The sequence below is a fragment of the Dendrobates tinctorius genome, unplaced genomic scaffold (genome assembly GCF_039654945.1).
Source record: "Dendrobates tinctorius isolate UK_male_01 unplaced genomic scaffold, ASM3965494v1 ptg000016l, whole genome shotgun sequence".
Taxonomy (NCBI): Eukaryota; Metazoa; Chordata; class Amphibia; order Anura; family Dendrobatidae; genus Dendrobates; species Dendrobates tinctorius.
Window position 1 is genome coordinate 11,387,766 of NW_027361684.1, and position 60,613 is coordinate 11,448,378.

Here is a 60,613-nt window from a genome sequence, read left to right on the forward strand (position 1 = left end):
AAATCCCCAAATAAATTCCAGTATCACCAGTCAAGTTGCAGTAATTTTGTTCCAATAATACCTTCGGGACAGATATTGCTAGTCAATGGCCAATGCAGTCATGTACCTTATTACCATCATCAGTGAAGCCAGGAATTGCTGGTAGCTGTAACCTGTGTATGGTCAGCTCAAAAGTCCTACAAAACAGTTTCCAAAGACGAGCGGAACCATCATATCAACAGTCTGCTAGTGGCAGGGAGATTTTAGGTAAAATCTAGCTGTTTGTGAGTTTAACACATTCCCTGCTTTGTGGCCAGTTATGAAGAAGGAGGCTGATGTGTTTTAGAATTTTGCTATGTTTGCCTTTTTTATTAGCTCATAAAATAAGAAAAGTAGCTGGGAAGTGAATGTAAGACATGTCTTTTAAGAAAGTATAGTAATGGTGAGTTTACTGCTGCATAAAAAGGCAGACTCTGGCTCGGACTCTGTTCTCACTTATGGACATGTCACTTACTGGACTTTCCACAGTCAGGCGTACTCACGAAATAATGTGTGTTTCCTGCTGCACAAAGAGGCAGATTCCAGGTTCGGTCTCTGTTCTCACTTTTGGACATGTCACTTACTGGAATTTCCGCAGTCAGACATACTGCTACATAAAGAGACAAATTCCGGACTTAGTCTCTGTTCTCACTTACGGACATGTTACTTACTGGACTTTCCCCAGATAGACGTACTCACATAATAATGTGAGATTCCTGCTGCATAAAGAGGCAGATTCTGTCACTGTTCTCACTTATATACATGTCACTTACTGGATTTTCCGCAGTCAGACATACTCACTGAATAATGTGAGTTTACTGCTGCATAAAAAGGCAGATGCTGGGCTCGGTCTCTGTTCTCACTTATGGACATGTCACTTACTGGACTTTCCATATTCAGACATGTTCACTCAATAATCTGAGATGCCTTCTGCATAAAGAGGCAGACTTTGGGCTCGGTCTCTGTTCTCACTTATGGACATGTCATTTCCTGGACTTTCCATAGACAGAGAGGTTATGGAGAAGGCTGATTTGTTTAGATTTTTGCTATGTGTGCCTGATCTATTTGCTCATAATATAAGGAAAGTAGCTAGGAAGTAAATGTAAGATTTGTCTTTAAGAAAGTATAGTAATGGGTGAAAATAATTCATAATTTTAATTATTTAGGCTTTAAGATCCAATTATTAAAAGTAGTGACTGTCAGTTTTGATAATTAGATGAAATAATAGATATGGTGAAAAGTAATCTTTAAGATAGTGGAAGTAACTCATTTTTAAGCTTCTAATTCTGTAATAGTTCTATTGCATGTTTTAATCATGAACATGTAAAGTTGATGAGTTACCATTAGTAATGAGCAAACTTGCTCGTCACTACTCGCTACTCTCCCGAGTATCACTGTACTCATTGTACTCGGCAAGCACCAAGCATTTCCGGCATTACTCGGCAAGAACTCTGGTCTCCACCCAGCTTTTTTGGCGGACTTTAGAGACCCAATCACAATGCAGAGATTGTCTGCTAGGCAATGAAATGCCTCAGCCATCTTTGTTGTGGTCGTGCAGTGATTGGCTGGCTGCACAGCATCATCAGGGGTATTAGAGATCGGACACCGCCCTGCTCGGCGCATTCAGCTCTGGATTTAGGAGTGTAGGGAGAGCTGCTGCCGAGATAGGGTCAGAATTGGCGATTTATTAGTCAGTGTGGGGTCTACCATTGTAAACTCCTCAAATCCAGATAAACCAACAGTCCTTCTAAGGACTAATTCCGGAATATATAGGTTCTAGTGTTAGGTAGGTATGGTAGTGTACGTCGCTCTATACACATCATTGCAAGGCCTGCAGGCACTGTATGTGTGCATATACATATCACTGCATACATCAAGAGGGTCCATTCCCTTCCTGTGTTTTGGTGCTTTTTGACAGTGCACAATACAGCCAGATCCTTTTCCTAGCACAGCGTGAAAATCGAGCAATTTTAAAGGGGTCTCAAACATTCCTTTTGAGTGCGCAGAGAAATATTTAATTTTTATGTGGAACGGTTGAGTAGATTTTTTTTTTCGTTTCTTACACAATTTCTTGACACTATTTTGCTGAATCCTCCCAAAAAATACATACAGGCCATATATTTTACAGTGAGGTATATCTGTGACACGCCTCATCCATCCGTCTGCTAAAAATTTTGGTCTTTTAGCCCTAAATTCAATTTTTTTTTCTGTCTCACTGTACTTATATACAGCACTATTTAACAAGAAAAACAACAAAAAACAGGCCACACATTTGTCGTAGTGGTATCTCCGTGCTAGCTGATATCTGTGCGTGCTCAAGTTTTGGCCAGTTTAGGCAGGTTTTCCTTTTTTTGTCCTGGGTGTCACAGTACTTATATACAGCACTAGTTAGCCCAAAAATACCGCAACGCTGTGTGGCCTAGAATACTTAGTAACAAATGCACAATCTGCCAAATGAATGCTGCCCGCTGTTAGCTGTGGCTCGCTATCCACGAGGTTTTCTTATGCAAATGGGAGGACACAGCATTCATAATTCTATCCACTGGCCTTCACAGAGGGATGGAGCATAAACAGTGCAGAGCATGCACACCAGTGAGTACCCCCATTTGCATTCATTTGGCAGATTGTGCATTTGTTACTAAGTATTCTAGGCCACAGTGTTGTCCGAGCAGCAACTTTTTATCTTCATTTTTGTGTCTTTTGTTTGGCAGAGAGCGCACTTCATCTGCTTGTTTTGCCAGCGGCTTTCAACCCAGCTGTGTTTGAATTTAGTGCCGGTGTGACATTTTCATTTCACTTATACACAGCACTAGTTAGCCCTAAAATAGTCATAGTGGTATCTCCGTGCCAGCTGATATCTGTGCGTGCTCAAAGTTTGGCCAGTTTAGGCCGGTTTTCCTTTTTTTCCTGGGTGTCACATTACTTTTAAACATCAATAGTTAGACCAAAAATAAAAAAAACAGGCCACACATTTTTCGTCGTGGTATCACCATGCCAGCTGATATCTGTGCGTGCTCAAAGTTTGGCCAGTTTAGGCCGGTTTTCCTTTTTTGTCCTGGGTGTCACAGTACTTATATACAGCACTAGTTAGCCAAAAAATAAAAAAATACAGGCCACACATTTTTCGTTGTGGTATCTCCCTAACAGGGCTCATTTATCAGTGCCAAAAATTTGGCCATTTTAGGCCTACACATTGTATTTTTTTTGCAGTCTGTTAAGATACTTATTAAATCTGATAAGGCAAAACACATTTTTACCTAAAGTCCAGATAGGTAAAAGTGTGGTTTTCCAGCACACGTATCACATACAAGTTGCTTCCCAAATCATCCTTTTGTAGTGAAAGTGTATAATATTCTAGTCCATTTACAATGGGCAAGGCACGTGGCAAGGGCCGAGGATGTGGGCAAGCTGAAACTGGCTCACCAAAAACACCCACATCTTCTCGCTGGACCTTAGTGTCCGAAGTCCTAGGGGACCGTGGCAAGACAGCACTATTGAAGCCTGAGCAGTGTGAAAAGGTTGTTGGTTGGATAGCAGATAATACTTCCAGTTACTTCCACCACCAGCACCCTGTCTTCAACATGGTCAAGACACAGTAGCCGTGAATCTGGACCACATATTCCTTACCCTGATCCTCCTTCCTCCCACCATGCTGAGTGCCCTGAGACAACTGATCCCACACTCGGACACTCCGAAGAACAGTTCAGTTTTCCATTTGGAGATTCGTGCCTCTCGCCCGGTCCACTTGAAGCGGGGCAAGATGATATTCCATGTAGCGATGCACAAATCTTTGAGCAGCCACGGTCACAAGGTGGACGATGATGAGACACAATTGCTGGAAAGTCAGGAGGAGGACCAGGGTGGGGAAGTGGAAGATGAGGTGGTGGATGATCTAGTAACTGACCTAACCAGGCAGGAGGACATGCAGAGCGAGGACAGCAGCACACAGGGGGAGGTAGGCGTCGCACCATTTCAGGCAGGAAGCAGTGGTGGTTGCAGACAGAAGGCATGCAACCATTCCTCATAACACCAACCTGATGGAAGTTGCCAGTCCAACTGTTAGGTCTTCCGGAGTCTGGTTATTTTTTAAAGACTCTGCCGATAACCCCAAACAGGCCATTTGCAACACCTGTCATGCCAGCTTCAGCAGGGGTAGCAAAACTACCAGCCTTACCACCACCAGTATGATCAGGCACTTGGCAGCAAAGCACCTGACTTTGTGGGCCCAACCCCATGCTGCAGCAACTGTCTGCGGGTGACACCACAGCTTCTTCCAGTGTTGTGCGTGCAAGCCAATCCCCTGTCCACGGTGCATGCGAAGATTCCTCCTGCCCTGCACCTGCCATTGCCCACAAATAGCACCATCAAGTACATCCACGTGCTTGTCCCAGCGCAGCCTTTAGTTGGCCATACCCCAGTCATTGGCATGTAAGAGGAAATACGCAGCCAATGCCCCACAGGCCACAGTACTCAATTCTCAAATTTCACGTCTGCTTGCAGTCAAAATGTTGCCTTTTAGGCTCGTGTAGACGAAAGCTTTCCGCAACCTAATGGCGGCGGCTGTCCCAAGGTACTCGGTCCCCAGCCGCCACTATTTCTCCCGCTGTGCCGTCCCGGCGTTACACAAGCACGTGTCCCACAACATTGCCTGTGCCCTCAACAATGCAGTTACTGGGAAAGTACACCTAACCATGGACATGTGGACAAGTGCTTGTGGCCAGGGATGGTACATCTCACTGACGGGACACTAGGTTAACATAGTGGAAGCCGGGACCCAGTCAGACCTTGGGATGAAACACGTCCTGACACCAAGGATTGCGGGCCCTACATCAATCAGGGTTGCCCCCACTGTGTACAGCTCCTGCTCCTCCTCCTCATGCTCTTCAGTCTCCATGTCCGAAATGAGTACGTCAGTCACAAGCTGGAAGCACTGCAGCACTGCCAAAGCAAAGCGGCAACAAGCTGTGTCACCAAGCTGCTTAGGTGACACACTGCACAATGCTGAAGAGTTGTTAACAGCTCTAAAAGAGCAGGCAGATGTGTGCCTGACACCGCTGAATCTCCAGCCTGGCATGCTTGTGTGTGACAATGGCAGGAACCTGATGACGGCTCTGAGGCGAGACGAACTGACACACGTACCATGCCTGGCCCATGTGCTGAATCTCGTTGTTCAACGTTTTCTAAAAAGCTATCCAGAGCTGCCGGATCTTCTGGTTAAAGTATGCTGCCTGTGTGCACATTTTTGAGAGTCAGCTACAGCTTCAACCGCCCTTGCCATGCTTCAGCAGTGATTGCAGATTCCGGCTCACTAACTGGTGTGTGATGTCTCCACGCATTGGAACTCAACACTGCATATGTTAGATAGGATTTGTGAGCAGAAGTGGGCAGTTGTTGAATACCAGCATCAACAAGGCCGTCGTTTTTCAGGTTTGACTCCACACGTAAGACCTCAGGAGTGGACATGGATGTCAAACTTTGAGGAGTCCACCAAGATGGTGAGCGTCGATGACGCCATAATTAGCGTCACCATCCCACTCAATTGCATTCTGAAAAGTTCTTTGCTCACAATGAAATAGGATGTATTGCAGGCAGAGTACGAAGACATGGATCAAGGAACCATACAGGGTGATTAAACGCAGCCCAGCCTCATGTCATCCCAACGTGGATTGGTTGACAATGAGGATGAGGAGGAGAAAGAACAGTAGCTACTTTCATGCGCTATAGACGGGACTACAACCACAACTGTCATACCATCTGTTCAGCATGGATGGCCTGAGGACAGGGAAGAAGAGGAAGAGGAGGAGCAGGACACCTTGGTCAGTCGTCCTCTTGGTGAGGACACGGAGAGCTTGCCTGTTACCAATCTGGCACGCATGGCTGACTTCATGTTGCGCTGCCTTTCCCGTGACCTTCGTATTGACAAAATATTGGATACTAGTCATTACTGGCTAGTGACACTTTTAGACCCATGCTACAAGGATAACTTTCAATCTCTTGTTCCAGAGGCAGACAGGTTGCAGAATTATTAAAAAAATTCCCATCTCAAAACGCTGGTGGTAGAGATAACAGTTCGTTGGCCAAACAAGCAGGACAGGCTAGAGAGACACATGTCCACTCCAGCAGAGGCAGGGGAACACTAGCAAAGTTCTGAAACAGTTTTCTAAGACCCTCCCAACACCCTGGCACTGAGGCGCCAGGTAATCTCACAAGGAATGCAATGTTTTCTAAGATGCTGAGGGAGTACCTTGCTCACTGTACCATCGTCCTCCATGATTCCTCTGTGCCTTTTAATTATTGGGTATCCAAGCTGGACACGAAGCATGAGCTGGCTCTCTACACCTTGGAGGTCCTGGCCTGCCTTGCGGCTAGCGTTTTGTCAGAGCGGGTTTTTAGTGTTGCTGGGGCATTATCACAGATAAGCGCATTCGCCTTTCAAAGGAAAATGCAAACAGGCTGACTCTTATAAAAATGAACAATGGATGGATTGGGCCTAACTTCTCGACACCACCAAATGATGACAGCAAAGCATAACCTCCAATGTAGTGTTTTTTTGGGAGGTGTATCCCCATGCACTTCTTCACAACCAAACATGGGTATACGTTTCCTGATTTTGGCTATTTGGTGTCCTTCTTCTCCTCATCCGCACGGTCCACCGCCACTTGAACACCAGGGTGAACATATTCAGTCATACTACGGCCACTCTATGTTTTGACAAGGGTGTTATGATGCCCATCACCAAAATACAAAAAATACGTACACCCCCAAGGGGAAATGTTTGCCAGCCTATACACTAAGTGTGTGGGCATTCCAAGTCTATGAGGCCCGCTCCTAGAAATTGGGCTTATTTTTTAATCAGGCCTTCCTCCAAGTCTCATCATCCACCACCACTACATCAAAAGGGTTTACGTGTTTTGTGCAGCTACAGCCAATGTTGAATTATTAACAAGGGTCGATGGTTATGCTGTGCGTAAAATACTTGTTCTGAAAAAGGTTGAGGTGTACCCCACAGGGGAAATGTTTGACAGCCCATACACTAAGTGTATGGGCATTCCAAGTCTATGAGACCTGTTCCTAGAAATTGGGCCTAATTTTTAATCAAGCCTTTCTTCAAGTCTCATCATCCACCACCACTAGATCAAAAGGGTTTACGTGTTCCGTGCAGCTACAGCCAGTGTCGAATTATTAACAAGGGTTGGTGGTTATGCTGTGCGTAAAATACTTGTTCTGAAAAAGGTTGAGGTGTACCCCACGGGAGAAATGATTGGCAACCCATACGCATTCCAAGTCTATGAGACCTGCTCCTAGAAATTGGGCCTATTTTCTAATCAAGCCTTCCTCCAAGTCTCATCATCCACCGCCATTAGATCAAAAGGATTTATGCGTTCTGTGCAGCTACAGCCAGTATCAAATTATAAACAAGGGTCGGTGGTTATGCTGTCCGTAAAATACTTGTTCTGAAAAAAGTTGAGGTGTACCCTCAGGGGAAATATTTGACAGCCCATACACTAAGTGTATGGGCATTCCAAGTCTATGAGACCCGCTCCTAGAAATTGGGCTTATTTTGTGGTCAGGCCTTCCTCCAAGTCTCATCATCCACCGCCACTAGATCAAAAGGGTTTACGTGTTCCGTGCAGCTACAGCCAGTGTCGAATTATTAACAAGGGTCGGTGGTTATGCTGTCCGTAAAATACTTGTTCTGAAAAAGGTTGAGGTGTACCCCCAGGGGAAATGTTTGACAGCCCATTAGTGTATGGGCATTCCAAATCTATGAGACCTGCTCCTAGAAATTGGGCTTATTTTTTAGTCAGGCCTTCCTCCAAGTCTCATCATCCACCGCCACTAGATCAAAAGGGTTTACGTGTTCCGTGCAGCTACAGCCAGGGTCAAATTATTAACAAGGGTCCGTGGTTATGCTGTCCGTAAAATACTTGTTCTGAAAAAGGTTGAGGTGTACCCCCAGGGGAAATGTTTGACAGCCCATTAGTGTATGGGCATTCCAAATCTATGAGACCTGCTTCTAGAAATTGGGCTTATTTTTTAGTCAGGCCTTCCTCCAAGTCTCATCATCCACCGCCACTAGATCAAAAGGGTTTACGTGTTCCGTGCAGCTACAGCCAGGGTCGAATTATTAACAAGGGTCGGTGGTTATGCTGTCCGTAAAATACTTGTTCTGAAAAAGGTTGAGGTGTACCCCCAGGGGAAATGTTTGACAGCCCATTAGTGTATGGGCATTCCAAGTCTATGAGACCTGCTCCTAGAAATTGGGCCTATTTTTTAATCAGGCCTTCCTCCAAGTCTCATCATCCACCGCCACTAGATCAACAGGATTAACGTGTTCCGTGCTGCTACAGTCAGTGTCAGATTCCGAACAAGGGTGTGTGGTTTTGCTGCTTGCAAAATACTTGTCATGGAAAAGGTTGAGGTGTACCCCACAGGGGAAATGTTTGCAGCCCATACACTTAGTGTATGGGCATTACAAGTCTAGTAGACCTGCTACTTTTTAATGGGACATTTTTGGTTAAGAGGCCCTCCTCCATGTTTCTTCCAAGGGGGGATTGGGGTTATTGCGGTGCATATGACTTGGTAGCAGGGCAGGCCTTGCAGTCAATGCATAAGAAAACAGAATGGGATTACAAAATTAATAATTTGAAGTGGATTTTCCTGGGCCCATCCAGTACCTTGGGTTCAAAGGCATATTGGGGTGAATGTGACTTGGCAGCAGGGCAGGCCTTGCAGTCAATGCATAAGAAAAGAGATTGGTATTACGAAATGAATAATGTGAAGTGGATTTTCCGGTGCCCATCCAATACGTGGCTTGAAAAGCTTATTGGGGTGCATGTAACTTTGGGGCAAGCCAGGCCTTGCATTCAATACAACATTTTTTCGGGAAGTCCTCCTGGACCTCTTGTGAAAGGGATATTGGGGTGCGTCGTAATTCTTGGCAGCCCATCCACTCACTGCTTAGGCAATAACAGTTTAATAACAGTTTAGGAGACCCACTGTTTAATAATGGCCCTTTAAGAAGATTAATGCCGCCTGATGCCCCTGTAAAAATAGGCTCTGTGACTTTAAGAGTCCCTCCTTCATAAATGAAACAAGATGGGTCTGCTTATGTGTCACACACCACATGGTCAGCTGGGATTGTTAAATGTTACAATGACATTTCCCAGTGAATACATTTGCATTGGTTGAAAGCAATGTTAAAGTTAAAAAATGCTTCAAAAGTGCTGCGTCTGAACATAGCCCAAGTTGTGGAGGAACATTTTGGTCTGGGGCTATTTATTTTGCCTTATATACAAGTCATTAACCTGGAAAGGATGTACCTTAACATACTGTATTTCCCATCAAAATCCGTTTTGGTTTAGTTTTGGTATGCTTTTTGGTGCTCGAGTCTCCCATAGACTTAAATTGGGCTTGTTGTTCTGTCCGAGTACCCGAGTATTCCAATTTGCTCGACCCGAGCAATGAGCACCCGAGCATTTTAGTGCTTGCTCATCACTAACCCTTACGTCATTTTTACCCAACATCTTTTTGATTCTGTATTTAAGTTTAAGTCAAGACTCAGCTGCCTTTACAGTGCGTTGAGCAAAGGCCTCTTCTGCTCTAATTTTGTGAAAATTGAAATCGTGGATCTTTGTATGTTGGCTGCAGCGGCATGCTCACAACTACAGCACGCATCATGGCTGGGCTGCAGCCAATCACTAATCGAAGCAGCTCTTATGTGGAGCTGCTGAGCTCCATAGTTGGCTGCATCACTGCTGCAGCCAAAATAAAGAAATGATAGCAACTATGGAGATGCGGCGTTGAACTCGAGTAGGGTGAGTACTATCTGTCTTTGTTAATGTAAATGACAGTAATTGTTTGGGGACCACTTTTTTAATGTTTAAAACCTCTTTAAATAAGTAATTAGAAATGTCACTTGTTTTTTATGAAAAAGGCATACAGATCCAGTGGGGAAAATAAGTATTTGATACACTGCCGATTTTGCACGTTTTCCCACCTGCTTGTGATTGATTGACAGAACGTGTTCCTGTCTCCCTGCTTCCCCCTGTTGCCCCCCTTTTCCGGGTTCTGGGGGGTTTTCTTGTTTTTAATTTCCCTTTTTTTATTTTTTGTTTTTAACATGTAATTTTCTTCTTATTTCAGTCTGCAGTGGGACCTCTGATTCCTTTCTTGGACACGTCTTATTTTCTTCGGCTGTTTTGCCTGATAAAATCTTTGTATTTTATATGTTCATATGCTAGTATATACACATTGTTGTTACCTTGTGATTAAAAGATTCCTCATAGACACGTAATAAATTAATAGCACTCCCTTATACATCTCGTTGATGACACAGTGGTTGTGCGCGTGTGCTCTGCGCTCCCCTGCCATTAGCAATCAGAGGGGCGTCTCTTAGCCTTCCTCCGGACGCTCGGGGACCTTTCCTTCTCCATGCGTGTGCTCAGTAATGTGTGACGCTTCCCCTGCATTTGCGGTGACTCGGGATGTGCAGTGCGCTCGCGCCGTTTAAATCACTGTGATTGGTCCACTAGGTATCATGTAACTCGTCACATGGGTCTAAAAGGTCCTGCTCATACCCCCTTTGCACTTCCCTTGATAAAGCGTGGTCGTTGACACGCGAAACGCGCGTCGGAGTTCTCCTACACCTGGCCCAGGGTTCTTCTCGCCCCTGCCCTCAGTAAGCTCTCACCCCCCCTCACTTTCTGACTACTTTGAACAGATCATCTGACTATCTTTATGTATAGCGCTTTGGAGTGTCGCTGTGTGCCGCTCTCTCCCGGCGCGCCGCTCTCTCCCGCCTTCTGTCTTCTGGCAGTGACATACAGGGGGCGCGATGACGTGGATAGCACGCGCCCTCTGCCTGAGTCACTGAAGAGCTGGTAACGCTCAGGAGCAGCTGTCAGCAACGGAGGTGAGTATATAGTGTTTTGTTTTTTTTTTGTAATTCCAGCAGGGGCAGCAGCAACATGGCCAATAAATCATGCATTGGGGCCACTATTATGGTACTCACTGTGCAGCATTTATGGTGGCATATGTTGTGCAGCATTACGGTACCGGTATTTGGGCCACCATTATTCACTGTGCAGCATTTATGGGGGCATATGTTGTGCAGCATTACGGTATTTGGGCCAGCATTATTCACTGTGCAGCATTTATGGGGGCATATGTTGTGCAGCATTACGGTATTTGGGCCACCATTATTCACTGTGCAGCATTTATTCTTATCTATTTTTATTTTTGAAATTTACCAGTATCTTCGGCAATTCCCACCCTAGACTTATACTCGAGTCAATAAGTTTTCCCAGGTTTTTGAGGCAAAATTAGGGGGGTCGGCTTATACTCGGATCGACTTATACTCGAGTATATACGGTAATAGACAGGTGTCTTTTATATACAGTAGGTAATGAGTTTGAACAGGTGCAATTAATACAGGTAATGAGTGCAGAGTAGGAGGGCTTATGAAGGAAGACTAACAAGACTGTCAGAACAAGAATTCTTGCTGGTTCGTAGGTGATCAAATACTTATTTAATGCAATAAAATGCAATTTAACTATTTAACAATCATGCAATGTGATTTTCTGATTTTTATTTTTAGATTCTGTACAGTTGAAGTGTACCTACGATAAAAATTACCTACGATAAAAATTACAGACCTCTCCATTCTTTGTAAATGGGGAAATTTGCAAAATCGGGAGTGTATCAAATACTTATTTTCTCCACTGTATGAGTGCATTTACTGAACATAGCGTGAAGGCAACTGAAGGGTTCGGGAGAGATGGGTACCATCTACTCATTGGGAGAGAGTTATCAAAAACAGTAAAAAAAAAAAACATTTGAGTTGCTCAAAGTAACAAGAGTACTTCTTTCATTTTCAAAATATCTTAGAAATTATAAATCTTCTTTAAAGATTATTTTAATCATTTATAACATTTGTACAGATTGGCCACCATTCCATTGGCTTGTATCAGTAACATTCCTACATCAATCTGCAAATGAGTGTCACCTAAACCATGTTGTCCCGCCCCCGGAAGAATCAGGGTGAAATGCGTGTCGAGGTGGATGGACGTGATACCTGGTTCCATTCTGGCTGCTGACATAATTCTAAAAGGAGTGCTTTCTATTCTAATTGTTTACTCCAGCCTGCAGCAAGTATATTATTAGATGCAGAATATTTATGTTAGAATGAGTTTCTTTCCTCTTCTCAGTAGGGACACAGGTGCCTTCCTGCGCTACTCCGGTCCCTGCTGCATCTGCTTCCTCCCAGAACCTGCGCATGGCACGCAGGTCTCCTGCGAGTGTGCTTAGTGTGCATGCATGCTCCCTACCTCTTAAAAAGGTAGGGAACGAGACATATGATATTTAAGGCACCCTTCCCTATTGGGAAATACCTTAGCAACATTAGTACCAGTGTGCTATCCTGCTACCTAGTTTTAAGGTTGTATAAGGAACCTGTTCTGTCTAACCATCCACAGGTTCTCCTGTTAATCAGTTCCTAACTAGTTCTACTTCCGTGCCCATTTGGGGGTCAGCTGCTGTGGCTCCAGGGTCTATCCTGGAGTAGCATCTGGCGTCCACCTGGGTTCAAGTCTAACTACACCATCAGGGGCTCTAGTGAAGAACCAGGTGGTCGCTTAGTTAAGTCCTTCCAGGCTCTCCCCAGACCATGGCACAGTGGTTCCACAACCACGTCATTAATAATTTATACATCTTATATCAGTATGGATTATCAATTGTCATATATTGTATGGCTGAAACTGCCCCAAACTTGACTTCTTCTCCTGCATAGGTTATTATATAGTTACCAGCGGTTTGCTGCATCCCCTTAGTGAGGAACCTTTTTACCTTAACCCCTCAAGGACTGAGCCACTCTGTGTCATGATCTATGCTGGATTATGACAGATAAAAGCACTAGTAACCTTTTTTTTTCCTTAAGCTGGTGGTTTTAGTTCTAGTTTTGCCCCCGGTGGCCGTTAGGGTCATTGCACTTGATGTTTTCTTTGCTTTGCCTTTGCCCCCGGTGGTCACTGGGATTATAGCAGCTTTTGGCCCCTGATTAATTGACCATTCCCTTTTCCTACATAGTGCACATGGTCTATGAGCAGGTGTTGGTGATATTGCTCATTTCCAACCAAGACTGGTGAAGGAAGGAACTACAGAGAGCAGCTCAGGGGAGCTCTGGTGTAAAGTCTGGTGAAGGAAGGAATTACAGAGAGTTGTTCCTTGCAGCTCTGACAAAGCTTGAAGAAGTAGCAGCTATTCTGCAGGAAAGCTGCATTCTGGTGGTGGACTCTGTTGCTGGGAGCAATAGCAACAGAGCAAAGCTAAGTGGTGTTTCCCTGTTTGTATTTTTTCCTGGTGTGTATTAGTACAGTGGTGGGGCCAGTGTCTGCACCACCCAGCTCCCTAGCAAGGGATAGGTGTAGGGTGTGCTAGGGTGACAGGTTCCGGCTCGGCAACAGGTGATGAGCCTATATAGGGAACGTTAGGAGTGTGAGGGACACTGACTCAGGGGAGTGCAGGAGGTCTCCACGTCCCCGCTCCCTATCGCAGGGCCCACCACAGTAACTGTTTCCTGTTATGAATGAGTCACCGGAGGAGGAAAAAACAAAAATGCAAGCTAAGTCCAGAAAACCGGAGAGGTTGGTAGCTAGCGGATTGCAGACCCCTGATCCTATTCACAACAACTAACAGTAGCCATGGAGCGTTCCTACGGTGGTCCTAGATGTCTCTTCACAGCCGGAGAACTAAATAAGCCTAAAGAAAGAAAGGGGAAATCTAAACTGCCCCAGAGCAGACCCCAAAGCAATAGACAGGCTGGAACTGCTCAATCTTCTGATAGTGACCACAGCAGGGTACTATACATCCGCCTCCTATTCAAATCAATAGGACACCGAGGGCAGCTGATTGGTGGGGTGCCGGATGTCTGACCGATCAGACATTCAAGACCTATCCTAAGGTGTATCCTAAAGTAGTGGACAACCTCTTTAATGTTGCACTATTATAAGGATATTAAATTAATAAAGGTGAATTTATGTACTTGTATGTACACTTTTTTATTTTTGAGATTTACTTATTTACTTTTTCTCAGGTAACAGTTTTTGGACTTATAAAGTGATGTGCTGTCCTTTTTTTTCCACTTATTTTTGATGACTGCTTGGAATGATAGTTTAACAGCAGCTGGTTCAAGAGAGAATAAATATACAAAAGCATGGTAAAGTGTAGGTGACAGCAAGTCTGTGCAAATGAAAAGAACTTCGAAAAATGAAGCGAAGTAGAACTTTCTCTTTCTGATACCAAAGTCTGTTGCAATCTGAGAGGAAAACTAAGCACTCGAGAACTGATTTCACGACTGTTTCCTTTTGATATTACATTTAATGCCATATTATTACACATATGATAAATGAACTTCGTATAGAATTTCCGGTTCAAATAAAATTGTATTTTCCTGTCCTTTAGTAGTCCTAGTAGGTCACAGTCCAGCAGATCATTGGCACAAAGGAGGATGCACTGTAGCTGCAGGCTTCACTTAAACACAAACATGAATCACTGTTCAAACACTTTTGTAAAAGAATAGCTCAACCTTTACAAAACCTCAAAGTCAGGAGTCCAGGACTTGAATAAATAGAACATTAGCTAAGTAGAAGCAGTAGAAAAATGTTTGTGTTGATGAAAGGTTCAAGGACAACTAATCAGGAAGAGGCAGCTCAGAAACATCACCAAAGGAGTCATAGTCATGTTTTCGATGCAAAGTGTGTGGTGGGTGATCTGGTCCCGGATAAGTATTCTTATAGGTTCTGTTTTCAAGGTCAAGATTTGGTGTACAAAGCAGAAACAAGAACACACTGGAGAAACCGAAGAAGATGATCGCTTTGGAGATGATTTTAGAGACTCTTGGGTACCTTTTGCAGAAGGACACCAGCTTATTTGCAAGCAATCAGCTCTTGCTCGTTGGCTGCTTAAAGATATTCAGCGCTTAGTGCTGGAGCCAACACGTTGGTGGTGGAGACAGTGGTCGAACCTTCAGACTCTTATTCAAAACTTCCTTCCACCGGATAATCCTTTGGAGCTAGCCAGAGAAAATCTACAGCTCACAGATGGCGGGATCATTGCTTTGGACTGGGTGGTGGGACCAAGACAAAGTCTAAAAACAAGAAGGGGCACAAACATCACGGATAATCCACCATTACTCCTGGTAATTCCAAACCCTTTTGGAAAGTTAACTAGAAATGTTCAGCATTTTTGTCTGCTGGCATTAGGAAAAGGTTACTATCCAGTCATATTTAACCGACGAGGACAAAATGATTGTCCCCTGACAACACTTCGACTACAGGATTTTGGGGAACCTGGAGATCTCAAAGAAGCTGTAAATTATGTTTGTTTTAGGCACCCGAGTTCCATGCTCTATGCTGTCAGTGAAGGACTTGGGTCTGGACTGCTGCTTTCTTATTTGGGAGAATGTGGCTCATCCAGTTACATGACAGCTGTTTCCTGCATTTCACCAGTTTTCCGCTGCCAGGAGTGGTTTGAAACCAGGATACCATGGTTTTATGAATGGCCTCTGCTGCTTTATCAAAAAGTCATTCTTAGCAGGTAATACAAATCACAGACTAATATGTGATATGCATATGGGTTATGTTAGTACTATGTTACACAGTAGTTGAGACAATTTTCATTTCTGAAGTGCCTTTAAATATTTAAAAGAGGTTTTTGTACAAAAAAAATATGCATGTCTTCACAGCTCAAGCGCGATGCTCTTTTTTAGTTCACAATAGGTCAGTATGTAATTGCCTGCAGCATTCATGTGCCATGCTATTGGCATCACTGCTCAATGATAGGAGCCATGATGGCAGTAGTATGTCACATGACCAGAGAGGCTACCAATTTGCTGCAGTGGTCATGTGTCAACCGGAAAGACCGTGGAGTAGCACAGGAAGAGCACTGCATGGGAAAGAAATTGTAAATATAATTTATTTTTTAAATAGTAACTATTAGAGTTGAGCGACTTTTGGTTTTTTAGGGTCGCGTTTCGTTTCGTGAAACCCGACTTTTCCAAAAGTCGGGTCGAGCAAGATCGTCCGATTATAGGGAAAAGTCGGGGTCGTCCCGAAACACGAAACCCAATGTAAGTCAATGGGGAATAAAAGTCGTCAGTGAGAGGAGGACAGGAAATACACCAACAGTGCCCATTTGAATGCCAAAAGCATCAATTCTTCTTACTTAAGCTTGTCAACCTTAATTAACTTCATAATACAAGTTACGCACTGAAAAATGGGGGTTATTTGGCTACAGTTGTGGGGGGGAGGGCTGGCTCCAGGTTTTCATGTGCCCTGGGCGAAAGAGCGCCCCTTTAACACATACCACAACTCATCATGCTCCGATACGGCAGAGAAATAGCGGTATAGTACAATGAAAAATACTTCACTTTTTACATCTCATGACGAGGCCCATCTATTTCTCCATACAGAATCATTGGTCCCATATAATGTTTGAAACAGTATATGATGAGCTCCACATAATGCTACAGTATATGTTGGTCCCCATGGATGAAGCTCCACTGTCTTATGGGCCCAAATAATGCTCCAAACATAAGGGGCCCCATTTCTAATGCTCTAGTGTATAATGGGCCCTGTAAATGCTGCTCCAGTGTCTGATGTCCACCTTTGGAATGTTCCAGTGTATGGTGGGCCCCATCTATCATTCTCCAGAGTATAGTGCTCCCCAAAAATTGCTGTCCCAACATTGAAAACAATCAAATAAGTCTCCTCGCTAGGGAATCCCTGTACTTGTCTGGACTCCTCGTCGTCCCCATCTTCCATCTCACTGCACAGTATTTCAACTTTGCAAGTGCTGTGATCCTGAGCAAGCAGGGGGGGCCCACTCGTTGGCGACGGCACTGGCACAGGGCCCCTGATAGTACGGTGGTGTGTCTGATGGCGGGTGGGCCGAACCTGCACTTTCATCTGCAGCTTCCTCTTTGTCACCGTGTAAGATGAAACTGTATATGGGAAGGGTAACCTGAGTTTCATCAGGGTCAGATTCAGGCCGTGTAGCGTGCGAGGGGAATGTAGTGGTCTGGGTCAATGTACCAGCAGATTCATCGAGCAGTGGCTGGGCATCAGTGCACTTGTGTCGCCCCCAGGAGTACAGTCGCCACAGTGGCATTACCTTCTTCCTAGGGAGTGTGATGTCATGCTTGGGAGCAACGAACGATCTCTCTAGCAGGTTAACTGATTGGGCGGCGTTATTCCCACGAGTCATGACCCTCCAAACAGCGTTCATGAAGGCAAAGTGTTTGTTTTACGTGGGCAGTATGGTTGCAAAGCTGAACCTTAAAGGAATGTCCAGAAGGGCACCACCAGGAGTGGAGCCTACGGTTAAATTCGACTCCACCTGGGAAACCTCAACCATGCCAGCTACAGAACAGATGCACACATTGCAAGCTTAATTCCGTTAACGAACGAGACTCCGTCATGCCCCGCGGTCCGAGTCCGGCTTACTAGAGGGACACGTGAGGCTCTAGCACATGAGATTGGCCAATAACTGGTGTGTCATGCCCTTACATGTCCGTGGCTGCATGTGCGCTACACTGAAAAGGCCAGCGTTAGTCGCTTACAGGTGCAGATAACCCGCTGAACAACGTTAGTGATGGGGATCACTGATTACAATTATTACCCGCGAACAATGATTTCCCAGTAAGTGCAGGTCAACCGCAGTTCCGGAATTAGGCCTAACCGTCATTCCTGAAAAAATGAAAAACTTACGTGTGCAAACCACAGGTGCTGTAGCTTGCTTAACAGCTCGCCAGCCGTTCTCACGCCCAGTATGGATTACACATTACACGTGATTGCACAAAGGTGAGAAAGGGTACCGTATCCCCAGATAACATGTATGGATAGCGTACACATTCAAAATATATGTCTATACATCAGGAGGCAGGCTCAGACGGTGTTAGGCCCAGTATGGATTGCACGTGATTGCACAAAGGTTAGAAAGGGTACCGTATCCCCAGATAACATGTATGGATAGCGTACACATTCAAAATATATGTCTATACATCAGGAGGCAGGCTCAGACGGTGTTAGGCCCAGTATGGATTGCACGTGATTGCACAAAGGTTAGAAATGGTACCGTATCCCCAGATAACATGTATGGATAGCATACACATTCAAAATATATGTCTATACATCAGGAGGCAGGCTCAGACGGTGTTAGGCCCAGTATGGATTGCACGTGATTGCACAAAGGTTAGAAAGGGTACCGTATCCCCAGATAACATGTATGGATAGCGTATACATTCAAAATATATGTCTATACATCAGGAGGTAGGCTCAGACGGTGTTAGGCCCAGTATGGATTGCACGTGATTGCACAAAGGTTAGAAAGGGTACCGTATCCCCAGATAACATGTATGGATAGCGTACACATTCAAAATATACACTCACTGGCCACTTTATTAGGTACACCATGCTAGTAAGGGGTTGGACCCCCTTTTGCCTTCAAAACTGCCTCAATTCTTCGTGGCAGAGATTCAACAAGGTGCTGGAAGCATTCCTCAGAGATTTTGGACCATATTGACATGATGGCATCACACAGTTGGCGCAGATTTGTCGGCTGCACATCCCTGATGCGAATCTCCCGTTCCACCACATCCCAAAGATGCTCTATTGGATTGAGATCTGGTGACTGAGGAGGCCATTTGAGTACAGTGAACTCATTGTCATGTTCAAGAAACCAATCTGAGATGATTCGAGCTTTATGACATGGCGCATTATCCTGCTGAAAGTAGCCATCAGATGTTGGGTACATTGTGGTCATAAAGGGATGGACATGGTCAGCAACAATACTCAGGTAGGCTGTGGCGTTGCAACGATGCTCAATTGGTACCAAGGGGCCCAAAGAGTGCCAAGAAAAAAATTCCCCACACCATGACACCACCACCACCAGCCTGAACCGTTGATACAAGGCAGGATGGATCCATGCTTTCATGTTGTTTACGCCAAATTCTGACCCTACCATCCGAATGTCGCAGCAGAAATCGAGACTCATCAGACCAGGCAAAGTTTTTCCAATCTTCTACTGTCCAATTTCGATGAGCTTGTGCAAATTGTAGCCTCAGTTTCCTGTTCTTAGCTGAGAGGAGTGGTACCCAGTGTGGTCTTCTGCTGCTGTAGCCCATCTGCCTCAAAGTTCGACGCACTGTGCGTTCAGAGATGCTCTTCTGCCTACCTTGGTTGTAACGGGTGGCAATTTGAGTCACTGTTGCCTTTCTATCAGCTCGAACCAGTCTGCCCATTCTCCTCTGACCTCTGGCATCAACAAGGCATTTCCGGCCACAGAACTGCCGCTCACTGGATTTTTTTTCTTTTTCTGACCATTCTCTGTAAACCCTAGAGATGGTTGTGCGTGAAAATCCCAGAAGATCAGCAGTTTCTGAAATACTCAGACCAGCCCTTCTGGCACCAACAATCATGCCACGTTCAAAGGCACTCAAATCACCTTTCTTCCCCATACTGATGCTCGGTTTGAACTGCAGGAGATTGTCTTGACCATGTCTGCATGCCTAAATGCACTGAGTTGCCGCCATGTGATTGGCTGATTAGAAATTAAGTCTTAACACACAGTTGGACAGGTGTACCTAATAAAGTGGCCAGTGAGTGTATGTCTATACATCAGTCGGGTATCTAGGGGGGGGCAGCCGGGGCAGTTGCCCCGGGCGCAGCCAGCAGGGGGGCGCAGTCGGGCCGCCTAATGCAGCGGTCCGCAGTGTCCTCCCTGGCGGCTGCGTTCTGCCGCCCCCCGCCTGAGAGTCGACGCTTCTCTGTGTCAGCTGTCAAGCTGACAGCCGGCGCAGAGAAGGAGGCCGTGCCGGCTCCCAGGGAGCAATTGTACTGGCGTCTATACAGACGCCAGTACAAATGAAGCTCTGACCGCCGGGCCAGAGCGACGTCAGCAGCGTGATCAGGTCATGTGATCACGCTGCTGACATCACTCCCCGGCGCCCAAAGCAAACGCTGGTGGTAAGTGTGCTCCTCTGTGGAGCTGAAGAACCACCGAAGATGGGAGATGAGGGGGAATTAATGAGTGGAGATGGGGGGGATTTGTAGAGGGGATGGCGGTTAATGTGTGGGGGTATTTAGAGTGGGGATGGGAGTTAATGAGTGGGGATGGGGGTTAATGTGTGTGGGGGTTAATGAGTGGGGATGCCATGGTGTTAATGTGTGGGGGGATTTGGAGTGGAGATGGGGGTTATTTAATGTGATGGGGGTTAATGAGTGGGGATTGGGTTAATGTGTGCGCGGGTTAATGAATGGGGATGGGGATTAATGTGTGGGGGCGTTAATGAGTGGGGATGGGGGTTAATGAGTGGGGATGGGGGTTAATGTGTGTGGGGGTTAATGAGTGGGGATGCCATGGTGTTAATGTGTGGGGGGATTTGGAGTGGAGATGGGGGTTATTTAATGTGATGGGGGTTAATGAGTGGGGATTGGGTTAATGTGTGCGGGGGTTAATGGATGGGGATTAATGTGTGGGGGTGTTAATGAGTGGGGATGGGGGTTAATGTATGGGGTATTTGGAGTGCAGATGGTTATTTAATGTGTGGGGGGATTTGGAGTGGTGATGGGGTTAATGAGTGGGGATTGGGTTAATGTGTGCGGGGGTTAATGAATGGGGATGGGGGTTAATGTATGGGGACGTTAATGAGTGGGGTTGGGGTTAATGTGTGGGGGTATTTGGAGTGCTGATGGGGGTTAATGAGTGGGGATTGGGTTAATGTGTGGGGGGATTTGGAGTGGGGATGGGGGTTATTTAATGTGTGGGGGGGATTTGGAATGGGGATGGGGGGATTTAATGTGTGGGGAGATTTGAGGACACAAAATAAAGAGTATGTATGAGGAAACAGTATGGGGGATTGGTGCAGACAGTATGGGGAGCGAATGGGTTAATGTATGTGTGCAGACACAGTATGGGGAGTCGGGGTATGTGTGAGCAGACAGTATAGAGAGTGAGGGGGTAAATATATGAGGAGACAGTATGGTGAACAGGTGGGATGCTAGAGGGGAATAGTGTGAGGTGACAGTATATTGCAGATATTTTTATTTAGGGGCATTATAATGACTCTTCTATCTTTAAGGGCATCGTGTGGAGATTTGCTGCAGAAGACCGGAGAAGATGGAAGTCTGCAGAGACGAGATGTGGATGAGAAAACTCATCATGGGGTCTAGAAGAAAAGGTGACTGACTGCAGAGACGACGTCATCTATAAGGTACCTGGATGTAAATGTTATTTGTGATACTGACTAATTCTCATGTTTTTATTTGTTAGGAACATTACAGGGGTTGTCCAGGTTTGTGCTGAGTCTGCAGTCATTCTAGGTGACTGCAGACGTCTGAATTCTCACAGTGCCCACTGAACGCTGTTAGGATTCTCTCGTGCCGGTAATTTACATACATGCGGTCACATGCTGACTAGACATGTGTGGCCTCACTCAATGAAAATGAACGGAGCGAGGCCGGGCACGTCTAGTCGGAATGTGGCCAGAAGTATATAAATCACATACTTGTGCTGACATGACGGTACATCAGCAAGGGAGAATCCTAAAAGTGTGCAGTGCATTCGTTGTGAGAATTCAGAAACTGCAATGTCAGGATTCAGCTCTGCAGGTTCCAGTAGTCATCACACGGACACTTCACTCATATGAGATTTTCATAGTTATGGTCCTGTGATAACGAGCTTCTCTTCCTGCTTCTCTCAGTTTTTTACTGAACATTGAGAGCATTAGGAGGAGCAGCTCGTGGGTACATAGGTAAGTGTGCAAGTCGCATATGTACTTGGGGGGGGGGCGCCGAACCGAATTCTTGCCCCGGGTGCCAGAAAGCCTAGATACGCCTCTGCTATACATCAGGAGGCAGGCTCAGACGGTGTTAGGCCCAGTATGGATTGCACGTGATTGCACAAAGGTTAGAAAGGGTACCGTATCCCCAGATAACATGTATGGATAGCGTACACATTCAAAATATATGTCTATACATCAGGAGGCAGGCTCAAATGGTGTCAGGCACAGTATGGATTTGACGACCCAGACTACACAGCGGAGGAGCAGGGAGAGGTAAAGATTGCAAATGCTGGGGCCCTGCCCAAGCAAGGGGGGCCCACTCATGGGCGTCGGTACTGGCACTGGGCCCCTCATAGTACGGCGGTGTGTCTGACGGCGGGTGTGCATCACCACCGTCAGAGACACTTGATTGCACTATGAGGGACCCTGTGCCAGTGCCCGCGCCCAAGAGTCGGCCTACCCACCTGTCCAGGGCAACGGCACTCGCACGGTGTCGTGCGCTAGGTGGTGACCCCGGCCATGGGGGGGGAGGCAGCACAGTTAGGGAGTTTTTGAAAGTGGCATATGTTGATGTTGGACATTCAGCTGATGCAAAAGGCGAAATAGGTCAAGTCCCAGGAAGAGGTGGACCAAAGCAAGCCATTTTTCTGTCACCCTATGTGTCATCAGGGGAAGGTGGGACAAAATCCTTGGAAACCCATGCATGGTTCATTTTAATGAAGGTTAGATCATCCACATTTTGGGTTGACAGACGGGTCCTTTTTTCTGTCAGGATTGATCCAGCTGCACTGAAGACTCTTTCCGATAGCACACTTGCAGCTGGGCAAGCGAGCTCCTGTAAGGCATATTGTGCCAATTCAGGCCAGGTGTCCAGTTTAGCGGCCCAATAGTCAAAGGGGAATGACCTGTGTGGGAGAACATCGATATGGGAGGAAAAGTAGTTTGTAACCATAGTTGACAACTGCTGTCTCCTGTCACTTTCCATCGATGCAGTATTACCAGTTGTGTGAGCGGTACTTGAAAAATCAGTGCAATGTCGATAATGAGGCGGTGGTTGGGAAGGTGGAGCAATCGCTGCAGCTTCTTCATACGAACGGAGTGTACAGGCGACCGGCGGATGTGCGCGCACAGTCTTCGCACCTTCTGGAGCAGGGCTGTTAACTCCGGATAATTTTTGAGGAAGCACTGCACCACCAGGTTCAAGGTGTGAGTCAAGCAAGGTATGTGGCTGAGTTTTGAAAGGGCTATGGCTGCCACAAAATTACGGCCGTTATCACTAACTACCTTGCCTGCCTCAAGATGTACACTGCCCAGCCATGACTCAGTTTGTCTCTTCAAGTACTCGGCCAGCACCTCGGCAGTGTGTCTGTCGCCCAAACACATCATCTGCAACACAGCCTGCTGACGCTTTCCACTAGCTGCTCGATAGGGGGACACCTCGTGTGCAACAGTGGCAGCTGCAGATGGAGTGCTCGTACGACTGCGCTCTGTGGACGAGCTTTCGCTTCTGGAGGAGGAGGAGGAGGAGGGTCGAACGCCTACAGCCAACTGTTTCCTATACCGTGGGCTAGGCAGCACTGTCCCACCGCTGTCCCCTGTGGACCCTGCATCCACCACATTAACCCAGTGCGCAGTGATGGACACGTAACAGCCCTGGCCATGCCGACTGGACCATGCATCAGTTGTGAGGTGCACCTTTCCGCTCACTGACTGCTTGAGTGCATGGACAATGCGGTCTTTCACATGATGGTGGAGGGCTGGGATGGCTTTGCGAGAGAAGAAGTGGCGACTTGGTAGGTCATAGCGTGGTACTGCATAGGCCATGAGTTCCCGGAAAGCTGCGCTTTCCACCAACCGAAAGGGCATCATCTCAAACGAGATTAGTTTGGCAATGTGGGCGTTCAAACCCAGTGTACGCGGATGAGAGACTGAGTACTTTCTTGACCTACTCATAGTGTCTGGGAGGGTGAGCTGGACTTGAGAGCTGCATATGGTGGAAGTAGCGGTGGACAGGGTGGACTGAGAGAGGGTTGATGATGGTGATGGAGTTGGTGTTCTTTCTGATGGCCTAGAATCAGTCTTTCGTTGATATAACAGTGGGATTCCCTGACTGCTGTGGCCTTGCAACGACACCTCAACATTTGCTGCTGTGCTAACCGGTGGGCTTACAGTGGGGGAAACAATGTAGCGTTGCTGACTACCTTCGTTGTGATCAGTTGCACATGTGGCACTTGAGGTTTGGTGTTGTGTCCACGCTTGCAAGTGCATGGTGGTTAAATGTCTAAGCATGCAACTGGTATTCAAATTTTTCAGATTTTTCCCTCGGCTAAAGGTCTTTGCGCACTTCTTACAGATAACCTTGGCCTGATCATGAGGATTTTGTTCAAAAAAGTGCCACACTGCACTCTTCCTACTTTGGCAGACATTTTGCGGCCTAGCACGCTGTGATCTTTTGACCCTCTGGACAAGCTGTCCAGCAACTCTTTTGATTTTTGGAACCTGTCTTTGGAGTGCTCCGGGACTGCCAGATAACAGCTGTTGTGATGTCGATGTTTGCTGTGGATGCTCCTCATCTGAGCTATTGGAAGCAGCACCCTCTTCCCCCAATGGATGCCAATCTGGGTCAACAACTGGGTCATCCATCACCTCCTCTTCAATGTCATGTGCACCTTCCTCTGTGTCACCGTGTATGGTGGTATAGTGTGCGGGAAGGGGCACCTGAGTCTCATCAAGGTCAGAATCTGGCTCTGTACACTGCGAGGACAATGTAGTGCTCTGAGTGAATGTACCAGCAGAATCATCCATCAGCGGCTGTGCATCAGTGCACTCCATGTCAGATTCATCTTGGCCTGGGTAATTCACCATTTGACTTGATAATCCAGGCATGGTATGTGAAAACAGCTCCATGGAGTAATCAGTAGTATGGCCTGCGTCATCCTTCAATCTTGGTTGGGGTGAAGGACACATGGAAAGGTGTGGTTCATGAACATGAGCCTCCAATGACGACTCAGTGCTTTTACTTTTTACAACTGAAGAAGAGGAGGCGATAGAGCTGGAGGCTGAGTCAGCAATGTAAGACAAAACTTTTTCCTGATGCTCTGGCTTTAAAAGCGGTTTGCCAACTCCTAGAAAACTAAGCCTTCGAAGCCTTATGGAGCCAGACGATGACGCAGGCTCAACACCTCCTGCATTCGGTCCTATTTTGCTCTTGCCACTACCATCAGATCCACCACCAACACCATCATTACCAGCTGCCAACCCCCGCCCAATTCCACGGCCTCTTCCACCAGCCTTCCTCATTTTTGGTAGAAATGTAGACAAAATCCAACAAACTATGTAGTAATGTAAAACAAGGTACAAGGTGTCTATAGGACAGGGGAGATTTTGAATTTCTGCTCACACTACTGGACACTGGACACTTTTGGATTGTGTGAGGCCCACTGAATATCTGAGCACTATGTCACAGGCTCGATGGCACAGCTGTGACCAAAGTGACTAGAGGATAAGTGAGATTTTGAATTTCTGCAGACACTGGACACTTTTGGATTGTGTGAGGCCCACTGAATATCTGAGCGCTATGTCACAGGCTCGATGGCACAGCTGTGACCAAAGTGACTAGAGGATAAGTGAGATTTTGAATTTCTGCAGACACTTGTGGACACTGGACACTTTTGGATTGTGTGAGGCCCACTGAATATCTGAGCGCTATGTCACAGGCTCGATGGCACAGCTGTGACCAAAGTGACTAGAGGATAAGTGAGATTTTGAATTTCTGCAGACACTGGACACTTTTGGATTGTGTGAGGCCCACTGAATATCTGAGCGCTATGTCACAGGCTCGATGGCACAGCTGTGACCAAAGTGACTAGAGGATAAGTGAGATTTTGAATTTCTGCAGACACTTGTGGACACTGGACACTTTTGGATTGTGTGAGGCCCACTGAATATCTGAGCGCTATGTCACAGGCTCGATGGCACAGCTGTGACCAAAGTGACTAGAGGATAAGTGAGATTTTGAATTTCTGCAGGCACTGGACACTTTTGGATTGTGTGAGGCCCACTGAATATCTGAGCGCTATGTCACAGGCTCGATGGCACAGCTGTGACCAAAGTGACTAGAGGATAAGTGAGATTTTGAATTTCTGCAGACACTTGTGGACACTGGACACTTTTGGATTGTGTGAAGCCCACTGAATATCTGAGCGCTATGTCACAGGCTCGATGGCACAGCTGTGACCAAAGTGACTAGAGGATAAGTGAGATTTTGAATTTCTGCAGACACTGGACACTTTTGGATTGTGTGAGGCCCACTGAATATCTGAGCGCTATGTCACAGGCTCGATGGCACAGCTGTGACCAAAGTGACTAGAGGATAAGTGAGATTTTGAATTTCTGCAGACACTTGTGGACACTGGACACTTTTGGATTGTGTGAGGCCCACTGAATATCTGAGCGCTATGTCACAGGCTCGATGGCACAGCTGTGACCAAAGTGACTAGAGGATAAGTGAGATTTTGAATTTCTGCAGACACTGGACACTTTTGGATTGTGTGAGGCCCACTGAATATCTGAGCGCTATGTCACAGGCTCGATGGCACAGCTGTGACCAAAGTGACTAGAGGATAAGTGAGATTTTGAATTTCTGCAGACACTTGTGGACACTGGACACTTTTGGATTGTGTGAGGCCCACTGAATATCTGAGCGCTATGTCACAGGCTCGATGGCACAGCTGTGACCAAAGTGACTAGAGGATAAGTGAGATTTTGAATTTCTGCAGACACTGGACACTTTTGGATTGTGTGAGGCCCACTGAATATCTGAGCGCTATGTCACAAGCTCGATGGCACAGCTGTGACCAAAGTTACTAGAGGATAAGTGAGATTTTGAATTTCTGCAGACACTTGTGGACACTGGACACTTTTGGATTGTGTGAGGCCCACTGAATATCTGAGCGCTATGTCACAGGCTCGATGGCACAGCTGTGACCAAAGTGACTAGAGGATAAGTGAGATTTTGAATTTCTGCACACACTAGTGGACACTGGACACTTTTGCATTGTGTGAGGTCCACTGAATATCTGAGCGCTATGTCACAGGCTCGATGGCACAGCTGTGACCAAAGTGACTAGAGGATAAGTGAGATTTTGAATTTCTGCTCACACTAGTGGACACTGGACACTTTTGGACTATGTGAGGCCCACTGAATATCTGAGCGCTATGTCACAGGCTCGATGGCACAGCTGTGACCAAAGTGACTAGAGGATAAGTGAGATTTTGAATTTCTGCAGACACTTGTGGACACTGGACACTTTTGAATTGTGTGAGGCCCACTGAATATCTGAGCGCTATGTCACAGGCTCGATGGCACAGCTGTGACCAAAGTGACTAGAGGATAAGTGAGATTTTGAATTTCTGCAGACACTTGTGGACACTGGACACTTTTGGATTGTGTGAGGCCCACTGAATATCTGAGCGCTATGTCACAGGCTCGATGGCACAGCTGTGACCAAAGTGACTAGAGGATAAGTGAGATTTTGAATTTCTGCAGACACTGGACACTTTTGGATTGTGTGAGGCCCACTGAATATCTGAGCGCTATGTCACAGGCTCGATGGCACAGCTGTGACCAAAGTGACTAGAGGATAAGTGAGATTTTGAATTTCTGCAGACACTTGTGGACACTCGACACTTTTGGATTGTGTGAAGCCCACTAAATATCTGAGCGCTATGTCACAGGCTCGATGGCACAGCTGTGACCAAAGTGACTAGAGGATAAGTGAGATTTTGAATTTCTGCAGACACTTGTGGACACTGGACACTTTTGGATTGTGTGAGGCCCACTGAATATCTGAGCGCTATGTCACAGGCTCGATGGCACAGCTGTGACCAAAGTGACTAGAGGATAAGTGAGATTTTGAATTTCTGCAGACACTTGTGGACACTGGACACTTTTGGATTGTGTGAGGCCCACTGAATATCTGAGCGCTATGTCACAGGCTCGATGGCACAGCTGTGACCAAAGTGACTAGAGGATAAGTGAGATTTTGAATTTCTGCAGACACTTGTGGACACTGGACACTTTTGGATTGTGTGAGGCCCACTGAATATCTGAGCGCTATGTCACAGGCTCGATGGCACAGCTGTGACCAAAGTGACTAGAGGATAAGGGAGATTTTGAATTTCTGCAGACACTTGTGGACACTGGACACTTTTGGATTGTGTGAGGTCCACTGAATATCACAGCGCTATGTCACAGGCAGAAATTGGCTAGTGTATCACAAACTACAAGGTGTATGTAGAATTGGGCAGAGTAGGAATCTCCCTAGAGTGCAGGTCTGTAAGAACGGAACATGTCCTCGACTTATTCTCACAGAGTAACACAGATAGCTTCACTGTGGCTGTGATAACAGCCGTTACACGGTACTGTGTGAGGAGCGTACACCGCTGTATGGTGTGAAAAAATGCACGCTCAGTACCTCAGCAGGACAAAAAAAAAAATTGGGATTGCTTTTAAAAAAGCAGTTTGCAGCTCAGTACCTCAGCAGGACAAAAAAAAAAAATTGGGATTGCTTTTAAAAAAGCAGTTTGCAGAGCAGTGGGTAAACAGCAATGCAGCTGTCAGGAAGCCTTAGAAGGCAGCCCAACAATCAACACCACTGATACACCACAATATAGCCTCCCCTTGCACTGCACACACAGTGACTGGTGTGTTGTACAGGCACAATCGCTAGCAGCAGAAGCAGTTTTTTTTCTTCTTCCCTGCCTAACGCTCTCCCTACAGAATCAGCAGCAACCTCTCCCTATGCTAAGATCGGCAGAAGTAAGATGGCGGTCGGCGTGCACGCCCTTTTATACCCCCTGTGACGCCCACCAAAGCAAGCCAATCACTTGCATGCCCTTCTGAAAGATGGTGGTGACCCGTGCCTATGTCATCACGTTGCCCACAGTGTCCGTGGATCCTGATTGGCTGAAAAAGAGCGCAAAACAAACTTTTGAAACGCGACTTTGGCGCGTAAGTCGCCGACCTCGTGGCCGACCTCATCCTAGGGTCGGGTTTCGTTTCATGAAACCCGACTTTGCCAAAAGTCGGCGACTTTTGAAATTGACTGACCCGTTTCGCTCAACTCTAGTAACTATTTTTAAAACTTTTAAAAAAGTTAGATAAGACCACTCAGGATTTTGATGGAACGAGAGGTTAACTGTAGTGATGAGCGAATGTGCTCCTTACTCGAGTTTTCCGAGCATGCTCGGGTGTCCTCCGAGTATCTTGGGTGTGCTCGTAGACCATGTTTGTGTCTCCGCAGCTGCATGACTTGCAGCTGCTAGACAGCCTGAATACATGTGGGGATTCCCTAACAGGCATTCCCCACATGTATTCAGGCTGGCTAGCAGCCGCAAGTGATGCAGCTGCGGCGACAGAAACTAAATCTCCGAGCACGCCCAAGATATTCGGAGGACACCCGGGCATGCTCGGAAAACTCGAGTAACGAGCACACTCGCTCATCAATAGTTAACTGCTAAGAATATGGGGGGAGTGTTATTTACTGCGGACAGGAAGTACCGTATTTTTATTTCTGGCGTACCAGCTCTTATAAACCATGTTCACAGTTTGCAGTTGTGATTTTTTTTTTTACTATATTCTGTTCACATCTAGATAATTTGTGGCTGAGTAAAACAACTTAATGTTTTTTTTTTGTTGCTGTATTTTAATACGTTTCATGGAAACAAGGGTGAGATCCTGAAAAAGAATTTACTTAGGAACAAATTATCACACTTGTTGCTGACAAGGTATCAAAATAACAGCTACAATTTGGTAAAATAGTGGTGTATAAAATCAATAAAATATAATTTTCATTTTTTCTCCTTATAAAGAGTATTCTTAAGTTTGGAGGTTTTTCCATGAAGAGGGGATAACTTCCAATTGATGGGGGTCTGAACACTGGAACCCCCACTGAGCTCTAGAACTGGGTCTGAAAAACCCTGTGTGAATGGATTGGTGGGTGATCGTGTAACTTTTAATGGACGTGTCTGAGATAATCAAGCACAGCGCCTAGCTGGCCATTGGCACTTGCATGAGCATAAATGGAACAGCCATTCTAGGGATCAGTCCAAAGGATCGGATCTCCAGCAATCATGAAGCTATCCTTTATCCATAAGATAATTTCTAAACTTGAGAGTATACATCTGTCATGGTTCCTCCACTCAGTGTGTCTTGGACGCAGTGAGTGACAGTTTTGCTGCCCTATGGAATCAGGATTATGCTGAGCTGTCAGTTTGGTGAGTGACAACTCAGTCATTCAATTTAGTGCAGGGGCGTGTTGAGCCGTCGTTATTTTGACAGATAGCTAAGCCGCCCAATCTGAGATTGGGAGGTGCTGAGCTTCCCTCAAGTGTTCCCTGTTTTAGATGATTACCTAGCTATTCAGTTAAGCTGTCAGTCCAAGATCTTTGTCAGTCATAGCTTTCAGCTCAGTGGTGTGTTTTCTCTGTGCTATGAACTCTAACATTCTGATCATTGTTGACAGACCTTGGATTTGCCTTTTGACTACCCATTTGTATTACCCATTTTGCCTTGGGTCACTCTGACCTTGGAATTTTGACACCGGACTGTGACCTGACTGTGTCTTTGCCGCATCCTTCTGTTGATGATATCCCTAACCCCCTGGCTCTTGACTTTGGACTCCTTGACTTCCCTGACTCATGTCTGTGAGAAGTGATTTAGCAATGCAACACCTTTAAATCAATGATTTTAAGCAATAACTTTGTAATATAGCTTGAAAGAGAGAAATGTCCTCCTACCCTGACATTGTTCGCATTTATACATTATCTATTTTGGATTCTATTAAAAATGTTACAAAATATAGTCTATAGAGTTGAGCGACTTTTGGTTTTTTAGAGTCGCGTTTCGTTTCGTGAAACCCGACTTTTCCAAAAGTCGGGTCGAGCAAGATCGTCCGATTATAGGGAAAAGTCGGGGTCGTCCCGAAACACGAAACCCAATGTAAGTCAATGGGGAATAAAAGTCGTCAGTGAGAGGAGGACAGGAAATACACCAACAGTGCCCATTTGAATGCCAAAAGCATCAATTCTTCTTACTTAAGCTTGTCAACCTTAATTAACTTCATAATACAAGTTACGCACTGAAAAATGGGGGTTATTTGGCTACAGTTGTGGGGGGGGGAGGGCTGGCTCCAGGTTTTCATGTGCCCTGGGCGAAAGAGCGCCCCTTTAACACATACCACAACTCATCATGCTCCGATACAGCAGAGAAATAGCGGTATAGTACAATGAAAAATACTTCACTTTTTACATCTCATGACGAGGCCCATCTATTTCTCCATACAGAATCATTGGTCCCATATAATGTTTGAAACAGTATATGATGAGCTCCACATAATGCTACAGTATATGTTGGTCCCCATGGATGAAGCTCCACTGTCTTATGGGCCCAAATAATGCTCCAAACATAATGGGCCCCATTTCTAATGCTCTAGTGTATAATGGGCCCTGTAAATGCTGCTCCAGTGTCTGATGTCCACCTTTGGAATGTTCCAGTGTATGGTGGGCCCCATCTATCATTCTCCAGAGTATAGTGCTCCCCAAAAATTGCTGTCCCAACATTGAAAACAATCAAATAAGTCTCCTCGCTAGGGAATCCCTGTACTTGTCTGGACTCCTCGTCGTCCCCATCTTCCATCTCACTGCACAGTATTTCAACTTTGCAAGTGCTGTGATCCTGAGCAAGCAGGGGGGGCCCACTCGTTGGCGACGGCACTGGCACAGGGCCCCTGATAGTACGGTGGTGTGTCTGATGGCGGGTGGGCCGAACCTGCACTTTCATCTGCAGCTTCCTCTTTGTCACTGTGTAAGATGGAACTGTATATGGGAAGGGTAACCTGAGTTTCATCAGGGTCAGATTCAGGCCGTGTAGCGTGCGAGGGGAATGTAGTGGTCTGGGTCAATGTACCAGCAGATTCATCGAGCAGTGGCTGGGCATCAGTGCACTTGTGTCGCCCCCAGGAGTACGGTCGCCACAGTGGCATTACCTTCTTCCTAGGGAGTGTGATATCATGCTTGGGAGCAACGAACGATCTCTCTAGCAGGTTAACTGATTGGGCGGCGTTATTCCCACGAGTCATGACCGTCCAAACAGCGTTCATGAAGGCAAAGTGTTTGTTTTACGTGGGCAGTATGGTTGCAAAGCTGAACCTTAAAGGAATGTCCAGAAGGGCACCACCAGGAGTGGAGCCTACGGTTAAATTCGACTCCACCTGGGAAACCTCAACCATGCCAGCTACAGAACAGATGCACACATTGCAAGCTTAATTCCGTTAACGAACGAGACTCCGTCATGCCCCGCGGTCCGAGTCCGGCTTACTAGAGGGACACGTGAGGCTCTAGCACATGAGATTGGCCAATAACTGGTGTGTCATGCCCTTACATGTCCGTGGCTGCATGTGCGCTACACTGAAAAGGCCAGCGTTTGTCGCTTACAGGTGCAGATAACCCGCTGAACAACGTTAGTGATGGGGATCACTGATTACAATTATTACCCGCGAACAATGATTTCCCAGTAAGTGCAGGTCAACCTCAGTTCCGGAATTAGGCCTAACCGTCATTCCTGAAAAAATGAAAAACTTACGTGTGCAAACCACAGGTGCTGTAGCTTGCTTAACAGCTCGCCAGCCGTTCTCACGCCCAGTATGGATTACACGTGATTGCACAAAGGTGAGAAAGGGTACCGTATCCCTAGATAACATGTATGGATAGCGTACACATTCAAAATATATGTCTATACATCAGGAGGCAGGCTCAGACGGTGTTAGGCCCAGTATGGATTGCACGTGATTGCACAAAGGTTAGAAAGGGTACCGTATCCCCAGATAACATGTATGGATAGCGTACACATTCAAAATATAAGTCTATACATCAGGAGGCAGGCTCAGACGGTGTTAGGCCCAGTATGGATTGCACGTGATTGCACAAAGGTTAGAAAGGGTACCGTATCCCCAGATAACATGTATGGATAGCGTACACATTCAAAATATATGTCTATACATCAGGAGGCAGGCTCAGACGGTGTTAGTCCCAGTATGGATTGCACGTGATTGCACAAAGGTTAGAAAGGGTACTGTATCCCCAGATAACATGTATGGATAGCGTACACATTCAAAATATATGTGTTAGCGCCGCAGACTGTTTGGAGGAATACCCTGGAGTGGACCCTCTGGACCGTGGCACCGAGGGGCCCCGGACGAGCAACCAGGTGTGACCGACCCCTATACAGGGATCGTTAGGCGCAAGACCAGAGACTCGAATGCCACGGCAGCCGGAACCAAGAGGGGCGGCTCGGAATGGTTCACAGGGCGTGAGCAGGAACAGACCCAGGACTTGAACAGGCACGGATACCGGACTGGAGCAGGCACGGACACAGGACTGGAACAGGCACGGACACAGGACTGGAGCTGGCACGGACACAGGACTGGAACAGGCACGGACACAGGACTGGAACAGGCACGGAGACAGGACTGGAGCAGGCACGGAGACAGGACTGGAGCTGGCACGGACACAGGACTGGAGCAGGCACGGACACAGGACTGGAACAGGCATGGACACAGGACTGGAGCTGGCACGGACACAGGACTGGAACAGGCACGGAGACAGGACTGGAACAGGCACGGAAACAGGACTGGAGCTGGCACGGACACAGGACTGGAGCTGGCACGGACACAGGACTGGAACAGGCACGGAGACAGGGCTGGAGCAGGCACGGACACAGGACTGGAACAGGCACGGAGACAGGACTGGAACAGGCACGGAGACAGGACTGGAACAGGGCTGGAAGCAAGCACAGAGATTAGGCAGAGAGCCGGATTCCAGCGGAGTACACAGGGCCTGAGGCGCAGAAGGAAACAACCACGGTCAGGCGCCTCCACTAAGGGAGGGCGGCCTGATATGGCTGCTGCTGTGCCCCCATTGGTCCGGCGGTGCAATTGGGGTCGAACACCTACAGCCAACTGTTTCCTATACCGTGGGCTAGGCAGCACTGTCCCACCACCGCTGTCCCCTGTGGACCCTGCATCCACCACATTAACCCAGTGCGCAGTGATGGACACGTAACGGCCCTGGCCATGCCGACTGGACCATGCATCAGTTGTGAGGTGCACCTTTCCGCTCACTGACTGCTTGAGTGCATGGACAATGCGGTCTTTCACATGATGGTGGAGGGCTGGGATGGCTTTGCGAGAGAAGAAGTGGCGACTGGGTAGGTCATAGCGTGGTACTGCATAGGCCATGAGTTCCCGGAAAGCTGCGCTTTCCACCAACCGAAAGGGCATCATCTCAAACAAGATTAGTTTGGCAATGTGGGCGTTCAAACCCAGTGTACGCGGATGAGAGACTGAGTACTTTCTTGACCTACTCATAGTGTCTGGGAGGGTGAGCTGGACTTGAGAGCTGCATATGGTGGAAGTAGCGGTGGACAGGGCGGACTGAGAGAGGGTTGATGATGGTGATGGAGTTGGTGTTCTTTCTGATGGCCTAGAATCAGTCTTTCGTTGATATAACAGTGGGATTCCCTGACTGCTGTGGCCTTGCAACGACACCTCAACATTTGCTGCTGTGCTAACCGGTGGGCTTACAGTGGGGGAAACAATGTAGCGTTGCTGACTACCTTCGTTGTGATCAGTTGCACATGTGGCACTTGAGATTTGGTGTTGTGTCCACGCTTGCAAGTGCATGGTGGTTAAATGTCTAAGCATGCAACTGGTATTCAAATTTTTCAGATTTTTCCCTCGGCTAAAGGTCTTTGCGCACTTCTTACAGATAACCTTGGCCTGATCATGAGGATTTTGTTCAAAAAAGTGCCACACTGCACTCTTCCTACCTTGGCAGACATTTTGCGGCCTAGCACGCTGTGATCTTTTGACCCTCTGGACAAGCTGTCCAGCAACTCTTTTGATTTTTGGAACCTGTCTTTGGAGTGCTCCGGGCCTGCCAGATAACAGCTGTTGCGATGTCGATGTCTGCTGTGGATGCTCCTCATCTGAGCTATTGGAAGCAGCACCCTCTTCCCCCAATGGATGCCAATCTGGGTCAACAACTGGGTCATCCATCACCTCCTCTTCAATGTCATGTGCACCTTCCTCTGTGTCACCGTGTATGGTGGTATAGTGTGCGGGAAGGGGCACCTGAGTCTCATCAGGGTCAGAATCTGGCTCTGTACACTGCGAGGACAATGTAGTGCTCTGAGTGAATGTACCAGCAGAATCATCCATCAGCGGCTGTGCATCAGTGCACTCCATGTCAGATTCATCTTGGCCTGGGTAATTCACCATTTGACTTGATAATCCAGGCATGGTATGTGAAAACAGCTCCATGGAGTAATCAGTAGTATGGCCTGCGTCATCCTTCAATCTTGGTTGGGGTGAAGGACACAAGGAAAGGTGTGGTTCATGAACATGAGCCTCCAATGACGACTCAGTGCTTTTACTTTTTACAGCTGAAGAAGAGGAGGCCATAGAGCTGGAGGCTGAGTCAGCAATGTAAGACAAAACTTTTTCCTGATGCTCTGGCTTTAAAAGCGGTTTGCCAACTCCTAGAAAACTAAGCCTTCGAAGCCTTATGGAGCCAGACGATGACGCAGGCTCAACACCTCCTGCATTCGGTCCTATTTTGCTCTTGCCACTACCATCAGATCCACCACCAACACCATCATTACCAGCTGCCAACCCCCGCCCAATTCCACGGCCTCTTCCACCAGCCTTCCTCATTTTTGGTAGAAATGTAGACAAAATCCAACAAACTATATAGTAATGTAAAACAAGGTACAAGGTGTCTATAGGACAGGGGAGATTTTGAATTTCTGCTCACACTACTGGACACTGGACACTTTTGGATTGTGTGAGGCCCACTGAATATCTGAGCGCTATGTCACAGTCTCGATGGCACAGCTGTGACCAAAGTGACTAGAGGATAAGTGAGATTTTGAATTTCTGCAGACACTGGACACTTTTGGATTGTGTGAGGCCCACTGAATATCTGAGCGCTATGTCACAGGCTCGATGGCACAGCTGTGACCAAAGTGACTAGAGGATAAGTGAGATTTTGAATTTCTGCAGACACTTGTGGACACTGGACACTTTTGGATTGTGTGAGGCCCACTGAATATCTGAGCGCTATGTCACAGGCTCGATGGCACAGCTGTGACCAAAGTGACTAGAGGATAAGTGAGATTTTGAATTTCTGCAGACACTGGACACTTTTGGATTGTGTGAGGCCCACTGAATATCTGAGCGCTATGTCACAGGCTCGATGGCACAGCTGTGACCAAAGTGACTAGAGGATAAGTGAGATTTTGAATTTCTGCAGACACTTGTGGACACTGGACACTTTTGGATTGTGTGAGGCCCACTGAATATCTGAGCGCTATGTCACAGGCTCGATGGCACAGCTGTGACCAAAGTGACTAGAGGATAAGTGAGATTTTGAATTTCTGCAGACACTTGTGGACACTGGACACTTTTGGATTGTGTGAGGCCCACTGAATATCTGAGCGCTATGTCACAGGCTCGATGGCACAGCTGTGACCAAAGTGACTAGAGGATAAGTGAGATTTTGAATTTCTGCAGACACTTGTGGACACTGGACACTTTTGGATTGTGTGAGGCCCACTGAATATCTGAGCGCTATGTCACAGGCTCGATGGCACAGCTGTGACCAAAGTGACTAGAGGATAAGTGAGATTTTGAATTTCTGCAGACACTTGTGGACACTGGACACTTTTGGATTGTGTGAGGCCCACTGAATATCTGAGCGCTATGTCACAGGCTCAATGGCACAGCTGTGACCAAAGTGACTAGAGGATAAGGGAGATTTTGAATTTCTGCAGACACTTGTGGACACTGGACACTTTTGGATTGTGTGAGGCCCACTGAATATCACAGCGCTATGTCACAGGCAGAAATTGGCTAGTGTATCACAAACTACAAGGTGTATGTAGAATTGGGCAGAGTAGGAATCTCCCTAGAGTGCAGGTCTGTAAGAACGGAACATGTCCTCGACTTATTCTCAGAGTGACACAGATAGCTTCACTGTGGCTGTGATAACAGCCGTTACACGGTACTGTGTGTGGAGCGTACACCGCTGTATGGTGTGAAAAAATGCACGCTCAGTACCTCAGCAGGACAAAAAAAAAAATTGGGATTGCTTTTAAAAAAGCAGTTTGCAGCTCAGTACCTCAGCGGGACAAAAAAAAAAAATTGGGATTGCTTTTAAAAAAGCAGTTTGCAGAGCAGTGGGTAAACAGCAATGCAGCTGTCAGGAAGCCTTAGAAGGCAGCCCAACAACCAACACCACTGATACACCACAATATAGCCTCCCCTTGCACTGCACACACAGTGACTGGTGTGTTGTACAGGCACAATCGCTAGCAGCAGAAGCAGTTTTTTTTTCTTCTTCCCTGCCTAACGCTCTCCCTACAGAATCAGCAGCAACCTCTCCCTATGCTAAGATCGGCAGAAGTAAGATGGCGGTCGGCGTGCACGCCCCTTTATACCCCCTGTGACGCCCACCAAAGCAAGCCAATCACTTGCATGCCCTTCTGAAAGATGGTGGTGACCCGTGCCTATGTCATCACGTTGCCCACAGTGTCCGTGGATCCTGATTGGCTGAAAAAGAGCGTAAAACAAACTTTTGAAACGCGACTTTGGCGCGTAAGTCGCCGACCTCGTGGCCGACCTCATCCTAGGGTCGGGTTTCGTTTCATGAAACCCGACTTTGCCAAAAGTCGGCGACTTTTGAAATTGACCGACCCGTTTCGCTCAACTCTAATAGTCTAGTATTAGGGACACCATGACATAAACTCAACAGACCCTGTTGTAGTCAATAGAATATGTTGGGCATTGTTGATGTAAGTTATGTGACAGATCTGTCCCGGAAATTAACTTTGTTTTCTTTTTCTATCATGTAAAAAAAAAATGAAAAGCCCAATGCAGATGTTAACATAGCCGCGCAATATAACTGTCCAGGAGCTCTGCACCCACTGAAAATCCATTACATGCAAATTCAATGGAGCCTTTAATCTTAGTGAGAGTGTCTTGATCCAGGACGGGATTTCGCTTTGACCCGTCCTGGTTAGACTATGGGTTAATTGTGCTGCCTCTCTCTGGCAGAGAAGGAGGCTATTTAGTGCTCACTGGACCTGTGTCCGGTGTCAGTTATACTCCTGCCCTCGGCTGAGTTAAGTGACCTCTTGTATACGTGTGCCTTGTGCCTGATATCTTGCTTGCTTGTTCGGTTGGGATCTGGTTCTGTCCCTGTTACGAGTTCTGCCTGACCCTCTTGTACTGCGCTACCTCTCGTGTATGACTCTCTGCTTGTGACCCGACTTCTCTCTGCTTGTCCCCTTGGTACCACGTCGCCCTCTTGTGTATGACCTTTGGCTTTGTCTGACTACCCGTCTGTTTGTCCCTCCTGTACCTCGTTTGCCTGTACTGCTGTGACCTCTGTTTTGCCTGACTCTGAGTTGTTGTATGGTGTCCTGTCCTATCTGAAAACAGGATGCTAAGCCCCGCCCCCTTGCAGTCACATGACCATAGGTCCCGTGCCAGATTATTCAGTTTCAGTGTCCGCAGGTCCTATGCCTCTTTACCTTCCAGCGCTGACTGGACCCTGACACTATTAGCTTGAAGCACGCATGGTCACCTCTGTTGCCCTTCTCCACAGGTATCTTTTAGCACTGCTTCTGTACTCAGGACACGCGCACTGGCTCTATGAGCAAGTGCAGTGCAGTGTCTCTGACATTATAACTGACCCATACCATTTTTTTTTTTTTTTCTTCTCTGCTCCCATTCACCTGTGTGTGTGATGGATCCTATGCACACTCTTTCTGAACAGGTTAAGCATCTGAAGCAGATGTCTCAGAAACTCTTTGGAGAACAGAGTCCTGGCTCAGTCTCAGCAGCTGATCGCCGACACTGTGCAGGGGGTTCTTTCATTGGGGGCTCGGGATGTTACATTAATTTCCCCTGAGTCTCCAGTGAAGTTACCAGATACCTTTTCTGGAGATAAAAATGACTTCTGAGTTTTCAAGGAGGGCTGTAAGCTTTTTTTTTCCTTACGACCACACTCTTCTGGGGATGAAAGTCAGAGAGTGGGGGTCATTATGTCTCTGTTAAGGGGAGCCCCCCAAGCTTGGGCTTTCTCCCTTCCTACCACGGCCCCTGAGCGTATGACTGTGGATGCATTTTTTGAGGCCCTGGGGCATATTTATGATGAGCCTGATCGGATACGTATGGCTGAGGACAGGCTGATGAATGTTTGCCAGGTGAAGCACTCAGCCGAGTGGTTTTGCTCAGAGTTCAGACGCTGGGCTGCTGAAGTCTGCTGGAAAGACGCCCACCTCCGGGGGTTGTTCCGTAGAGGCCTGTCTGAGCATCTGAAAGACGCCTTGGCACTCCACCCCCCACCTGATGCCCTGGAGGAAGCCCTGATGCCCTGGCCATCCGAATAGATCGCAGGTTACGGGCAAGGGGAGTGATACAAACCGAGACATCATTATTCTCCCAAGGAAGGGGAGCCAGTTCTTCATTGAAAATCACGGAGATGGGAACCATCAACCTTAAGGAGGAAGAAAGGAGACAACGGCACGTGAGAAAATGCTGTGTTCACAGTGGCGAGTCTGGATATTGGAAAAAGGATTGCCCCTCCCGGCCACTAACCAACAAGCGACTGAGCCCGGGTGATTATCGTGGAGGTCACCCAGGCTCTCAGGTACCCTTTTCTGCATTTTCTAAAATGTCATTTCAAGTGGAACTTTGTTGTGGGAGTGTCTCCACATCCACTTCTGCCTTCGTGGATTGCGGTTCATCATTGAACTTTATTGACTCTGACTTGGTGGCCAGGTGTAAGTTAGGGACAGTTAGGTTGGAGACTCCGATTCGTCTTGTTGCTATTGACAAAACACCACTGGTTAAGAATGACATTGTGTTTTGTACTGAAGAGTTTCTCCTTAAAGTGAGTTCCTTACACCAGGAACGTATTTTATGTTTTGTAATGAACAACCTGCCTGCGGGACTGGTGTTGGGGTTCCCCTGGTTACGTCTGCATAATCCTGTGATTAATTGGGAATCTCGTGATATTGTTAAATGGGGTCCCTATTGCTCTGAGAAATGTCTTGTTTCTGTGTCTGTGTCGTCCGTGGGTCTAGAAGGCATTCCGGAGTGCCTGATAGATTATACAGACGTTTTCTCCGAAAAAGAGGCTGAGGTTTTACCACCACACCGCCCATTTGATTGTGCCATTGACCTGGTTCCAGGTGCTAAATTGCACAAAGCCCGCCTGTATAACCTCTCGGGTCCGGAATGGGCTGCGATGAAGGAATATATTTCCGAGAGCCTCCGTAAGGGACTTATTCGTTCTTCTGTTTCTCCTGTGGTGGCAGGGTTCTTTTTTGTAAAAAAAAAAAGACGGTGGTTTGCGCCCATGCCTCGATTTTCGTGAGTTAAATAAAATAACTGTGAGGAATACTTATCCCCTTCCACTTATTCCTGATTTATACAATCAGTTGTCCGGAGCTAAGTGGTTTTCGAAATTAGATCTACGGGGAGCGTATAACCTTATCCGAGTCCGGGACAGAGATGAGTGGAAGACCGCTTTTCTCACTACTGAAGGGTTGTTTGAAAATTTGGTCATGCCCTTCGGCCTGACCAACGCTCCAGCGGTCTTCCAAAATTTCATAAATCATGTGTTCTCCGATTTGATTGGACATTTTATGGTGGTGTATTTGGATGACATTTTAATCTACTCGCCTGATAAACAGGCTCACATTGGTCATGTTCGGGCAGTTCTCCAAAGGCTCAGGGAGAACTGTCTTTTTGCTAAACTTAAAAAATGTTTATTTTTTGTTCAGGAACTGTCCTTTCTGGGGTTCATCGTGTCTGCTGAAGGGTATCGCATGGATCCTAATAAGGTGCAGGCCATTCTCGAGTGGGTTCAACCGTGTGATTTGAAGGGTCTGCAACGCTTCCTTGGGTTCGCTAATTATTATCGGAAATTTATAAGGGGGTTCTCACAGGTGGTCAAATTCCTCACAGACATGACTCAAAAGGGGGCTGATGTCAAGAATTGGTCAACCGCAGCAGTAGTGGCATTTCAGTTTTTGAAAAAATGTTTCATGTCGGCCCCGGTTCTTATTCAACAGGACCCCTCTGAACCATTTATTGTTGAGGTAGACGCCTCAGAGGTGGGGGTGGGGGCGGTATTGTCCCAGGGACCCGCCACTTTGACCAATTTAAGACCTTGCGCCTTTTTCTCAAAGAAGTTCTCCCCTGCGGAGAGAAACTATGATGTGGGGAATCGGGAACATCTGGCCGTAAAATTGGCTTTTGCAGAATGGAGACATTTTTTGGAGGGGGCTGTTCATCCTATAATGGTAATCACGGACCACAAAAGCCTAGCTTACATTGAGTCAGCTAAAAGGTTGACTCCCAGACAGGCTAGATGGTCACTTTTTTTTTCCCCGATTCAACTTCTCGATCACTTTTCGACCAGGATCCAAGAATATCAGAGCGGATGCGTTGTCACGCAGTCTAGATCCGGTGTCCCCCCCAGAACCTCCATCCTCCATTCTTCAGCCTGGGGTGGTGGTGGCAGAGGATTCTAATGTGTTGGAACGGGATATTCGAGAAACCCAGGCTCTTGCACCTCCAGCTAAGCCGGTGGATAAACTTTTTGTGCCAGCTCAGTTTCGTCTCAAGGTCCTCCAGGAGTTCCATGACTCAGTTCTGGGTGGACATCCAGGGATCTCAGCGACCCGGAAGGCCATTGCTAGAATATTCTGGTGGTCTTCTTTAGCCTCTGATGTTGGGGAGTATGTGTCTGCGTGTGAGGTTTGTGCCCGTGCGAAAACTCCCCACAACCGGCCGGCCGTGGAATTGGTACCACTGCCAATTCCTGAGAGACCATGGACTCATCTGCCAAGGATTTCATCACCAACCTTCCCCCTTCCAAGGGTAATACCGTGGTCTGGGTTGTAGTGGACAGGTTTAGTAAGCAGGCACATTTTGTACCTTTGGCAGCTCTACCTAATGCGTAAACATTGTCCAGATTGTTTGTGGAGCATGTGGTGCGGTTGCATGGGGTACCCCTGAATGTGGTGTCTGATAGGGGAGTGCAATTTGTGTCCAGATTTTGGAGAGCTTTTTGTAGGAGGTTGGGTATTGGTCTGTCCTTTTCGTCCGCCTACCATCCAGAGACTAATGGGCAGACTGAGCGGACCAATCAGTCTCTGGAGCAAATTCTGCGTTGTTTGACCTCAGCCCGACAGGATGATTGGTGTTCTGTGTTACCATTGGCTGAGTTTGCATTTAACAACCGCACTAACCAGTCTACGGGTACATCTCCATTTTTTTGCAATTATGGGTTATATCCTCATTTTGGAGAATTTTCTCGCTTGAATTCTGGGTGTCCTGGGGCGGATGAGACGATCCAGCGGTTGGGGGAGGTATGGCGGGAGGTCCAGAATAACATTACGAAGGCCCAGGACAAATTTAAATTTTTTGCGGACAATAAACGATCCGTGGGTCCAGTGTTTCAGGTCAGAGATAAGGTATGGTTATCCACCAAAAATATAAGGCTCAAGGTCCCCTCTGCGAAGCTTGGACCCAAGTTTATAGGTCCCTATGTAATTACCGAAGCAGTTAACCTGGTGGCTTTTCGGTTGAGTCTTCCGCCATCGCTAAGGATCCCTAATGTTTTCCATAAGGCCCTTTTGAAACCTGTGAGGTCCGGTGGGGAGGGATCATCATCTTCCCCGACACCGGTTTTGGTAGATGGGCAGGCTGAGTACGAGGTGGAACGAATTGTTGACTCCAGGTTGGTCCGTCGCGCCCTTCAGTATCTGATACATTGGAAGGGCTACGGTCCTGAAGAACGCTCGTGGGCTCCTGCTCGATCAGTTCATGCGGATCGGTTGATCCGAGCCTTTCACGCCAAGTACCCTGAGAGACCTGGGGGTCTGGTGGCCCCCCATTGAGAGGAGGGTACTGTCATGATCCAGGACGGGATTTCGCTTTGACCCGTCCTGGTTAGACTATGGGTTAATTGTGCTGCCTCTCTCTGGCAGAGAAGGAGGCTATTTAGTGCTCACTGGACCTGGGTCCGGTGTCAGTTATACTCCTGCCCTCGGCTGAGTTAAGTGACCTCTTGTATACGTGTGCCTTGTGCCTGATATCTTGCTTGCTTGTTCGGTTGGGATCTGGTTCTGTCCCTGTTACGAGTTCTGCCTGACCCTCTTGTACTGCGCTACCTCTCGTGTATGACTCTCTGCTTGTGACCCGACTTCTCTCTGCTTGTCCCCTTGGTACCACGTCGCCCTCTTGTGTATGACCTTTGGCTTTGTCTGACTACCCGTCTGTTTGTCCCTCCTGTACCTCATTTGCCCGTACTGCTGTGACCTCTGCCTCTGCCTGACTCTGAGTTGTTGTATGGTGTCCTGTCCTATCTGAAAACAGGACGCTAAGCCCCGCCCCTTGCAGTCGCATGACCATAGGTCCCGTGCCAGATTATAAACTTTCAGTGTCCGCAGGTCCTATGCCTCTTTACCTTCCAGCGCTGACTGGACCCTGACACTATTAGCCTGAAGCACGCATGGTCACCTCTGCTGCCCTTCTCCACAGGTATCTTTTAGCACTGCTTCTGTACTCAGGACACGCGCACTGGCTCTATGAGCAAGTGCAGTGCAGTGTCTCTGACAGAGAGAACATATGACATAGAGCAGACTTGCAATAGACTGTAAGGAGGTAGAATGTCTACACAGAGCAACCCAGGCTTATTTAGAATTTCTGAGTAAATAATCTTCAACTATTAGCACTAAGTCATTTTAGTATAAAATCTTGAGAAAAATGTGCTAAGCCCTCTGCTGTTGCATGTTATGGGGCACGGTGTTTGTAGAGAGGCTGCCTGCCAGTTCTCATGTCTCAATATGGAACAAATAGCAATTGATTGACCAGTGTGTTGAGATGGAAAGAAACACTGGTATAAACACCAGGACATTTGTAAGAACCCAGTGCCATTTCATCAGAAGCAGGTACAGAATTGTTGATTAGGCTGCAGTCCTACTGAGTGTGGAAGAACATTGCAACAGGTAGTGCAGCCCCTTCAGGAGTAAAATGCATCAAAAAATGAAGCTTTAAAATTGAAGCAGCTAAAAAATGCCTAAAGGTGACATTGATGTGTAACAAAACAGATGTGATACTATATAGACTGCTCAAATGATGGAGTCTGGATAATTCCAGTGGGTTTACTGATGGAACTATAGTACTCGACAAAAGTTTTAAACAGATGTTCATAAATTACTACATAGTAATAATGCTTTAAAAATAGAAGTATTTTTTTTTAACAATGAACAAAATACAAAGTGAATGGACAAAAGAGATGCAAATCAAATCAATATTTGGCCTGACTCCTTTGCCTTCAGAACTTATTTTTCTTCTTTCTGCTGAAGATAGTTCTTAATGACCGACGCCCTAGTCTGGTGCTGGTGATTCCTTCTGGCTTGTCAGGTCTTTGTTTTCAGCTCTGTTCAAGTCATCTAAAGCTAAGTTTTTTCTGCTAATGTTCACACTTGATTTTGTTGATCTATTCAGTTTTTTGTGTGGTCAGCCAGCCATGGCTGGGGCTGCGCTAAATTTCCACTCTTATTTATCTGTATTTGCCAATTTGCTTTTTGTCCCTTATTAGATTGGCCTCTTTTTGCTCTGTCTCAGAATATTTCAGAGTGCTGATATAGTGGGAGAAGTCTAGTGACTTCAGGGTTAATTTTGCTATCAGAAGTGTTGGACTTTATTTTTGTAGGGTTTTTTGCAGACAGTGTCTTTCCTTTCCTATCTTTTCTAGTTAGTTTGGGCCCCATCGTTTGCTCAGCCTATTTTCCTGCCTGTGTTTGTGCTTTCATCTTGTTTCACCGTCAATACATGTGTGGGAGCTGTCTTTCCTTTGGGGCAGTTAGTTTTCCCCTTTTCTTGTTTCAGGCTTATTTAGTCCTCCGGCTGTGACAAAGCATCTAAGACCATCGTAGGTATGCTCCACGGCTGCTGCTAGTTGTGTGGTTAGGATCAGGGATCTGCAATCTGCAGAGTTACCAACCTCTCTGGTTTTCTGTGACTTAGCTTGTTTTGATTTTTTTCTCCTCGGTGACCCATTCATAACAGAATCACCAGCCATACCGCAGATTCTAGGGTACTCAAAAGCAGGAGGAAGTTGTTAAAAAAAAGAAAAAAAAAGTGTCACAATTGTTTTTTTTTAAAAAATTTTTCCTCTTTTTTTTCTGGGGCCATAGGAGGATTTTTTTTTTCCTAATGGATATTAAGGAATTGTCTGATCGTGTGGAGCAACTTGCTGCTGAAGTGCAGGGAATTTCCACTTACCTCATTTAGTCACATGCTGCTGAACCTAAGATCCCTACTCCTGATGTGTTTTCTGGGGATCGGTCTAAATTTCTGAAATTTAAGAATAATTGTAAATTATTTCTTGCCTTGAAGCCTAACTCATCGGGGAGCTCTGTGCAGCAGGTTAAAATTGTCATCTCCTTGCTGCGCGGCAATCCCCAGGATTGGGCTTTTTCTCTGACACCTGAAAATCCTGTTATGACTAATGTGGATGCATTTTTTCAGGCCTTGGGGTTGTTGTATGATGAACCTAATGCTGCTGAGCAAGCTGAGAGAACCCTGTTGGCATTAAACCAGGGTCAGGATTCTGCAGAGTAATACTGTCAAAAATTCCAAAAGTGGGCGTTCCTTACTACATGGAATGATAGTGCATTGGCAGCTCTCTTTCGGAAGGGTTTATCAGAGACCGTAAAAGATGTTATGGTGGGATTTCCTGTTCCCTCTGGTCTGGATGATTCTATGTCATTAGCCATTCAAGTTGATCGGCGTTTACGTGAACGTAAGACTACACGGGAGGCACTGCCACCTTTTGAACAAACGTTTGAACCTATGCAATGTGATGGAGTTTTGTCTAGGGCGCAACATCAGGAGTTTAGAAGGTGTAATTAGCTGTGTTTTTTCTGTGGAGACGCCTCTCATACTATTTCTGTCTGCCCTAAACGAGAGAAACGTTTTGCACACACATTTGCTGTGGGCAGTGTACAACCTAAGTTCCTTTTGGCAATTACTCTGATCTGCTCCTTATCCACATTTTCCACTAAGGTTTTCGTGGATTCAGGAGCAGCATTAAATCTGATGGATTTGGACTTTGCTAAACGTTGTGGTTTTTCCATGATGCCTCTGCAGACGCCTATTCCTTTGAGGGGTATTGATGCTACTCCTTTGGCGGAGAATAAACCTCAATTTTGGACCCAGGTGATAATGCGAGTTGCCCCAGACCACCAAGAAAATTGTACATTTTTGGTGCTGCATAATTTGCATGATACTATTGTTCTGGGTTTTCCCTGGTTGCAAACTCATAATCCAGTTTTGGATTGGAAGTCTGGGTCTGTGGTGAGTTGGGGTTGTCAGTGTGTTCTTAGGGATGCTCCTGTTTTCTCCACCTCTCCTCAGTCTCATTCCTGATTATCTAGCCGATTTTTCTGATGTATTTAGTGAGAGTAAGTCTGCGTCTTTGCCTCCTCATAGGAGTTATGACTGTGCAATTGAGTTGATGCCTGGGTGTAAATTTCCCAAGGGTCGGCTTTTCAACTTATCAGTACCCGAGCATGATGCTATGCGATCCTATATTAAGGAGTCGTTGGAGAAGGGTCATATTAGACCATCCTCGTCACCTTTAGGTGCTGGGTTTTTTTTTGTGGCCAAGAAAGAAGGTTCATTAAGACCGTGTATTGATTATCGTTCCCTTAACAAGATGACTGATAAATATCAGTACCCGTTACCTCTGATGTCTGATTTATTCTCCAGAGTTAAGAGTGCCTGCTGGTTTACTAAGCTTGACCTCAGGGGGGCATATAATGTTATTCGCATCAAGCATGGGGATGAATGGAAGATGGCGTTTAATACTCCGGAGGGACATTTTGAGTACCTGGTGATGCCTTTGGGGCTAACTAATGCCCCTTCTGTCTTCCAGTCCTTTATGAATGATATTTTCTGTGACTTTGTGGATAAGTTTTTGATCATCTATCTGGATGATATTTTGATCTTTTCTAGTGATTGGGATTCTCATGTGGAACACATCCGGACTGTGTTCCGGATTTTGAGGGAGAATTCCTTGTTTGTTAAGGGATCGAAATGCCTCTTTGGTGTACAGAGGATTTCATTTTTGGGATTTATCTTGTCTCCATCGACTATTGAAATGGACCCGGCCAAGGTACAGGCCATTTTTGATTGGGTTCAACCTACTTCTTTGAAGGCCCTCCAGAAGTTTTTGGGTTTTGCCAATTTCTATCGTAAATTTATTGGTAATTTTTCTGGTATTGTCAAACCACTGACTGATCTGACCAAGAAGGGCGCTGATGTGCTGAATTGGTCTCCTGAGGCTGTCTCAGCATTTCAGGAGCTTAAGCGGAGATTTACTTTAGCTCCAGTTTTACGGCAACCTGATGCCTCACTTCCATTTCAGATGGAGGTAGATGCTTCTGAGATTGGTGCAGGAGCTGTTTTGTCCCAAAAAGACCCTGTGACTTCTAAGATGAATCCCTGTGCCTTCTTTTCTCGAAAGTTCTCCCCATCTGAACGCAACTATGATGTGGGGAATCGGGAATTGTTGGCCATGAAATGGGCATTTGAGGAGTGGAGACATTGGTTGGAGGGAGCTAGGCATCAAGTTGTGGTCCTCACCGATCACAAAAATTTGATTTATCTGGAGTCGGCCAAACGCTTGAATCCTAGGCAGGCTAGATGGGCCTTGTTTTTCACGCGTTTTAATTTTGTGGTCTCTTTTCTTCTGGGCACTAAGAATGTTAAGGCAGATGCCCTTTCTAGGAGTTTCTTTGCCAATTCTCTTAATGTGACCGAGCCTACTACCATCCTAGGTGAGGGGGTAGTTCTTTCTGCCATTTTGCCCGATTTGAGACGCGCCCTGGAGGAATTTCAGGAGGATAAACCTGAGCGTTGCCCTATGGGAAAATTGTATGTTCCTGACCAGTGGAGAAAGAGAGTGATGTGTGAAATTCATTGCTCCGCATTGGCTGGTCATCCAGGTACTTTTGGTACCAGAGATTTGGTGAGTCGGTCTATTTGGTGGCCTGCCTTATCTCGTGACGTTAGGAATTTTGTACAGTCCTGTGGGACTTGTTCTCGGTCTAAACCCTGTTCTCGTTCTAGTGGGTTGCTGATGCCCCTGCCGGTGCCCAAGAGGCCATGGACCCATATCTCATTGGATTTTATTTCTGATCTTCCTGTCTCTCAGAGAATGACTGTTATCTGGGTGATTTGTGATAGATTTTCAAAGATGGTCCATCTTGTACCACTCCCAAAATTGCCATCTTCTGCTGAGTTGGTGCCCTTGTTTTTACAACAGGTGGTTTGGTTACATGGGATTCCAGAGAACATTGTGTCTGACAGAGGAGTCCAGTTTGTTTCCAGATTCTGGAAAGCCTTTTGTTCCAATCTGGGAATTCAGTTATCCTTCTCCTCCGCGTTTCATCCCCAGACCAATGGACATACTGAGAGAACAAACCAGACCTTGGAGTCTTATTTAAGATGTTTTATATCTGCTGATCAGGATGATTGGGTATCATTTTTGCCCTTGGCCGAATTCGCACTGAGCAATAGAGCTAGTTCTGCCACTTTGATGTCACCCTTTTTCTGTAATTTTGGGTTTCATCCTCGATTCTCTTCAGGGCAAGTGGAATCTTCGTCTTGCCCAGGTGTGGACACTGTGGTTGAGAGAATGCAGCAGATTTGGGACCAAGTGGTGGATAAGTTGTCACTCTCTCAGGAAAAGGCCCAGCGATTTTCTAACCGGCATATGACCATTGGTCCCCTTTTTAAAGTGGGTGATATGGTTTGGTTGTCGTCTAAGAATATTCCTATGAAGGTTGCATCTCCAAAATTTAAGCCAAGATTTATTGGACCTTATAAGATTTTGGAGATTCTTAATCCTGTTTCTTTTCGATTGGCTCTTCCAGTTACGTTCAAGATCCATAACGTATTTCACAAGTTTCTATTGAAGAGGTTTGTTGTGCCAGTGGTTCCTATGGCAGCACCTCCTGCCCCTGTGTTGGTTGAAGGCAATATGGAATATGAGGTAGAGAAAATTTTGAATTCTCGTTTAGTTAGACGGAGACTCCAGTATTTGGTCAAATGGAAGGGTTATGGCCAGGAGGATAATTCTTGGGTCTCTGCCTCTAATATTCATGCCAATAGATTGGTTTGTGATTTTCACCAGGTCCATCCTGATCGGCCTGGTGGCGTGGATGAGGGTTCGGTGACCCCTCCTCAAGGGGGGTACTGTTGTGAGTTTTTTTTCCGGTCCACCAGTTGTGAGTTCTCCTTCCAGGCTCCCTCTGGTGGTAACTGGAGGTAGTGAGGCTGATTTAATCAGTAGAAATCTGCCACCTGTTAATGAGGCTGACGATTAGGCCTCAGGAATCTCAGACTGGATTTAAGACAGCCGACGCCCTAGTCTGGTGCTGGTGATTCCTTCTGGCTTGTCAGGTCTTTGTTTTCAGCTCTGTTCAAGTCATCTAAAGCGAAGTTTTTTCTGCTAATGTTCACACTTGATTTTGTTGGTCTATTCAGTTTTTTGTGTAGTCAGCCAGCCATGGCTGGGGCTGCGCTAAATTTCCACTCTTATTTATCTGTATTTGCCAATTTGCTTTTTGTCCCTTATTAGATTGGCCTCTTTTTGCTCTGTCTCAGAATATTTCAGAGTGCTGATATAGTGGGAGAAGTCTAGTGACTTCAGGGTTAATTTTGCTATAAGTGTTGGACTTTATTTTTGTAGGGTTTTTTGCAGATTGCAGACAGTGTCTTTCCTTTCCTATCTTTTCTAGTTAGTTTGGGCCCCATCGTTTGCTCAGCCTATTTTCCTGCCTGTGTTTGTGCTTTCATCTTGTTTCACCATCAATACATGTGTGGGGGCTGTCTTTCCTTTGGGATCTGCTCTGGGGCAGTTAGTTTTCCACTTTTCTTGCTTCAGGCTTATTTAGTCCTCCGGCTGTGATGAAGCGTCTAGGACCATCGTAGGTACGCTCCATGGCTGCTGCTAGTTGTGTGGTTAGAATCAGGGATGTTGTGAGTTCATTTTCCCCTTCACTACTGAGGCCCAAGGAACTCCCTCTTCTGGTAAAGAAAGGTAGTGAGCCTGATTATCAAACACCTGAGTCTGATGATGATGACTGGCTGAGTGGAGTTACTGACTGGATATAAGGCTGCCTACGCCCTTCTGCCCTGCGGGTGATTTCTCTGTGGGATCCTTGGAGACCAGTCTGAATTCCTGCTCCTCTAAAGCTAAGTTTTCTGCTCGGCTTTTTGCATTTGTGCTTAGACTTTGCTTTGCTTTGTTTTTCTGGATTTCTGCCATTCCCTGCTGGGGTGTGCTGAATTCCTTTAGCTCTGTCTTCTGAAAATACCTGAGTGCTGATTTAGTTTTTGAAGCCTAGCTGCTTCAGGGTCTTTTTCATATCAGCTTGTTGGCTTATGTCTTTGATAGGGTTTTGGCAGATTGCAGACAGCAACCTTCCTTTCCTGTTCTGTTTAGCTAGCTTGGGCCCCATCGTTTGCTCAGCCTATCTTTCTATCTGTGTGTTTTTTCATCTTGCTTCACCGTCATTATATGTTGGGGGCTGCCTTTTACTTTGGGGTCTGCTCTGGGGCAGTTTAGATTTCCTTTTCTGTCCTTAGGCTATTTAGCGCTCCGGCTGTGATCGAGGGGTCTAGGGCATCGTAGGAACCCCCCACGGCTACTGCTAGTTGTGTTGATAGGTTCAGGGGTCTGCAATCTGATAGTTGCCAACTTCTCTGGTTTTCTGGACGTAGCTTCTATTTTTGTGTCTGCCTCCTACGGTGAATCAATCATAACAGAATCACCCGCCATACCGCAGATCCTAGGGTACTCAATAGCAGGAAAAAATTGTAAAAAAAAAAAAAAAAAAAAAAAGTGTGTATATTTTTTCCTCTATATCTCTGAGGCCGTAGGGGGAATTTTTTTTTCTCTCAATGGAGATAAAGCAATTGTCTGATCGTGTGGAGCAGCTCGCTGCGGAAGTGCGGGGAATTTCCGCCTACCTTGCTCATTCACATGCTGCTGAACCAAAGATTCCTACACCTGATGTATTTTTTGGGGATCGGTCTAAATTTTTGAATTTCAAAAATAATTGTAAATTGTTTTTTGCCTTGAAGCCTAACTCGTCAGGGAGCTCCACGCAGCAGGTTAAAATTGTCATCTCTTTGCTGCGTGGCGATCCCCAGGATTGGGCATTTTCTTTGAAACCAGATGATCCTATTCTGACTAATGTGAACGCATTTTTTCAGGCCTTGGGGTTGTTGTATGACGAACCTAATGCCATTGATCAGGCTGAAAAGACCCTGCTGGCATTGAACCAGGGTCGTGATTCTGCAGAATTATACTGTCAAAAATTCCGAAAGTGGGCAGTACTTACTACCTGCAATGATAATGCCTTGGCTGCTCTCTTTCAGAAGGGGTTGTCAGAAGCCGTAAAAGATACTATGGTGGGATTTCCTGTTCCCTCTGGTCTTGACGATTCTATGTCATTAGCCATTCAGGTTGATCGGCGTTTGAGCGAACGCAAAGCTGCACGAGAGGTGTTTCCACCTGTTGAACAAATGTCTGAACCTATGCAATGTGATAGAGTTTTTTCCAGAGAGCAGCGTCAGGAGTTCAGAAGGCGTAATAAGTTGTGTTTTTTCTGTGGAGATGCCTCGCATATTATTTCTGTCTGTCCTAAACGAGAGAAACGCTTTGCACACACGTTTTCTGTTGGTGGTGTTCAACCTAAGTTTCTTCTGGCTATTACTCTGATCTGCTCCCTGTCCACATTTTCCGCCAAGGCTTTTGTGGATTCGGGAGCAGCCCTAAACCTAATGGACTTGGATTTTGCTAAACGTTGTGGATTTCCGATGACACCTCTGCATACGCCTATCCATTTGAGGGGGATTGATGCTACTCCTTTGGCTAAAAATAAACCTCAGTTTTGGACCCAGGTGGTAATGCGGGTCGCCCCAGACCATCAAGAAAATTGCAGATTTTTGGTGTTGCATAATCTGCATGATACTATTGTTCTGGGGTTTCCCTGGTTACAAATTCATAATCCAGTTTTGGATTGGAAATCTGTGTCTGTGGTGAGTTGGGGTTGTCGGTGTGCCTTTAGTGAGGCTCCGATGTTTTCCACCTCTCCTCAGTCGCATGATGTTCCTGATTATTTGGCGGACTTTTATGATGTATTTAGTGAGAATGAGTCTGCGTCTCTGCCTCCTCATAGGAGTTATGACTGTGCAATTGAACTGAGCCCGGGGTGTAAATTTCCCAAGGGTCGGCTCTTCAATCTATCTGTACCCGAGCACGAGGCTATGCGATCCTATATTAAGGAGGCGTTGGAGAAGGGTCATATTAGACCATCCTTGTCACCCTTAGGTGCCGTTTTTTTTTTTGTAGCCAAAAAGGATGGATCATTAAGGCCTTGTATTGATTATCGTGCCCTCAACAAAATTACTGTTAAATATCAGTATCCGTTACCCCTGATTTCTGATCTATTCTCCAGAGTTAAAGGTGCTTGCTGGTTTACCAAGCTTGACCTCAGGGGGGCGTATAATCTTATTCGCATTAAGCATGGGGATGAATGGAAGACGGCGTTTAATACTCCGGAGGGACATTTTGAGTACCTGGTGATGCCTTTTGGGCTCACTAATGCCCCTTCTGTCTTCCAGTGCTTCATGAACAATATTTTCCGAGATTTTGTCGATAAATTTTTGATTATCTATCTGGATGATATTTTGATCTTCTCCAAGGATTGGGATTCTCATGTGGAACATATTCGGACTGTGTTCCAGATCTTGAGGGAGAATTCCCTGTATGTCAAAGAATCTAAATGCCTTTTTGGAGTACAGAGGATTTATTTTTTGGGATTTATTTTGTCCCCGTCAACTATTGAAATGGACCCGGCCAAGGTACAGGCCATTTACGATTGGGTTCAGCCCACTTCTTTGAAGGCCCTCCAGAAGTTTTTGGGTTTTGCTAATTTTTATCGGAAATTTATAGCAAAATTTTCTAGTATTGCCAAGCCATTGACTGATTTGACTAAGAAGGGTGCTGATGTGTTAAATTGGTCTCCGGAGGCTGTTTCTTCCTTTCAGGAGCTGAAGCGAAGATTCACCTCCGCCCCGGTTTTGCGGCAACCAGATGTCTCACTTCCGTTCCAGGTAAAGGTGGATGCTTCTGAGATTGGTGCAGGAGCTGTTTTGTCCCAAAAGGATCCTGTAACATCTAAAATGAATCCTTGTGCTTTCTTTTCCCGAAAGTTCTCTCCATCTGAACGTAACTATGATGTGGGGAATCGGGAACTGTTGGCCATGAAATGGGCATTTGAGGAGTGGAGACATTGGTTGGAGGGAGCTAAGCATCAAGTTGTGGTCCTCACTGACCACAAGAATTTGATTTACCTAGAGTCGGCTAAGCGCTTGAACCCTAGACAGGCTAGGTGGGCCTTGTTTTTTTACACGTTTTGATTTTGTGGTTTCTTTTCTTCCTGGAACCAAGAATGTCAAGGCAGACGCCCTCTCTAGGAGCTTCTTTGCTGATTCTCCTGTGGTGACCAAGCCTGCTACCATCTTAGGCGAAGGGGTAGTTCTTTCTGCCATCTCGCCCGATTTGAGACGTTCTCTGGAAGAGTTCCAGGAGGACAAACCTGAACGTTGTCCCAGTGGAAAGTTGTATGTTCCTGACCAGTGGAAGAAGAGAGTGATGTCTGAAGTTCATTGCTCTGCTTTGGCTGGTCATCCAGGTATTTTTGGTACTAGAGATCTGGTGAGTCGGTCTTTTTGGTGGCCCTCCTTGTCTCGTGATGTCAGGAATTTTGTGCAGTCCTGTGGGACGTGCTCCCGGTCTAAATCGTGTTCTCGCTCTAGTGGGTTGTTGATGCCTTTGCCTGTCCCCAAGAGGCCATGGACCCATATTTCAATGGATTTCATCTCTGATATGCCTGTCTCTCAAAGGATGACTGTTATTTGGGTGATTTGTGATAGGTTCTCTAAGATGGTTCATCTTGTACCACTCCCTAAGTTGCCGTCTTCCTCTGAGTTGGTGCCCCTGTTTTTACAACAGGTGGTTCGCTTGCACGGGATTCCTGAGAACATTGTATCTGACAGAGGAGTCCAGTTTGTGTCTAGATTTTGGAGAACTTTCTGTTCCAAGCTGGGAATTCAGTTGTCCTTCTCCTCTGCTTTTCACCCTCAGACCAATGGGCAGACAGAGAGAACAAACCAGACCTTGGAGTCATATTTGAGATGTTTTATTTCTGCTGATCAGGATGATTGGGTTTCATTTTTGCCCTTGGCCGAATTTGCTTTAAATAATAGAGCTAGTTCTGCCACTTTGATGTCACCTTTTTTTTGTAACTTTGGGTTTCATCCTCGATTTTCTTCAGGGCAGGTGGAGCCTTCTGCCTGCCCAGGTGTTGACACTGTGGTGGAGAGAATGCACCAGATCTGGGACCAAGTGGTGGATAAGTTATCTCTCTCCCAAGAAAAGGCCCAGCGGTTTTCCAACCGACATAGGACCATTGGTCCCCAGTTTAAGGTTGGTGATATGGTGTGGTTATCATCAAAAAATATTGCTATGAACGTGGCTTCTCCTAAGTTTAAGCCTAGATTTATTGGACCTTACAAGATTTTGGAGATTATTAAACCGGTCTCTTTCGTTTGGCTCTTCCTGTCACATTTAAAATCCATAATGTGTTCCATAAATCTTTGTTGAAGAGGTTTGTTGAACCTGTTGTTCCTGGGGTGGCACCTCCAGACCCTGTATTGGTTGAAGGTAACATGGAATATGAGGTAGAGAAAGTACTGGATTCCCGTCTGGCTAGACGGAGACTCCAGTATTTGGTTAAGTGGAAGGGTTATGGTCAGGAGGATAATTCCTGGGTCTCTGTCTCTGATATTCATGCCAAAAGATTGGTGCGTGCCTTTCATCAGGCTCACCCTGATCGCCCTGGTGGCGTGGTTGAGGGTTCGGTGACCCCTCCTCAAGGGGGAGGTACTGTTGTGAGTTCATTTTCCCCTTCACTACTGAGGCCCAAGGAACTCCCTCTTCTGGTAAAGAAAGGTAGTGAGCCTGATTATCAAACACCTGAGTCTGATGATGATGACTGGCTGAGTGGAGTTACTGACTGGATATAAGGCTGCCTACGCCCTTCTGCCCTGCGGGTGATTTCTCTGTGGGATCCTTGGAGACCAGTCTGAATTCCTGCTCCTCTAAAGCTAAGTTTTCTGCTTGGCCTTTTGCATTTGTGCTTAGACTTTGTTTTGCTTTGTTTTTCTGGATTTCTGCCATTCCCTGCTGGGGTGTGCTGAATTCCTTTAGCTCTGTCTTCTGAAAATACCTGAGTGCTGATTTAGTTTTTGAAGCCTAGCTGCTTCAGGGTCTTTTTCATATCAGCTTGTTGGCTTATGTCTTTGATAGGGTTTTGGCAGATTGCAGACAGCAACCTTCCTTTCCTGTTCTGTTTAGCTAGCTTGGGCCCCATCGTTTGCTCAGCCTATCTTTCTATCTGTGTGTTTTTTCATCTTGCTTCACCGTCATTATATGTTGGGGGCTGCCTTTTACTTTGGGGTCTGCTCTGGGGCAGTTTAGATTTCCTTTTCTGTCTTTAGGCTATTTAGCGCTCTGGCTGTGATCGAGGGGTCTAGGGCATCGTAGGAACCCCCCACGGCTACTGCTAGTTGTGTTGATAGGTTCAGGGGTCTGCAATCTGATAGTTGCCAACTTCTCTGGTTTTCTGGACGTAGCTTCTATTTTTGTGTCTGCTTCCTATGGTGACTCAATCATAACACAGGGATCTGCAATCTGCATAGTTACCAACCTCTCTGGTTTTCAGTGACTTAGCTTGTTTTGATTTTTTCTCCTCGGTGACCCATTCATAACAGCCTCCTGCAGGGCAAATTTATATGACACGCATGACCCTGGATACACCGCCTCCCAGCAGGGCGAATTTAAATAATAGAATGTGCAGCCGGATACACCGCCTCCAGCAGGCGAATTTCAGTAGTACACGTATGTCTGGATACACCGTTTCCAGGAGGGCGAATTTCAGAATAAAGGGGAAAACCAGGAAAACAATTACAATGGTGGCCCTGCGATAGGGAACGGGGAAGTGGAGACCTCCTGCACTCCCCTGAGTCAGTGTCTCTACACTCCTAAAGATCCCTAGGCCGGTTCCGCACCGGGTGCCGATCAGGATACCTGAAATCCCTAGCTCGCCCTGAACCAATCCCTTACTAGTGAAGTGGACGGTGCAGAAACTAATCCCACCACTGAACTAAAACACACATTGAGGAAAGAGACAAACAGGAAAACACCACTTAGCTTTGCTCTGTTGCTAATGCTCCAAGCAACAGAGTCCGACACCTAAGTGCATCTTTTCCTCCAACCGCATCCAACACCTGAGTGCAGCTTTCCAGCAACAGAGTCCAGCATCTGAGTGCAGCTTTACAGCATCAGAGTCCAGCATCCGAGTGCAGCTTTCCAGCAACAGAGTCCAGCATCTGAGTGCAGCTCTCTTCCAGCAACAGAGTCCAGCATCTGAGTGCAGCTCTCTTCCAGCAACAGAGTCCAGCATCTGAGTGCAGCTCTCTTCCAGCAACAGAGTCCAGCATCTGAGTGTAGCTTTCACCATAGCTGCCACTCCACCAAGCTTTGCAAGAACTCCTCGCTGACACCATAGCTGCCACTCCACCAAACTTTGCAAGAACTCCTCGCTGACACCATAGCTGCCACTCCACCATGCTTTACAAGAACTCCTCACTGACACCATAGCTGCCACTCCTCCAAGCTTTGCCAGAACTCCTCGTTGACACCATAGCTGCCACTCCAGGATTCTGACTGAGCTGCCAGGAACTCTCTCTAGCTCCTTCCTTCACCAAGGATGGTTGGAAAGCACCAATATCACCAACAGTGAGTGAGAACACCTGAAATACCTTTATAGTTAGGTGCCAGAGTCTCACACCTGTTAGAGACTCCCGTGCAATAATGCTCACCACCACCAGGGGCAAACTAGAGCAAAAGACACCACTGTGTAATAACCCTAATGGCCACTGGGGGCAAAACCAACTCCAAGCAACCAGCTCAAAGGAAAAAAAAAAGGCTACTTATTCAAAACCTGTCGTATCCCACCTGGATCATGACAGTACATCTGTAGCTAATCAGACACCTTCCTGATGGTATTTCATGATGTATAAGTGTCACGAATATGCACGCATACACAGCTCTGCTACATTTTCTTGGTATGTGACTTCCATGCTGCAGCCACGACCCCCCCCTTACAGCTTCCCCCTTTGTGCAAGCTGCAGCTCTGCTTCTCTACCTGCGTGCATATAATTCTATCTCCCTCTTCTTCCCCCCTCCCTTAGGAATGTGTGTGATTCCAGCCCTCTCCCTTTCCCCTGCTACACAACTGTAATGTGAGAGTAGTTTTATGACCCCCCCAAACTGGATGAAAACAGTTTCAAGCAAATGGGTCATTCTTTGTCTAAGACTGGGTTATTAAAGATGAAATATAATGGCCCCAATTATTGATAAAGGGGTGAATCTCACATTTTCGGCATCTACATCGGTAAAACCACCACCCAGTGAGTTTTCTAAGTGCCAGCACCAGCAGAACCCGAGAAAATGGATTTCTGCTTAACTGGGTCATACTTCCACTCCTTGTTTAGATTTAATAGAAAGCTAATTTCAGAACAAGATTGATGATAGTCCCGCCGTCGCTCCACGAGGTTTCCACCCAGAGATATGGAATTAATAAGGTTTTGGTACCTTCTGAAAAGGAGAGTACATTCCATAGCTCCTCCCACTCAGTGAGGTCATGAACAGAGGGTAAAACATTAGGGAGCTGAGTTAGGAGGGTGTCTTTTGCCCAGGGAATGAGCCACGAGAGGCTGTGCAATTGGACCTGAGGAATTGGGACTGTTCCCCTCTCCCCCACCAACCATCTCCATATGGCTTGCCAGTAACTGAAACGTGTAAACTAATCTTTAACCCATCTTTATTTTGTAATCGTTTGTACATATTATAATTGTCTAAATTGTAATACCTTTTTATTATCGAAAAAAAACTGCCAAAAAGTTGAAACACGGAGAACCGTGAGAAACTGACAAAACAGAGAGAAAAGAGTCCTCCAAAAAATTCATTAAAAAACAATTTTATTATATTGAACAATGTCAAAGATTAAAAGAGGGAAATACACATACATAGAAAAAATGCAACCATTGAGCAGCAGAGAAAATATTCAGCCCAAATAGTACAATTTTTTAAATAGTAAATAGTAACATATATAAAAAAAATTTAAAATATTAATTTAATAAAAGGGCTAGAACAGATCACAGCAGGAATAACCATACTTGCAAGGAGCTGAACATAAACATATTTACCCAAAGTCCAAGCTGCTACAATGTACCCCTTGACGCGCGTTTCGATCTCTTCCTCAGAAGAGGTGCACAGCTCCTTGCAATTATGGTTACTCCTGCTGTCTTATATATAATGACTGGCCATGGTATATATAAAAAGAATTCTTATCTAATTTGTCATTATATCTTTCACGATGAATTACCTATTTCCAGGAATTAGATTTTTATTATTCTGTGAGCTCATGTGTATTTTGCACTTTAACCACTGTCCTCTGTGATCTGTTCTAGCCCTTTTATGAAATTAATATTAAATTTTTTTTATATATGTTACTATTTACTATTTAAAAAATTGTACTTTTTGGGCTGAATATTTTCTCTGCTGCTCAATGGTTGCATTTTTTCATTTTTTCTATGTATGTGTATTTCCCTCTTTTAATCTTTGACATTGTTCAATATAATAAAATTGTTTTTTAATGAATTTTTTGGAGGACTCGTTTCTCTCTGTTTTGACCTTTTTATTATCTACAGAATGCTGTAGATAAGCCCCTGATGGCTTTGGCTGCAACTTATATACGAAAAAATAGGTGACAGATTCCCATTAAGCAATACAATGAAAAATGTATATGATATTGAAATAAACCATCAGAATCCAGGAGGTATGCAAGTGTTTTTGTGGGGTCCTCACGTTTAACACTTTAATTAGAATAGGTTCTAACCATCAATAAATAAAACAGCATTTTTAATTGGATAGCGGTTATATCTTAAAGCTTTTTGTTGTTTATTTTTAAAATACAACTAATATATAATGGGTGACGCAAGAAATTGAGTTCAGAAAGCAACTTATAAGATCACTATTTGTTCAGCAATAACATTTAGTTCTTTGCATTTTTATGTGAAATTCCACTAAGGTGTTGTGTTCTCCATTGCAGATATTTCTCAGCTTTGGCAGAAGTAGTGTCCACTGAGAAACTATTTCAAAGTAATTCTCTACGGGAACTTCATGAGACATTACATTGCCAGTGTGAAAATAGGAAAGTAAGCTGGGACACCTACTGGGAGCGCAATGAACCCCTACGTGACGTGGATGAAGTTGCGGTTCCTGTGCTATGCATATGTAGCATGGATGACCCTATTCGAGGACCACCAGAAACTACACTCCCCATTGAACTTTTCAGAACCAATCCTTACTTTTTACTTCTATTAACACATTGTGGAGGTCATTGTGGGTTCCTTACAGAATCACCTGGAGCTTGGAGTCATGAAGTTACATTAGACTATTTTAGATCCATAACAGAGTTTTTCCGTACAGAAGAGAAGAAAAAATGGTTCACGAGACGCAGGAGTTCAAACTTGATGACCCGACGTAGGAGGCCTACACTGCAAAGACGAGAAACTGCTATTCATAAAGATCTGGAAGAAGATATTTTTAGCTGGAAACGGTCATACACCAGATGATAGTACAAGTGCCGTCCCGGGCACTTAAGTATATGAGCTTTAAGTCTTCTTCACACAGTCTTATTGTAGGTTTTTTTAAAACTTGTTAAGAAGTTAAAATTTTTTCAAAGATTTTTTTTTTTTAAAAAACACACTAAGTCCCTGATTAATCACTTACATTTTTTTAAGTGACTTATTTTTTGACTTGTATTTGTTGCTGTTTTGGTGGCATATTCTTCAAAATGGAACATGCAGGTCAAGGAATTTTGCACAAAATTAATGCTGCTTTTCTCCATTTTCGGGGCTTTTTCCTCTGAAAAAGGCAAATAATCCTTTAAAATGTCACGTTAGTTATCAACTATCCAAAAATGAAACTATACAGATTTTGTACTCAACCAAAATACTGTAGTACAATTGCACAATAAATTTGCAACGTTTAGAAAAGCATATGGATAAGAAAACTACAGTCACATTGTCGGCCCCCCAAAAAACAGACTTCATCAGTGGCGTCCATTCTAGGAGCAAGACTAGACCAAGCTCTACTGAGCATACATTGGTTGTCAATTGTGATGTATGCTCATTAGGCGCTGCATCCTTATCACTATGCGATATTACTTCCAAAGCACAGATTCAGTGCACTCCCTTGCTGGCTGTGATGAGAAATGTTATAGGTTGGTAAGAAAGCACACTGCCAATGTGCATTGTAAGGAGAGAACGCGGGGAACAAGGACCAGCCCCGTTCCTTAATGTGAGGTCACTTTCAGGGATGGGGCTGAGCTCTGCTGTTCCTGTT

The 60,613-nt window shown here is 45.9% G+C and overlaps 1 protein-coding gene across 1 annotated transcript; it reads left to right on the forward strand.

Annotated features, from left to right (window-relative positions):
* The first annotated feature begins 14,731 nt into the window (after positions 1–14,731).
* Positions 14,732–59,960, forward strand: LOC141080332 (protein ABHD15-like). The gene is made up of 2 exons (XM_073565468.1): positions 14,732–15,612; positions 59,316–59,960. Exons 1-2 carry the CDS (start codon positions 14,756–14,758, stop codon positions 59,839–59,841), a joined length of 1,383 nt encoding a protein of 460 aa, XP_073421569.1. The 5' UTR covers positions 14,732–14,755; the 3' UTR covers positions 59,842–59,960.
* The last annotated feature ends 653 nt before the right edge of the window (positions 59,961–60,613 follow it).

Excerpts from the sequence above, each read along its gene's own strand:
- LOC141080332 (XM_073565468.1), top strand. The coding sequence starts at position 14,756 with ATGTTTTCGATGCAAAGTGTGTGGTGGGTGATCTGGTCCCGGATAAGT. Across the intron at positions 15,613-59,315 it reads CAAAAAGTCATTCTTAGCAG|ATATTTCTCAGCTTTGGCAG; the intron begins GTAATACAAATC and ends TCTCCATTGCAG.